Source organism: Coregonus clupeaformis, chromosome 20 (assembly GCF_020615455.1).
Source record: "Coregonus clupeaformis isolate EN_2021a chromosome 20, ASM2061545v1, whole genome shotgun sequence".
Taxonomy (NCBI): Eukaryota; Metazoa; Chordata; class Actinopteri; order Salmoniformes; family Salmonidae; genus Coregonus; species Coregonus clupeaformis.
Genome location: NC_059211.1, coordinates 49,860,767 through 49,924,672, shown reverse-complemented (window position 1 = coordinate 49,924,672; position 63,906 = coordinate 49,860,767). Strand labels below are relative to the sequence as shown.

Here is a 63,906-nt window from a genome sequence, read left to right as displayed (position 1 = left end):
CATACCTAACATTGGGCGGTAATGGGTAAAAAGATAACATTTCTCTGTGATATGGGGCAGACCGTACCTGTATTTGTAAAGATAATGCCCAGAGGAGGAATTGACATTAATGGAGAAAAATTATAGTGCGATCAGCCTCTGGTCATAAAGGTATTGAACAACTGTCTGCACCAGTAACACTGGAAAACATGTAAAGACAGAGTGAAGCTACTCTGCCCGGTACTGATTTCAGTACAATGTCCTGTTAATCTATTGGGAAGAGATGCGATGACGCAGTTAAACATACAGTCAAAAAGTATTTAGTCAGCCACCAATTGTGCAAGTTCTCCCACTTAAAAAGATGAGAGAGGCCTGTAATTTTCATCATAGGTACACGCCAACTATGACAGACAAATTGAGAAAAGAAAATCCAGAAAATCAATTGTAGGATTTTAATGAATTTATTTGCAAATTATGGTGGAAAAATAAGTATTTGGTCACCCACAAACAAGCAAGATTTCTGGCTCTCACGACCTGTAACTTCTTCTTTAAGAGGCTCCTCTGTCCTCCACTCATTACCTGTATTAATCGGCACCTGTTTGAACTGTTATCAGTATAAATACACCTTCCACAACCTCAAACAGTCACACCCAACTACTATGGCAAACCAAAGAGTGTCAAAGGACACCAGAAACAAATTGTAGACCTGCACCAGGCTGGGAAGACTGAATCTGCAATAGGTAAGCAGCTTGGTTTGAAGAAATCAACTGTGGGAGCAATTATTAGGAAATGGAAGACATACAAGACCACTGATAATCTCCTAGATCTGGGGCTCCACGCAGATCTCACCCCATGGGGTCAAAATGATCACTAGAACGGTGAGCAAAAATCCCAGAACCACACAGGGGGACCTAGTGAATGACCTGCAGAGAGCTGGGACCAAAGTAACAAAGCCTACCATCAGTAACACACTACGCCGCCAGGGACTCAAATCCTGCAGTGGCAGACGTGTCCCCCTTGCAGCCAGTACATGTCCAGACCCGTCTGAAGTTTGCTAGAGTGCATTTGGATGATCCAGAAGAGGATTGGGAGAATGTCATATGGTCAGATGAAACCAAAATATAACTTTTGGTAAAAACTCAACTCGTCGTGTTTGGAGGACAAAGAATGCTGAGTTGCATCCAAAGAACACCATACCTACTGTGAAGCATGGGGGTGGAAACATCATGCTTTGGGGCTGTTTTTCTGCAAAGGGACCATGGACGACTGATCCGTAGGTAAAGGAAAGAATGAATGGAGCCATGTATCGTGAGATTTTGAGTGAAAACCTCCTTCCATCAGCAAGGGCATTGAAGATGAAACGTGGCTGGGTCTTTCAGCATGACAATGATCCCAAATCACCGCCGGGGAAACGAAGGAGTGGGCTTCGTAAGAAGCATTTCAAGGTCCTGGAGTGGCCTAGCCAGTCTCCAGATCTCAACCCCATAGAAAATCTTTGGAGGGAGTTGAAAGTCCGTGTTGCCCAGCCGACAGCCCCAAAACATCACTGCTCTAGAGGAGATCTGCATGGAGGAATGGGCCAAAATACCAGCAACAGTGTGTGAAAACCTTGTGAAGACTTACAGAAAACGCTTGACCTGTGTCATTGCAACAAAGGGTATATAACAAAGTATTGAGAAACTTTGTTATTGACCAAATACTTATTTTCCACCATAATTTGCAAATAAATTCATAAAAAATCCTACAATGTGATTTTCTGGAATTTGTTTTCTCATTTTGTCTGTCATAGTTGGCATGTACCTATGATGAAAATTACAGGCCTCTCTCTTCTTTTTAAGTGGGAGAACTTGCACAATTGGTGACTGACTAAATACTTTTTTTCCCCACTGTAGCAGTAAGACCGACAGTGAGGGGAATGAAAGCTTATGTGGTAAGGGATAATATGGTTGTAAGTGGTGAAGGGGAACCATGTTATTGGTATAGCCAGGACCTGTTGAGGGGAGGTAACTCAGACATACCAAAGACCTTAGTAGACTAAAACCCTAGTACCTGACTCACCTAAAATGACCAAGGATGACTTACATTGTACTCTGTGGTATAATACACACTCTGGCCCTAGTAAAGAATATGAGGAAGCTCTGTTTAGAACCACAGAAAGGACAATAGGCTTGAAATGGTTTTATTATGATGACACCCATGCAGCAGCAGAAGTCGAATTGGGGCCACAGAGTCAGCAATTCTATAGAGAGAGATGGAGCCCTCATGTCTCCTTGGCAAAGGAAGCTCAAGAGGAGTGGTTAGATCTGGGGAAATGGGTGACACAGGCAAAGTATGTTAAAGACTGGTAGACTGCTCCTAATGGGGACCAACATAGCCAATCAACCGGCCGATATCGTAGGAAGTTGAATTGGAGAGCAGGTTGCACACCCGCTGTGCACCTAGACATAGGATGTGATAATTGATGACCAGACATTTTCCTCACAGAGGAACAAGAAAGAGACCTTGAGATTGTACCTCTAGAGTTGTGGTCTAAGGGACCAGCCGATGTGGGGTTGGTTAAGGGAGTAACTCCAGTCCAGGTGGTTCCGCGGTCAAACCATAGGCCATACCAAAAACAATATCCAATGAAACCAGAAGCCATTATAGGGATTACTCCCACATTTGACCATTTGCTCAAAGGTGGAGTGATAATCCCGGGGGATGAGGCACCGTGTAACTCACCTGTATTTCCAGTAAAGAAGGCAGCTCCAAGCAATGATTGGCGAATGGTAATGGACCTACAGGGGGTAAATAAGAACATAATTCCAAGAGCACCCTGTGTTCCAGACCCACACACTCTATTGAACCAATTGAAACCAGAACATTCTTACTTTACTGTGATAGACATAGCTAATGCTTTCTTTAGTATACCTGTACATCCTGATAGTCAAGGATGGTTTGGCTTTACCTTCAAAGGTCAGAAATACACGTACTCAAGACTTCCACAAGGTTATTCGGAAAGTCCTACAATTTTTTTCCCAGGCTATCACACGTAACCTGGGAATGTTTGAACCCCAAGAGGGGAGCCAAATGTTGATATACGTCGATGATATACTGGTAGCAAACCCCTCGAAGGAGGGGTGTAAAAAGGATACTCTCCAGTTGTTAACCTTTATGGCAGGACAAGGACACAAGGTCAGTAAAAAGAAACTACAACTCTGGCAGAAAGAGGTAATATATCTAGGTCACACGATAACGCAGGATGGGAGAACCCTAAACTCGTCAAGAAAAACAGCAATATTAGAAGCTCCTAAACCTCTGAATAAGAAACAAATGATGAGCTTTTTGGGAATGATAAATTACTGTCGAGCATGGATTCCCCATTATGCATTACACACTGGAAAATTGAGTGATCCTATCTATGGAAAAGCTATGGCAGCACATGATAAAATTATCTGGAATAATGAGGCTGATTTGCAATTTGAGGAAAATTAAGCAATTATTGACCTCTTCAACGGTGCTGGCGTTTCCTAGATATGACAGACCATTCACTCAAACTGTGGATTGTAGAGAGGGATATATGACATCAGTACTGACACAAAAACATGGGGACAAAAATAAACCGGTAGCATATTTTTCTTCAAGGCAATGCCTGTCTGTTTGCAATCAGTTGTGGCAGCTGCTAATGCAGTGCAGGATTCCGCTTCAATAGTACTATACCATGATCTAACCTTAAAAGTTCCACATGCAGTGTCAATTCTATTATTGGAACACAAGATGGTGTACATGTCACCAGCACGACACCTATCTTGTATGATAATATTGCTGAACATGCCAAATCTAACTATTGAACGATGTACAACGCTGAATCCTGCAACATTAGTTCCAGTTGTGAATGATGGTAGTCCCCATAACTGTATTGAAGAAACTGAAAAAATAGTACTACCCAGGCCTGATTTAACAGACTTAGCTATACCATGTTGTGAAGTAACAATGTTTGTTGATGGATCTTCTAGGAAGAATCCTGATGGCACGAATGCAACTGGTTATGCTGTAGTGACAGAGAACGAGGTTCTAGTTGCTGATCCCTTGCCAAGAAACTACTCTGCCCAACAGGCAGAGATAGTGGCATTAACAAAAGCATGCCAACTGGGTAAAGGGAAGGTTATAACTATCTATACCGACAGTGCATATGCCTTTAATACTGTACATGTCTTTGCTGCCCAGTGGATGAATAGAGGAATGGTTACGACTTCAGGTAAACCAATAACACATGCAGAGTTGATTCTTGACCTCCTAGATGCAGTACTATTACCAAAAAAGCTCACAATATGTAAGTGTGAGGCACATACTAAAGAAAAGGATAGCATTACTTTGGGGAATGCAAAGGCAGATGAGGAAGCTAAGAAGGCTGGGTCAAAACACTTATCTGGTTGCAGTCAGCTGTCAAAAGAGGAAGTATCGATAGACAGAGATCTACTTATAGAGAGCTACAGTAGGGCCCCAATTAAGGAAGTTCACAGATGGGTGAAGCAAGGCGCAGTAAATAAGGAAGGAATATGGGTCAAAGATAGCTTACCAATTCTCCCGAAATCACTGTTTAGATATGCTGCAATATTGACACACGGGCAGAGCCATGTGTCAACCGGAGGGATGGTAGAGCAGATTAGACAACACTTTGTTGCATATGGGATTACAAATTATTTAAAAAACTTTTGTTCAAGATGTGTTATCTGTGCTCAAAGTAATCACCAGGGCAGACAAAGGGCACCTCTGGGTGAGTACCCTCCAGCTAAGTACCCCTTTCAACAATTAGAAATTGACTTTATAGAGCTGACCAGGAGTGAAGGAAAGAAGTGGTGTTTGACTATAATAGACAAATGCACTAAATGGGTAGAAGCTTTCCCTACCTCCTCGGCAGATGCTAAAACAGTAGCAAAAGCAATATGCCAGGATATAATACCAAGGTTCGGCCTTCCAGGAACAATTTTTTCTGATAATGGATCCCATTTTTCTAATCGAGTAATAGATCATATTGGACAGAAGTTACAACTAAACATGAAGAAGCATTGTTCGTATAGCCCGAAATCGGCTGGACTTATTGAACGCACGAATCAGACGATTAAGGCTAGATTACGAAAAACTCACATAAGCACAGGAAGGAATTGGGTACAATGTCTGTCAATCGTACTAATGACTATCCGAATAACGCCAGATAAGAATGGATTGTCCCCCTTTGAGAAAGTGTTTGGAAGATCTTACAGGATGCCACAGTTGGCAGGGACAGAACAGGCAGACATAGAAGTAGAAGACACGTTGGCAGAACACATGAGAAGACTGTTCATTAACCAAACACGTATGTCAAAGATTTTGTGCCCCACAGGAGAACTAAAGGAGAAGGTAACCCACTCCATCCAATCAGGTGACTGGGTGTGGATCCAATCCTTAAAGAAGAAAAACTGGAAGCAGCCCCGTTGGGAAGGTCCATATCAGGTCCTGTTGGTGACGGCCTTCGCTGTAAGAATTGCGGAAAGATCCACCTGGGTGCATGTCACACACCTGTAAAAGGTAAACCCAGCTACACCTGACGAACAAACACAGAGTTAGGAGAAAGAACCGATCACCACTAGGGCTCGGGGGTTGGCTCCTTAACGAAGATTCCCTTACCCTGTCTGATCATCCCTGTGTGAGTTCAATAGAAGGTAAAGCAATGGGTTGGCCTCTGGTGTCTGACATGTTCTCAGGGCGAGGGTGGGGATTCACAGGTCTCCTGACGGTAGGTAGCTGTCTGATTGTGGGGGCCATATTCCTAGCACACTCAAACCCTCCTGATCTGCCAGAAGTAGTAGTTAACCTAACACAAGTTGATAAAATAATACCCGAACACAGTCTACGTAGGCATAGGAGACAGCTTGACGTAGGGAAAGGGGAAGTACTAGTGACTGAAGGAAAGGATATCACCTTCGAGGTCTTTGTGGACCAGTTGGGGAGTTGGGGACTACTTGCTGGTAGTATCGTAAAGGATGGGAGATATATATGTATGTCACCATGTACATCCTGGGACCATGTAGTTGCTCATACCGAGAGGGGGGGATATGTCAATCTCCATACACAGTTTAAGGACAGGTGGAGTATTGTGAAAGTAGGGAATTACCAGAAATGGCAGTGCGACCCATATAAGGGTAGGTACTGTCTGAAAGTCCGAATTACGCTAAAACAGGTAAAGGCTACGGATGAGGGAATGTGGTATATAGGATTTGACCGCAAATGTTGTGAAGACCCATTAGTGGCTTTCTGGGTAGTAATCAACCCAGCAGATGTTACAGACCTGACAAGTGAGATATCCTCTTCAACTGGGGCACCCTATAGAGTAAACCTCTCTGAGGGAGGTAGTGAGACCGGGGCTGTGGTGAAGATAGTGCAAACTATAGACCTGAAGGAAGTAGTACAGGTGGAGACTGGGTATAGGGATCCTAACCTGTGGTTGGAATGGATTCAGTATACGGCAAGAACTCTGTCTAAAGAGGACTGTTATGCCTGTGGGACAGCCAAACCAAGGTTAACAACTACTCCGTTCCCCTTGATGGGCTTTAATTCTCCGTCAGGTTTATCCTGAATGATTAAATTGTTCAAGCCACCTGGGAATGTGGTGAAGGAGTCTTGTAGCAACTTGCACTATCTGTATCCCCCGATAACAAAGTCACCCCGACCTAGGTTACCTCCGTTTGAAGTCTCAGGGGATTCTTATTATTGTTTTTATAGGACAAATAACATAGGGTATAGGGTGGGCCATCTTAGCTCCTGCTCCCACACAGAGAATGTCACCACTAAAGCGACCATGACTAATCTCTCCTCTTTGTTGCAGCCAGAGGATTTTAGGAACCAAAATCAGGCCCATGCTGACATCTGGTGGTTGTGTGGTGATGACAGATTGTGGCCTCACCTACATACGAATTGGACGGGAACCTGTGCGTTAGTTCAACTGGTAATGCCCTTCACTCTCATCAAACAATCAAACGTATCAGAGACTGGTGAGTTGGCACGTAGAAAACGGGACCTCCTCCCGGGATCCTTTGATGAAAGGATATATATTGATGGAATAGGTGTACCTCGAGGGGTTCCAGAAGAATTCAAAGCTAGGAATCAGATCGCAGCTGGTTTTTAATCAAGTCTTTTCTGGTGGTCAACAATTAATAAAAACGTAGATTGGATAAATTATATTTACTATAACCAGCAAAGATTTATAAACCACACTCATGATGCAATAAAGGGATTGGCTGAGCAGACAGCGGCAACTAGCTTAATGGCATGGCAGAATAGAATAGCTTTAGATATGCTTTTGGCTGAGCGGGGCGGAGTTTGTGTTTTGTTTGGATCTATGTGCTGTACTTTCATCCCCAACAATACAGCACCGGACGGGTCCGTGACCAAAGCTCTTCAGGGACTCACCACGCTGGCGAACGAACTGGCCGAGAACTCTGGTATTGATAGCTCCCTAAACGGTTGGTTTGATCAAATGTTTGGTAAATGGAAAACTATTGTTGTAACTATTCTGGGTGCAGCTATAGCGTCTATGGGTATGCTTGTTCTTTGTGGATGTTGTCTTATTCCCTGTGTCCGAGGGTTGGTGAGCAAGGCGTTGGAGGATGCAGTTTCCCAACAGATGGTGAGATACGGCCCAATCCCGGACTCCGACCTAAGGAATTAAGAATATGACCCACCAGGCTTGGTGGAAGATGACGACTATTCAGATAGTTTGAGACTGGACGAAACTTTTCTTAGTTCTAATGTGTGAAGGTTGCAGTGAAAATCTAACGAAGAACTGTGACTGGATGTTTACCTATAACTACAAATCTCTAGTTTAAAAGTTATTGTAATGATTTTTTATGTATTAAAGTCTTGTTTTAAGTATGATGTACTAGTTAACCGATGTTGCAGGATGTGATGAAGCAAATGTTCTTCACTATAGGCTTAGACTGTTGTTTCCAGATAGTGGGTAAACAGGTTAGGTACCATTGCTAAAGAGTAACGTTATGCTTTTAATCATGGGGTAACCCTGATGAACCTGTATTGAATGAGACAATTTTTTATGTTTTTATATGCAAATCAACTTATATGCTTCAATGTGTGTGATTCATTTCTACAACAACATATATTTTGTGAGTATGTGTGTCATATTTAGTCAAAGTGTGGATTGATAGAATAATTATTAATGACTAATTATTACACCCTGAAACTGTGTGAAATGTGTTAGAATGTGCGAGTGTAGGACCAGTAAAGATTATGACATCGAGCTGCTATTTAGCAATGTGAGTAAGAGTTAGACCAGACAACAAAGGACAAGGAGAGCTGTCTACAGACAACTGAGAAACCAAGATAAAGAGGCCTCCCAATTTAGGGAGGAGAGAAACTGTTAGGCTTTTTAAGGAGTATGAAATTGTGATGGCAGAATTCTCAATGAATAAAGATCTCTGACTATGCAGACCGGGACTCTATCCCTTTCTTGATCCTTTTGGGAGACGCACAGAGACACTGAAATAGTTGAGTTCAACCATTGAGATTAAATAATTCACTTAACACTGTTGTAAGTAACAGCAAACTTTCCAGGACATAGACATGTCTTCTATGGGCAGAACGGTTAAAATTAATGTTAATCTAACTGCACTGTCCAATTTACAGTAGCTATTACAGTGAAGAAAAACCATGCTATTGTTTGAGGTGAGTGCACCACAACAAACTTCTCACGGCAACTGGTTTGATACATTCACCTCTGAAGGTAAATAATGTACTTACATTCAGTAATCTTGCTCTGATTTGTCATCCTAAGGGTCCCAGAGATCAAATGTAGCATAGTGTTTTTGATCAAATCAATTTTTATATTAAAATGTAGGAACTGGGTTCTACAGTTTGAACCCCTGCTGTCTCTGACGTTGACCTATTATTACTTACTTTCCGATGACCCACTGACGGGAGAGGTTGTGTTTTCTCTAGCAGGAGGTAAGCTTGGCTTCTTATATGGTGTTGAGTAAAGCTTAAACCATGTATTTAGATTGTAGGTAGGTATTGTAGTTAGGTATTATAGGTAGTTTACTCAGGTAGTTATTGTAGGTAATTATTGTAGGTAAGGACTGTATTCGGCGGACCCCGGCGAAGCACGAGGCTAGCTTACCCACTACTTGGACCAACAAAGCTAGCCAGCTAGCGGGTAGCTACCGGTAACTTTTAGCAACTTTTAGCAACTGTGGTTAGCTGTTTCCAATGTTATTTCAAGCTTAAGAGTGCCTGTAATTGAGCCAGCTAGCTGCCACCTTCAGCTGTTTTTCTAACCTCATTATCATTAACGTTAGGTGGTTGGTAGCTGCTGTACTTAATTTCGGCTACTGATTGCAGTCTGCCAGTTTGGCTTTATACATAGCTTGGGCTTTGAAGAGTAAGGCTTAAACTATGTATTTAGATTGTAGTTAGGTACTATAGGTAGGCATCGTGGGCTGTATATTATTAAGTAGTATAGGTAGGCATCGTGGGCTGTTGTGGATAGCTGTTGTGTAGTTATTGTAGGTTACTTTTGTATTCGGCGGTGCCGGGTGTAGCACGAAGCTAGCTAGCTAACTCACCTCCTGGATTAGCTGGCGAGTTGCTATTAGCAACGGTTGCAACTAAAAACAATATCCTTTTAGCCAGCTACATTCGTTCGCAGTGACGCCGCTTTTTCAAACAAAGTCAACACAGTAGCCATTGCTAGCCAGCCAACACTACCAGCTGGCTGTACTGTGGTAGCTAAATACAATATCTTTGTGCTAGCTACCCAACGTTTAATCATTGCTGCGTTATGAAAGGTAAGCTTGGCTTATATGGTGTTGAGTTAAGCTTAAACCATGTATTTAGATTGTAGGTAGGTATTGTAGTTTGGTATTATAGGTAGCTTACTCAGGTAGTTATTGAAGGTTATTGTAGGTAATTATTGTAGGTAAGGACTGTATTCGGTGGACCCCGCGAAGCACGAGGCTAGCTTACCCACTACTTGGACCAACAAAGCTAGCTAGCTAGCGGGTAGCTACTGGTAACTTTTTTGCAACTGTGGTTAATTGTTTCCAATGTTATTTCATGCTTAAGAGTACCTGTGATTGAGCCAGCTAGCTGCTACCATTCAGCTGTTTTTCTAACCTCATCCGAGGCATTAACGTTAGGTGGTTGGTAGCTGCTGTACTTAATTACAGCTACTGATAACAGTCTGCTGTAGTTTACAACAATTCTAATTTCTAAAGTGGAAGTTGGGAGAGTTTTACTCGGGTGGTTCAGTGAAACAATTATAGTTTCTGAGGTGGAAGTTGGGAGAGTTATATATATTTTTTTTTTTGGTGAGGGAGGCCTGCTCTCTCCTTTCCCTGATGTTTAGTTCATTTCATTCCGATCTCCTCTGCATTATTGTAGCCATCTGCTGCAGCCTGTCAACTATGCCTCTGCCTATCCCTGTTCTCTCCTCTCCGCACAGGCTACACAAACGCCTCACACCGCGTGGCTGCTGCCTCTCTAACCTGGTGGTCCCTGCACGCACCACACACCTGGAGTTCCAGGTCTCAGGCAGCCTCTGGAACTGCCGTTCTGCCGCCAACAAGGCTGACTTCATCCCAGCCTATGCTACCCTCCAGTCCCTCGACTTCCTGGCGCTGACGGAAACATGGATTACCACTGAAAACACTGCTACTCCTACTGCTCTCTCCTCGTCTGACCATGTGTTCTCGCATACCCCGAGAGCATCTGGTCAGAGGGGTGGTGGCACAGGAATCCTCATCTCTCCCAAGTGGTCATTCTCAATTTTTCCCCTAACCCATCTGTCTATCTCCTCATTTGAATTCCACGCTGTCACAGTCACTAGCCCATTTAAGCTTAATATCCTTGTCATCTATCGCCCTCCAGGTTCCCTTGGTGAGTTCATCAATGAGCTTGACGCCTTGATAAGTTCTTTTCCTGAGGATGGCGCACCCTTCACAGTTTTGGGGGATTTCAACCTCCCCACGTCTACATTTGACTCATTTCTCTCTGCCTCCTTCTTTCCACTCCTCTCCTCTTTTGACCTCACCCCTCTCACCACCCCCCACTCACAAGGCAGGCAATACGCTTGACTTCATCTTTACTAGATGTTGCTCTTCTACTAATCTCACTGCAACTCCCCTCCATGTCTCCGACCACTACTTTGTATCCTTTTCTCTCTCGCTCTCCTCCAACACTACTCACTCTGCCCCTACACAGATGGTAACGCGCCACCGCAACCTTCGCTCTCTCTCTCCCACTACTCTCTCCTCTTCCATCCTATCATCTCTTCCCTCTGCTCAATCCTTCTCCCTCCAATCTCCTGATTCTGCCTCCTCAACCCTCCTCTCCTCCCTTTCTGCATCCTTTGACTCCCTGTGTCCCCTATCCTCCCGGCCGGCTCGGTCCTCCCCTCCAGCTCTGTGGCTTGATGACTCATTGCGAGCTCACAGAACAGAGCTCCGGGCAGCTGAGCGGAAATGGAAGAAAACTAAACTCCCTGCCGACCTGGCATCTTTTCACTCCCTCCTCTCTACATTTTCTTCATCTGTTTCTGCTGCTAAGGCCACTTTCTACCACTCTAAATTCCAAGCATCTGCCTCTAACCCTAGGAAGCTCTTTGCCACATTCTCCTCACTGCTGAATCTCTCCCCCCTCCTCCCTCTCTGTGGATGACTTTGTCAACCACTTTGAAAAAGAAGGTTGACGACATCCGATCCTCGTTTGTTAAGTCTAATGACACTGCTGGTCCTGCTCACACTGCCCTACCCTATGCTTTGACTTCTTTCTCCCCTCTCTCTCCAGATAAAATCTTGCGACTAGTGACTGCAGGCCGCCCAACAACCTGCCCGCTTGACCCCATCCCCTCCTCTCTTCTCCAGACCATCTCCGGTGACCTTCTCCCCTACCTCACCTCGCTGATCAACTCATCCTTGACCGCTGGCCATGTCCCTTCCGTCTTCAAGAGAGCGAGAGTTGCACCCCTTCTCAAAAAACCAACACTCGATCCCACTGATGTCAACAACTACAGACCAGTATCCCTTCTTTCTTTTCTTTCCAAAACTATTGAGCGTGCCGTCTTTAGCCAACTCTCTTGCTATCTCTCTCAGAATTACCTTCTTGATCCAAACCAGTCAGGTTTCAGGACTGGTCATTCAACTGAGACTGCTCTTCTCTGTGTCACAGAGGCTCTCCGCACTGCTAAAGCTAACTCTCTCTCCTCTGCTCTTGTCCTTCTAGACCTGTCTGCTGCCTTTGATACAGTGAACCATCAGATCCTCCTCTCCACCCTCTCCGAGCTGGGCATCTCCGGCGCGGCTCACTCCTGGATTGCGTCCTACCTGACCGGTCGCTCCTACCAAGTGGCGTGGCGAGAAGCTGTCTCCGCACCACGTGCTCTCACCACTGGTGTCCCCCAGGGCTCAGTTCTAGGCCCTCTCCTTTTCTCCCTATACACCAAGTCACTTGGCTCTGTCATATCCTCACATGGCCTCTCCTATCATTGCTACGCTGACGATACACAACTAATCTTCTCCTTTCCCCCTTCTGATAACCAGGTGGTGAATCGCATCTCTGCATGTCTGGCCGACATATCAGTATGGATGACGGATCACCACCTCAAGCTGAACCCTGGCAAGACGGAGCTGCTCTTCCTCCCGGGGAAGGACTGCCCGTTCCATGATCTCGCCATCACGGTTGACAACTCCGTTGTGTCCTCCTCCCAGAGTGCGAAGAGCCTTGGCGTGACCCTGGACAACACCCTGTCGTTCTCCGCTAACATCAAGGCGGTGACCCGATCCTGCAGGTTCATGCTCTACAACATTCGGAGAGTACGACCCTGCCTTACACAGGAAGCGGCACAGGTCCTAATCCAGGCACTTGTCATCTCCCGTCTGGATTACTGCAACTCGCTGTTGGCTGGGCTCCCTGCCTGTGCCATTAAACCCCCTACAACTCATCCAGAATGCCGCAGCCCGTCTGGTGTTCAACCTTCCCAAGTTCTCTCACGTCACCCCCCTCCTCCGCACACTCCACTGGCTTCCAGTTGAAGCTCGCATCCGTTACAAGACCATGGTGCTTGCCTATGGAGCAGTGAGGGGAACGGCACCTCCGTACCTTCAGGCTCTGATCAGTCCCTACACCCAGGCGAGGGCATTGCGTTCATCCACCTCTGGCCTGCTGGCTCCCTTCCTCTGCGGAAGCATAGTTCCCGCTCAGCCCAGTCAAAGCTGTTCGCTGCTCTGGCACCCCAATGGTGGAACAAGCTCCCTCACGACGCCAGGACAGCGGAGTCACTCACCACCTTCCGGAGACATTTGAAACCCCACCTCTTTAAGGAACACCTGGGATAGGATAAAGTAATCCTTCTACCCCCCCCAATAAAAAAAATGTATAATTGTAAAGTGGTTATCCCACTGGCTATAGGGTGAATGCACCAATTTGTAGTCGCTCTGGATAAGAGCGTCTGCTAAATGACGTAAATGTGCCCTTGAGCAAGGCACTTAACCCTAATTGCTCCTGTAAGTCGCTCTGGATAAGAGCGTCTGCTAAATGACTAAAATGTAAATGTAAATGTAAATGTCTCTGGCTCCACACCCACCCCGCCCGGCCATCTAGATGTGTGAAAGTTAGTATATAAGCTAATGATCCATCATGTATGACATTCCTGGGAGTGTGTAAACTTACATTTTGTATTACCATATCATTTTTGTATGTTCTCTGTAGTTATGTACTTGAAAATGTATCAATTGACCAATTCGGCACATTTTGGCAGACTTGATACAAAATAGTCTCTGGATAATTCTGAAACTTTGTACACACACTGCTGCCATCTAGTGGCCAAAATCTAAATTGCGCCTAAACTGCAATATTATATTGTGGCCTTTCTTTTGTATTTCAAAGATTATGGAACAAAAACAAAACAAATAAATGCATGTTTTTTTGTTTGTATTATCTTTTACCAGATCTGATGTGTTATATTCTCCTACATTAATTTCACATTTCCACAAACTTCAAAGTGTTTCTTTTCAAATGGTATCAAGAATATGCATATCCTTGCTTCAGGTCCTGAGCTACAGGCAGTTAGATTTGGGTATGTCATTTTAGGCGAAAATTTAAAAAAAGGGTCAGATCCTTAAGAGGTTAAATATTTTGTTAATAAATTAGAACTGTAAAGCATCATGTCAAGAAGTTTGCAAAGTTAATTGAGGTGACTGCCCTTGGGTCACCAAACGTAAGAGTTATATTGGATAGTGATTGAACTGCAACTCAACACGATGAGAGAGGTTCCCATAAACACTGTGGCGAGGTGTTACAAGAGAATTGCTGTAATGGAGAAATAGTTCATGGTCAGACCTGCAGCAAAACAGAACCAAAAAACAACTCCGTAGTTATTTTGAAGGATGGGATTATTTTTAGAATCTCCCACTTTCTTAACATGGGTGATCAGTGTTTGTATACCATAGGAAACTATGGCCATTGCATGGTGCAAAAGTTGTCCAGAGGGTCTCTGATCAGAACTCCACTGACCTACATGTCAACCATCTACTTCCCATCAGGCTTTCACAAAGCCATACACACTAATCAGGTAGTCAGACCATGCATGTATATTCAGTGTCCACAGTCCAGCTCCATTGCATGTAGGTTAATGAAGACATATTACTGTAAGTGAAAGGAATGTGAACCAAATGTGAAGAATGCCACGTTTGTATCATCACAATACAAAGGTTGGTTTGCTTATAGTTTTGTAGACTTTTCATTGGTGCACAGAAATACTATCTACAATAGAAATAAGGAAAGGTGAATACAATGGAGGAAAACAACTGATAATACTGTATAGGCCTCAATCCACACCAAAACGAAGCTGTTCACATTGTTGGAGATTATGACCTAGGAGTAACCCAAAGTTAAGTATAAGTAACTCAACTTATTTCTCTGCAATTCTGCATGTCCACAATATTGTAAAATTTCAAAACAATTAGACAGTCCCCATTGCCTAGATCTTTCCATATACACTGATGGGATAGTTTAGAATGTTGTGCAGAAGTATTTACTGATTGCCGGAAACAGTGAACACAATTGCACACATTTCTCTTCTGATGAAGACAACATGTTAATATTCTGTGAGAAAAACAGTGAATTTTGTATTTACTGATGATATTTGTATTCAATGTTTTGCAAAAGGTGGTCTATGCATATCATGGAGTGGTCCGTCCTCGCACCCAAAGATACAATTTGAACTTTCTACAGAACACAATAAATGAAATGAATCATAAAATTAGCCTCTGTACTTGTTATGATCCAAGTGCTTTGAAATGTTATATATTAACCTTACATGTCTCTCTATGATTTTTATACAACACATGCAACATTTCTGTTTGGCTATAACTTGCCCACCCATATAAGTCAGATATTACCAGAATCCACTATGGATCTTGTATGTGTATTTGATGCCATATTTGATGCCACTTACAAGTTTCAGATAGAACATATAACAATATTGTAATATTCTTATATATCTTTCCATATGGATAAATTAATATTTGGGTATTTCTAAAGATTAATGTGGTTTGATAATTCCCATAAACCCAGGGACAACGAAAGAATCCAGCTAGGGCATAGCCTTCCCTAATTACTCGCTATCTTTTGGCTGGGTCTGAATACCGCTCACTTGTAGGGTCAGCTCGGATGTCACATATAATGTTGGTTTGAATTAGTGTCACTGGCAACCAAAAAGGCTAGTAAAAGTTGGTTTGAACTAGGGCTGCACAATTAATCGAATTCACATCGAAATCGCAACATTGACGTGTGCAATATCGATATTGCTAGAGATCATATCACATACAATATTTTTTGAAACGCGACTCAGCCGCGTGTAACTTCCGTTTTTATAATTTACTCTGTTTGTCGTCTCTCTCCCTCTCTCCTCTTGCGGCTGCCTCCTACACACAAATCCATGCCCCCTGTCACAGTTACTCCTCGCTGTTAGATTCGCTATACTGTTAGGGCAGATGTGTTCAACAGATTGTTCCAAAATCAAAAATGATGTATTTTTTCCACTTTGCTTCTTAATATAAATAATTAGATTTCTATGATTCCAACAGTTCACTCAAATGTTTTAATCTATATCGCAAGTAAAATCGCAATCACAATATTTGGTTTTAAAAAACCTTTTTCTGCTGTGGGACTAGAGCTAAAGGCTGAGTGTGCAGGGAGGAGAGGAAAGAGCCCTGTATGCAGAACCGGACTAGATGGGTACATTTACAACTTTAGAGACCTCATTAAATGTTGAGATCACGTCCCATTGCACGGGGAGAGGTAGTGTTTCAACCCCCCCAATGTCCTAAAGTAACCTTGTGTGGAGTGTGGTTCCATGTGGGCTGGATTTTGTGTGTGATGTCATTTTTCAGATCAGGCCGTTCAACACTGGCCAATCGGTTTAAGGCAGGAGGTTTGTGGGAGGCCGTCATGGGAGTGGAAGAGCAGCAGGAGAGATCAGTTATAGCCCTGAAGAGAAAAATATTGACCTAGAGGAAAGTGGCTGAAGCTCAGCCCACCTCTAGTTGTGACAGCTGTGGAGGTTAACCAGATCAGACAAGAAGTGGAATTAGGGTTTAAGTCTCCATTTCAGTCTAAGACACATGACATTGTCTGGCCTCTATTGTGATCAGGCACATTCTTACTGTCATGATTAGTTCCTCTCAGTGTCCCTGGCATTAAAACAGTTACTGTTCGGCAGTTGTTCTTCATCTACTACAAATTATAACGAATTTAATTCATTGTGCTTTTCAGATCAGTTTGATTTTGTCCCTCTGGGTATATTCTGTGCTTGTGTTGGAACTCTTTTCACCTCTGTAGTGTGCATACCTCAGCGTTCAGGAGCAGACAAAGGCTGGAGTCTGGCTGCATCACAGTGTAGCCGGAGGAGATGCATTTTGCAGCTGTAACCAGTTTGTCATGCAACACACCAGGGCCTACTGAACAACGTCCAAATGTCCATAAAGTAAAATATGTTTATGTTATACTGCTGCATGTAATCTATAAAAAAAAAAAAGAAGAAAGATAAAGATGTTTATTGTCACATACACTGGATAGGTGTTTTACGGGGTCAGCCATAGTAGTACGGCACCCCTGGGTTAAGTGCCTTGTTCAAAGCACATTGACAGATTTTTCACCCTGTCAACTCAGGTATTCGAACCAGCAACCTTTCCTTTACTGGCCCAAGGCTCTAGGCAGGATGGCTTCCCCCAAAAATGTACCAATAAAAAAATACATTTAATAAATGTCCTTAAATTTGAAAGAGGCTGAATGTATCTCACCGGAGAAAGCATCCGATCGAACGAAACAGTATGTGTAGCCCATCTATCTGATGCTGTCTGGTCAAAAAGAGTATGACATTGTTGCCGCCCGTAGCATTGAATGCAAGGGAAGCTAGCAAGCATTTGGCCTCCCTTGATAATTTTTAAAATAAAATAATAGCCAATCAGCATTGAGCTAAACTAAATGAGCTCAGCTGTGAATGGTCCTGGCGCACACAAAAAAGTGTCAAGGGAGGCCAGTTTTGGATTTGGCTTCACACCAATCACATCACATCACATCAGAAGCCAAACGTCATTGACAGAAAAAAACGTGAATTGTTGCATCTTGTTGTGTCGTTGTCCTCCGGTGGCTAGCTAGCTAGCTAAAGTCGTCCCTTTCCTGAATTAGCCATGGATGGAGATAGGGATTTGGACTTGTGGTTTTACCTAATTCTCTGTACTGACCAATGATTATAACGGCGATTCTGATCCAACCATAAATTCATATATTGTGCCCCTGGCCTGAGAGGATGGAAGTTCAACATGTAGCTAGATGTAGTAGGCTAATTTTAACCAACTGGCCTGGCGCATCATTGCCCATGAAAGGAAGTTAGTCTAGCGAGCAAGCATTTTAGCCAGGTAGCCGAGGACAACAAAAACTAAAAGTGTGTACTCTATGACAGTCATAGACCGTTTCGGCAACATGAAAGAGAGGAGGATAGCATTGGAGTTTCTCTACAAGTAGGGTGAGTCAACATGTTTTTTTCTACTTGCACACACACACCAACACACACAGAGAGAGAGAGAAATCAGTACCATAGACAGTCACATCATATTTAGCTTACATTGATTGGACAAAATAGTTTTTGGTATCTTTTAGTTGTCGCTGTATTAGACTAAGCATATGTGATTAGATAATGTTGAAATGTTGAAGTTGAAATGGTGCTGGAATAGTGGAGGCAACACCTGTTTTCTTTGCGACTTGCTCTAACTCCGTGGTTCTAAATCAATAGTTGTTTAGTAGTCGGAAAATGTGGGAAACATTAACTTGCTTGACCATGCTGTAGGTCATGTGACTGTTTGTTACGTGCAATATGTTTTGTGGACTTCACCGGACAGATGTTGCACTCTGGTTTTGTGATGAAACAATGGTGTGGTTGAATTTATTCTGCCACTGTGTCTTCTTATTGTCTCGGCCTTAGGCCTATATATCACGGTGTCAAGGAATATGAACTAACAGGTTATAGAGCCAACAACACAATTATCACATAGGTTCGAATATGGCTTTTTTCCCTGTCTTGGCTTCCCTAGTGATTTTACCCACGCACCGCTACTGCTGCTAAGCTACCTGCCGCCTTATATAGGCACCTGGCTTTGACACTGAATGCGGAGACTGAGAGTGCACCATAGTTCAGTCAAGTCAATGGGTTGCCTTGTTCTGTTTGGGATGGGAATGTCTCTATTGCAGTTTCCCAAACTTAAAACGTTGTCACAATCGTCGAAAGGATTGGACCAATGCGCAGCGTGGAATGCGAACATACTTTATTAAATATTCACCACACGAACAAAACAACAAAACGATACGTGAAGTCCTTGGTAACTGTCAGCTTCCTGCCTCCTGTTTGTCTCCGGGCCTCTAGAGGTCATCTGTGTTCCCCTCTGCCTTAGTTCTTCCTCGTGTGTCCTAATTAGCTTGATCCAGGTCACCTGTGCCTTGTTTCCCCTTGTGTATTTTAGCTGTGTGTTTTCCCCTTGTTTCTCACTTGGTTATTGAGTCCTGGCTATGTGTCTCCTGCTTTGTTCCACCGTGTCTTTCCAAGTAAGGTTTTCTAAGTTATCTTTAGTTTGTTTTTCTCCCCTCGTGGAGTTATTTTGTTTTGCCTCCTGTTTTGTTAACATACCTCTTTCTGAGAAGAACTTTTTGTTGGACTATTTGTGAATGGCGAAGAACCTTTGTTTTTACATTAAATCTACTGGCCTGGAGTATTGCCTTGGGTGTTTCATTTGGGTCCTACTACACCTCCTCTGTGGCTAAGGGGTATTACCCCCAGCTCTCCACATCTGAGACCGGAGTTCTAGCACGGCTTGTGACAGAATAACCAAGTCAATCATGGACCCAGAAACACTCAGTTCCCAGGACCTGTTGGCGGTGATCACTCGACATGAGGCTTCTTTCCAGCGCCATGAAGCCGTTCTCAGCCGACAATAGGAGCTGATGGCTAGACATTCTCAACTCCTGGCCGAAATGATGAGTTCCCTTCACCAGCTCTTTGAACGCCTCCTTGGTCCTCTCCCTTCCCCCAGGTCACCTCCCAGTGACGACAGGCCTTCTCGGTTGGCGGAGCCCCGACTACCACCTCCCAAGCCCTTTTCTGGGGATCCAAGCTCTTGCCAGGGTTTCCTCACCCAATGCTCCCTCACCTTCGAGCTCCAATCCTCAAGTTTTCCCACAGACCGTTCCAAGATTGCCTACATCATTACCCTTCTTTCAGACAAGGCGCTCGCCTGGGCCTCTGCGGTGTGGCAGTCCCAGGAGGCCTGTTGTGATTCCCACGCTGCATTTGTAGAAGAGTTCAAGCGGGTGTTCGATCATCCTGTCAGTGGGCGGGAGGCTTCCAAGCGCCTACTGTCTCTCCGTCAGGGCTCCCGAAGCACGGCAGATTTCGCCATTGATTTTCGGACCATAGCAGCAAGGAGCGGATGGAATGATGAAGCGCTGAGGGTCTGCTTTCAGGGAGGGTTATCTGAGCCCCTTCAAGATGAGTTAGCCACCCGAGAACCAGCTGGAGATCTCGAGTCCCTCATAGCCTTGGCCATCCGCCTGGACAATCGTCTAAGAGAAGCGGAGAACGGCTCGCCGCCAGGTGTCTCAGTCCCAAGTTCCTCGGAGCAGCTCTGTTTCTCCTGTTTGGACTCCGTCATTCAGAGCTTCCCCGGCTCCTGAACTGCTCCAGGATTCCCGGAGAGCATGCAGTTAGGCCGTTCCAGGCTTTCTCCCAATGAAAGGGAACGTCGCATGAGGGAGCGTCGGTGCCTCTACTGCGGGGTTGCCGGCCACTTCCGATCCACTTGCCCCGAGCTTCGGAAACGCCAGTTCCCGCCCAGCTACAGGAGGGCTGTGATGGGGAGAATTAGAGCTCCTCCTACTAACGCTGTCCTGGCTATTCCAGCCACTCTGTCCTGGGAGGGCCACCAGCATCGGGTCCAGGCTATGATCGATTCCGGTGCCGCAGGTGATTTCCTGGATGTAACCTTGGCTAAGGAACTTAAGATCCCCTACCCAACTACTTCCTCATCCCCAGGCAGTTACAGCCTTAGATGGCAGACCTCTGGAACCAGGAAAGGTTACAGAGGCGACTCAGTCCCTGCGACTTACCATCTCTCAACACCAGCAGGAGGAAACCTTCTATCTCATTGACTCTCCCGAGTATCCTATTATCCTGGGTCACCCTTGGCTATGCAGACATAATCCCCAGATCGACTGGCCTACTGGCACCATTCTAAGCTGGGGTCCCACTTGCCAACTCACCTGCATGCTTCAGAGTCCCTCAGCCCCTAGTACCCAGTTTCAAGAGTCTGTTGACGTCTCCCTAGTCCCCAGTGTTTACCATCGGTTCAAGGCTGTGTTCAGCAAGGCCCGGGCTACTTCCTTACCGCCTCATCGCACGTATGACTGTGCCATTGATCTACTCCCTGGGTGCTGCCCTCCTAGAGGTCGGATCTTTCCTTGTCCTCCCCGAGCACGCAGCTATGGACACCTACATTAAGGAGTCCTTGGCAGCCGGCCTCATCCATGCCTCTACTTCCCCGGCTGGGGCGGGCTTCTTTTTTGTTGAAAAGAAGGACGGGGGTCTTAGGCCTTGTATTGATTACCGGGGACTCAACAAGATCACGGTTCGGAATCGATATCCTCTTCCTCTCATGGCCACTGCTTTTGAGCTGCTTCAAGGGCTTCCATTTTTTCTAAACTGGATCTCCGCAATGCTTACCATCTCGTGCGGATCCGGCAAGGTGACGAATGGAAGACGGCGTTCAACACCCCACGGGCACTATGAATATCGGGTGATGCCGTTCGGGCTCACCAATGCCCCGCAGTATTCCAAGCCCTGATTAATGATGTTCTCCGGGATATGCTTAATCTGTTCGTCTTCGTGTACCTGGACGATATCCTCATCTTCTCGAGGTCACTGAAGGAGCATGAGGGCATGTTAGCCGGGTTCTCCAGAGGCTCCTTGACAATCACCTCTATGTTAAACCTGAGAAGTGTGAATTTCATGTTTCTCAGACTCAGTTTCTCGGGTTTATTGTCACTCCCGGGCACCTAGAGATGGATCCCAAGAAGGTCGAAGCGGTCCGCAGCTGGCCCACACCTGCCACGGTCAAGGAGGTTCAACGGTTCATTGGCTTTTCTAACTTCTATCGGAAGTTCATCAAGAATTTCAGCTCAGTGGTAGCCCCCTTGACGACGCTTACCAAGGGAGGAGGGACCAAGGTTCACTGGGGTCCGGAAGCAGCAGGGGCCTTCGAGGATCTCAAGCGCCGCTTCACGTCTGCTCCGATTCTGGTGACTCCTGACCCAGAAAGACCTTTCGTGGTGGAGGTGGACGCCTCAGAGGTGGGGGTGGGAGCCGTCCTGTCACAGAGGGGTGAGGATGGGAGATTACACCCTTGTGCCTTCATGTCTCGCTCGCCTGTCTGAGGCCGAGCGCAACTACCACGTGGGGGATCTAGAGTTGCTTGCAGTAAAACTGGCCTTGGAAGAGTGGCGCCATTGGCTTGAGGGGGCTCAGCACCCGTTCCAGGTTCTCACAGACCACAAGAACCTGGAATATCTCCAACAGGCTAAGCGGATGAACCCTCGGCAAGCACGATGGTCCCTTTTCTTTAATCGATTCCAGTTCCTCCTGTCTTACCGACCTGGCACCAAGAACGTCAAGCCGGATGCCCTGTCTCGAGCCTATTCTCCCGAGGTACAAGAGAAGCCCTTGGCATCGATTATTCCGAGGTCTAGGATCGTCGCACCTCTTCAGTGGGAACTAGAAAGAGGGGTACGAGAAGCCCTTGTCCATGAGCCCGATCCAGGCGGTGGTCCTGCCGGTCGCCTGTACGTTCCTCTCTCTGTTCGGGCCCAGCGTCTTGCAGTGGGGTCATGAGTCGCCCTTGACATGCCATCCAGGCAGTGCTCGCACACTGGAATTCCTCCGACGGCGGTTTTGGTGGCCGTCCATCAAGAAGACGTGCAGGTCTATGTTGAGGCCTGCCCGGTGTGCAACCAGGGAAAGTCGACGCGCCAGCGACCCCAGGGACTGCTCCATCCCTTACCTATTCCTCGAAGGCCATGGTCACACCTTTCTCTGGACTTTGTTACGGGACTTCCTCCATCCCAGGGCAACACCGTCATCCTAGTGATCGTTGACCGGTTCTCTAAGGCTGCCCGGTTTATTCCCCTGCCCAAGCTGCCCTCGGCTAAGGAGACTGCTGAGCTCCTCATGAACCATGTCTTCCGGATATTTGGCATTCCCCTGGACGTGGTCTCTGACCGAGGTCCCCAATTCTCGTCCCGGTTTTGGGGGCCTTCTGCAGGCTTATTGGGGCCACAGCCAGCCTATCGTCAGGGTTCCATCCAGAGTCTAATGGCCAAACGGAACGGATTAATCAGGATCTGGAGACCACCCCTGCGGTGTATGGCGGCCAGTAATCCCACGTCTTGGGCCACCTATATCATTTGGGCTGAATATGCCCACAACACCCTCAGTCTTCAGCCACCGGATTGTCCCCCTTCGAATGCCAGTTCGGTTACAACCCTCCATTATTTCCAGAGGAAGAGGTGCAAGTTGGTGTTCCCTCGGCCCAGCGCTTTGTCCAACGCTGTAGGCGGACCTGGAAGAAGGCCAGGTGTATCCTCCTTCGGACCTCCCAGAGATACCAAAGTCAGGCTAATCGGCACCGCCGGACGGCCCCCTAGTTTCCGAGCTGGTCAGAGAGTTTGGTTGGCCACTAAGAACCTGCCCTCCGGGTCGAATCCAAGAAGCTTTCCCAGAGATACATCGGCCCTTTCCGCATTGCTAGAAAGGTTAACCCTGTTTCGTATCGTTTGGTTCTGCCTCGCTCCCTTAGAGTTAACCCCACTTTCCATGTTTCACTCCTTAAACCTGTCTTGTCTTCTCCTTTTTGCCCCCACGCAGACCCCCGCCACCTCCCAGGATCATTGACGGCCAGCCAGCCTACACAGTCCGCCGGATACTGGACTCCCGGAGGGTCCAGAACTCTCTGCAGTATCTGGTGGACTGGGAGGGCTACGGGCCAGAGGAGCGCTCCTGGGTTCCAGCCAGGGACATCCTGGACCCAGGTTTTATCCGAGATTTTCGCACCCTGGGGCCGGGGTGTTCTGGAAGGAACGTCAGGAGTCGTTCCTAGAGGAGGGGGTCCTGTCAGCTTCCTGCCTCCTGTTTGTCTCCGGGCCTCTAGAGGTCATCTGTGTTCCCCTCTGCCTTAGTTCTTCCTCGTGTGTCCTAATTAGCTTGATCCAGGTCACCTGTGCCTTGTTTCCCCTTGTGTATTTTAGCTGTGTGTTTTCCCCTTGTTTCTCACTTGGTTATTGAGTCCTGGCTATGTGTCTCCTGCTTTGTTCCACCGTGTCTTTCCAAGTAAGGTTTTCTAAGTTATCTTTAGTTTGTTTTTCTCCCTCGTGGAGTTATTTTGTTTTGCCTCCTGTTTTGTTAACATACCTCTTTCTGAGAAGAACTTTTGTTGGACTATTTGTGAATGGCGAAGAACCTTTGTTTTTACATTAAATCTACTGGCCTGGAGTATTGCCTTGGGTGTTTCATTTGGGTCCTACTACACCTCCTCTGTGGCTAAGGGGTATTACCCCCAGCTCTCCACATCTGAGACCGGAGTTCTAGCACGGCTTGTGACAGGTAACAAAACACAAACCATACACGGAACAAGATCCCACAATACACTGTGCCAAACAGGCTGCCTAAGTATGGTTCCCAATCAGAGACAACAATCAACAGCTGATTCACGTTGCCTCTGATTGAGAACCACACCGGCCAACATAGAAAACACATAACTAGAGACTACCATAGAAACACAAAACATAGACACTACACACCCTGGCTCAACATAACAGAGTCCCTAGAGCCAGGGCGTGACAAACGTCCATGTTTGTTCCTTGAACGAGTGTATTTGCAAGTAAAAGGAGGTCGTTGAAAACCCCAGATTATGCAAACCTGCAGGTTTTTACTTCCCTTTATATTACATGAAAAACAGCCAAAGACCATTATTCCTCCTCCACCAAATTTGACAGTTGGCACTATGCATTCGGGCAGGTAGCTTTCTCCTGGCATCTGCCAAACTCAGATTTGTTCGTTGGACTGCCAGATGGTGAAGTGTGATTCATCACTCCATTTAGATTTCAGGTAGAATTTCCATGTAAATGTACAGCATTATACTGGCACTACACTTGCCAGCTTAATACTGTAATTTTGCTTTACAGCAAAGATGCTGTAATATGTTTTACAGTACTATTTTCCTTACTGTAAAGACATATTACAGCATCCTTGCTGTAAATCTACAGGGATGCTGTAATGTTTTACAGTAAGGAAAAGAGTACTGTAAAGCTAAATTACAGTATTAAGCTGGCAACTCTGGGCCAGGATAATGCTGTAAATTTACAGTGAAATTGTACCTGAAATCTAAGCGTAAGAAAAATAATACATTTGTACATAAAATACATTTATTTAAATTGGTAACAACATTAAAAACGAATTAACAACATAATTGACAATATAAGTAACAAGAAGTTAACACATATGTAACCAAATAAGAGAATCATTACAACACTAATGTAAAAACTAGAGAGAGGGAGACTGAGTTAAAATTGGGATTGGGTAAAATCTTCAGATGCAGAGCTCCGAGCTCCAACATGCAGGACTAAGAGAAATAAAACAATGAAAATAGTAATAAGAAAAATAGAAATAGTACTATTTACAATACATAATAACAACTGTAGCAGTGATGAATAAATAAATGTCCATTGGGGTGGACATTGACCATAGGGGGAACAGCAGTCAGACTAAATGACCATTGAGGGGGTGTGGGGACCAAATGAAATAAAACAATACAAATAATAATAAATAAATAAATAATAATATATACATACTGTATGTCCAGGCATGAGCTATCTAGTCACATTCCACAGTGAGACAGACATCATGAATACACCCCAATATGTTGCTTATCTACTCTGTCGGACTGCCCAGCGTCGTCTGGGTTTGGCCGGGGTAGGCTGTCATTGTAAATAAGATTTTGTTCTTAACTGACTTGCCTGGTTAAATAAAGGTTAAATAAAATAAATGCAGGTAGAATGGCTTTTATTTAGTCATGTGTGATACTTGACACCGTTGTTACTGTTGATGTAACGATCCCGGCAGTCTGAGTCGGGTCCTGTCGGTGGACTAGTTTTTTCTGCTCGTGATCTCCAGTTTCCCGAGGGTTCTGGAACGCTCCGGGGAGCTCTCTTGATTTCCGCACCTGCATCCCATCAGCAATCTGCACACCTGGTCCTGATCATCACCCTTCTTAGGCTCTGGCCTAACATCCATTCCCTGCCGGATCGTTAGCCATTAACAGTATGTTTTGTCAGCGTATCAGCCTCTTAGTACTAGCGTTAGTTTTGTTGTTTTGCACCTTGTTGACCTGCCTTGTACTCACCTCAGTTTTTTTCTGTCTACAGTCATTCTCCCGGAACCTTCACCCAACCCCCTGCCGTGCCATCATTTAATCTGCCACTTCACCTCCACCTACTCATCTCCGCCACCCGCTCCGTCTCCTGGATTATTCTGCACCTTTTGAATCTGTAGTAAACACTCACCTTCGTTCAACTCTCCTTGTCCTGGTCTGCTTCTGGGTTCTGTCTTAGGGAACCGTGACAGAACGATCCGGCCATTAATGAACCCAGCGGACCTGGACTCTGTCCGCCATGCCATTACCCATCAGGAGAAGATGTTGGGCCATCATAGCACGGAGCTACAGGAGATCGCGTTGGCAGTTCGGAACCTTTCTACCGGTCTGACGGAGGTCCAGAACCAGCGCGAGTTTCCGGTGGAGGATCCACTGCCGGTTTCACCCATCTCGCCTGCCGCGTCTGGAGCGGTGTCCTTCCGTGAGCCCAAGGTTCCGACGCCGGATAAATATGAGGGGGAGCTGGGAAGATGCCGTTCTTTCCTCATGCAGTGTGGGTTAGTGTTCGATCTACAGCCCTACTCTTATGCCACAGACAAGGCTAGGATAGCCTTTGTGATTGAGTTGCTGCGTGGTCGAGCGCTGAGTGGGCTTCAGCCGTTTGGGAACGACAAGACCCTGCATGGCTTCATACCCGGGGTTCACGGCCGAGATGAGGAAGCTCTTCGACCATTCCGTCCGAGGAGGGGACGCAGCTAGGCGCCTGTTTTCGCTTCACCAAGGAACTCGCAGCGTGGCCGACTTCGTGATCGAGTTCAAGACGTTGGCTGTGGAGAGTGGGTGGAATGAGGAGTCTCTGCAAGCGGCCTTTTACCAGGGTCTGTCGGAGCAGCTCAAGGATGAGTTGATCTCCTATCCGGAGCCTAGTGACCTGGACAGCTTGGTAGCCTTGTCTATCCGGGTGGATAATCGAGTCCGAGAGCGAAGGAGGGAGAAGCAATGGGGTCCGTCCAATCGATCAGCTTCTCAGGTTCCAGTCGGGTCGGGGATTGGACCAGAATACGTCGATCATCGTCCACCACACAGGATTAGTGGAGAGGTCCTGTCTCCCGATTCTGAACCAATGCAAGTAGGGCGGCACGGGTTAACCAAGGAGGAACGCCAACTCAGACGTAGGACTAACTGTTGCCTCTACTGTGGTGGTTCGGGACATTACCTCGCCACCTGTTCCCGGCGGTCGTCAAACTGCGCGGCTCGCTAAAGTTGGGAGGACTTTTAGCGAGCCAGTTTCGACCTCTCAATACCTCTGTCAGACCCCGTTTCCCGGCTACCCCTTGTGAACAGGAATCAGAGCTTAGCGATTAACGCTTTTATCGATTCAGGTGCCGATGGAAGCTTTCTTGATGCCGAGTTGGTGGAACAGCTGGGGCTTTCCAAGGAGCAATTGCCGGAAGCCATTGAAGCGACCACTCTGAACGGCAGTAGTCTGGCACGTATCACGATGAGGACTGAACCGGTTAAGATGCTGTTGTCGGGGAATCATTCGGAGAGGATTTCATTCTTCATTCTGCCGTCTTCCCATGTTCCTCTGGTCCTTGGATACCCCTGGCTGAAGGAACACAATCCCACGTTCGATTGGGTGACGGGCAAGGTAACGAGTTGGAGCCTTGATTGTCATGCTAACTGTCTCAAGACTGCCTGTCCCCATTCGGTTCCCAGTCAGGTGATTGAGGCTAAACCCCCAGATTTGTCCCTGGTTCCCGAGACATATCACGATTTGGGGAAGTGTTCAGTAAGCAGAAGGCTCTGTCACTCCCTCCCCACCGACCATATGATTGTGCCATCAACCTGTTCCCTGGAGCTGTCTACCCCAAGGGAAGGTTATACAGTATCTCCCGCCCTGAACGTGAGGCTTTGGAGACCTACATCAAGGAGTCCCTAGCTGCTGGTCTCGTTCGTCCCTCGTCATCACCCCTGGGGGCAGGATTCTTCTTTGTGGGTAAGAAGGATGGCTCTCTTCGACCGTGTATTGATTATCGGGGGGTTGAATGACATCACGGTCAAGAACAAGTATCCCCTGCCCTTGATGAGTTCTGCCTTCGACTCCCTTACAGGGTGCTACGGTGTTCACCAAGCTAGACCTACGCAATGCGTATCACATGGTCCGGATCAGAGAGGGAGACGAGTGGTTGACGGGTTTCAATACACCGATGGGTCACCGAGTATCAGGTGATGCCGTTTGGACTGACCAATGCTCCAGCGGTATTCCAGAGTATGGTGAACGACGTCCTGAGAGATATGATCGGTCTCTTTGTGTTTGTTTACCTGGATGACATTCTGATCTTCTCGAAGGAACCTTCCGACCACGTCCAGCATGTCCGGCAGGTTCTGCAGCGATTGTTGGAGAATCGCCTGTTCGTGAAGGCCGAGAAGTGCGAGTTTCACGCCCACACGACATCCTTTCTCGGGTACATCATCTCCAGGGGAGAGATTAGGATGGACCAGGAGAAGGTTAGAGCGGTTCTGGAATGGGCCCAGCCCGGTACGAGATTGCAGCTCCAGAGATTTTTGGGGTTTGCGAATTTCTACCGCAGAGTTCATCCGGGATTACAGCCGTGTGGCCGCTCCGTTAACTGCCTTGACTTCAGTATCAGGAGCTTCAAGTGGAATCCGGAGGCGGATCGAAGCGTTTCTGGATTTGAAGAGGCGATTCACCAACGCACCGATTCTCTCTCAACCGGACACGGCCCGTCAGTTCGTCGTTGAAGTGGACGCGTCTGATGTGGGAGTTGGCGCCATCCTGTCGCAGCGATGCTCCACGGACAGTAAACTCCATCCCTGCGCCTACTACTCTCGTCGCCTTTCGCCTGCGGAGAGGAATTACGATGTGGGTAACCGGGAGCTTCTCGCGGTGAAACTTGCCTTGGAGGAGTGGCGCCACTGGTTGGAGGGGGCGGAGCAACCGTTTATTGTCTGGACTGACCACAAGAATCTTGCTTACGTGCAATCGGCTAGACGCCTCAACTCCCGTCAGGCCAGGTGGTCGTTGTTTTTCGGACGATTCAATTTTTTCCCTGACGTTCCGACCTGGATCTAAGAACGGCAAGGCGGACGCCTTGTCTCGGATGTTCTCCAAGACGGAGGAGAGTGGGTCCAAGACCGAGACAATTCTCCCCCGGAACTGCGTCGTGGGAGCTGTTAGGTGGAAGATTGAGGAGGAGGTGATGGCGGCTCTTCGGACGCAGCCCGGTCCCGGTAACGGTCCACCCGGTCGGTTGTTTGTGCCTGAGTCGGTTCGTCCTGCGGTCCTCAAATGGTCCCACGCCAGCAAGATGGCTTGTCACCCTGGCGTGGCTCGGACGATGGCGTTTCTTCGCAGACGCTTTTTGGTGGCCTGCCATGGCCGAGGATACTCGGGGGTTATGTTGCTGCCTGTCCAGTGTGTGCGCAGAATAAGAGTACCAATCGGCCCAGCTCTGGACTACTTCACCCCCTTCCTATTCCCCGGCGACCATGGTCGCATCTAGCCCTGGACTTTGTCACTGGGTTGCCCGCTTCTGAGGGGAACACGGTCGTTCTGACTATCGTGGACAGATTCAGCAAGTTCGCCCACTTTGTGCCAATTGCCAAGCTTCCTCTGCCTCGGAGACGTCCGAGATCCTGGTTAGGGGAGGTTTTCAGGGTCCACGGGTTGCCCAGTGATATCGTTTCCGACCGTGGCCCTCAGTTTACCTCTGCTGTCTGGAAGTCCTTCTGTTTGGCCATTGGAGCTACAGTCAGTCTCACATCTGGTTTTCACCCCCAATCTAATGGTCAGGCGGAGAGAGCCAACCAGAAGATGGAATCCACGCTACGCTGCCTGGCCTCTTCCAACCCCACCTCCTGGGTCTCTCAGTTGCCTTGGGTTGAGTATGCCCACAATACTCTCCCTACATCTGCCACTGGGATGTCTCCCTTCCAGTGCCTGTATGGCTACCAACCTCCCCTTGTTCCCTTCTCAGGAGAAGGAGCTCTCAGTGCCTTCTGTTCAGGCCCATATTCGTGTGCCACCGGACCTGGCATCGGGCCAGAAAGGCACTCCTTAGAGTTTCGGACCGGTATCAGCTCCAGGCGAATCGTCGCCGGATCCCCGCTCCCACCTACACCATCGGAGATAGGGTCTGGTTGGCCACACGGGATCTTCCTTTACGGACTGAGTCTAGGAAGTTGTTACCGAAGTTCATTGGTCCGTTTGTGGTGGAGAAGGTGATCAATCCGGTGGCAGTTCGACTCAAACTCCCGAGGACGCTCAGAGTCCATCCCACCTTTCATGTCTCCTGCCTCAAGCCTGTTTTCCTCAGTCCTCTGTTGCCTCCTCCGCCTCCTCCTCCTCCTCCTCGGATGATCGGAGGTGGTCCTGCCTACACGGTGCGACGCATCATGGATTCCAGACGGCGGGGCCGGGGTTTCCAGTATCTCGTGGACTGGGAGGGGTATGGTCCTGAAGAGAGGAGTTGGATTCCGCGGCGACAGATCCTAGATGCTGACCTCATCCGTGACTTCTACCGCCTCCATCCTGGCGCTCCGGGGAGTCCGCCCGGTGGCGTTCGTCGGAGGGGGGGTACTGTAACGATCCCGGCAGTCTGAGTCGGGTCCTGTCGGTGGACTAGTTTTTTCTGCTCGTGATCTCCAGTTTCCCGAGGGTTCTGGAACGCTCCGGGGAGCTCTCTTGATTTCCGCACCTGCATCCCATCAGCAATCTGCACACCTGGTCCTGATCATCACCCTTCTTAGGCTCTGGCCTAACATCCATTCCCTGCCGGATCGTTAGCCATTAACAGTATGTTTTGTCAGCGTATCAGCCTCTTAGTACTAGCGTTAGTTTTGTTGTTTTGCACCTTGTTGACCTGCCTTGTACTCACCTCAGTTTTTTTCTGTCTACAGTCATTCTCCCGGAACCTTCACCCAACCCCTGCCGTGCCATCATTTAATCTGCCACTTCACCTCCACCTACTCATCTCCGCCACCCGCTCCGTCTCCTGGATTATTCTGCACCTTTTGAATCTGTAATAAACACTCACCTTCGTTCAACTCTCCTTGTCCTGGTCTGCTTCTGGGTTCTGTCTTAGGGAACCGTGACAGTTGAGGTGTGACACGTCATGCGATGCAGGGGGATCTTGCACTGTTGTTTCCATTCGTTGGCCTCCCATTAGCTTGGAACTGTCAAACAAGACAGGGGATCTGCCTGAGCTTGTCCTCTGTGGAATGCTTTGACCAACAAACACATAGGCCTACCCCACTGGGCACAGACCTCAATTCAACATCTATTCCACGTTGGTTCAATTTAATTTCATTGAAATGACATGGAAACAACTGTGATTAAACCAGTGTGTGCCCAGTGGAACATTGATGCAAAGGCCTTCATGCGATGTTGATGCTGTGTTTTGTTTGATTAGATATGATGCACAGTATGAGCTATTCTCTATTATAAACTGGGTGGTTCGAGCCCTGAATGCTGATTGGCTGAAAGCCGTGGTATATCAGACCATATACCATGGTATGACAAAACATTTATTTTTACTGCTCTAATTACATTTTACATTTACATTTACATTTTAGTCATTTAGCAGACGCTCTTATCCAGAGCGACTTACAGGAGCAATTAGGGTTAAGTGCCTTGCTCAAGGGCACATTAACGTCATTTAGCAGACGCTCTTAGCCAGAGCGACTCACAAATTGGTGCGTTCACCCTATAGCCAGTGGGATAACCACTTTACAATTTGGGGGGGGGGGTTAGAAGGATTACTTTATCCTATCCCAGGTGTTCCTTAAAGAGGTGGGGTTTCAAATGTCTCCGGAAGGTGGTGAGTGACTCCGCTGTCCTGGCGTCGTGAGGGAGCTTGTTCCACCATTGGGGTGCCAGAGCAGCGAACAGTTTTGACTGGGCTGAGCGGGAGCTATGCTTCCGCAGAGGAAGGGAGCCAGCAGGCCAGAGGTGGATGAACGCAATGCCCTCGTTTGGGTGTAGGGACTGATCAGAGCCTGAAGGTACAGAGGTGCCGTTCCCCTCACTGCTCCATAGGCAAGCACCATGGTCTTGTAGCGGATGCGAGCTTCAACTGGAAGCCAGTGGAGTGTGCGGAGGAGGGGGTGACGTGAGAGAACTTGGGAAGGTTGAACACCAGACGGGCTGCGGCATTCTGGATGAGTTGTAGGGGTTTAATGGCACAGGCAGGGAGGCCAGCCAACAGCGAGTTGCAGTAGTCCAGACGGGAGATGACAAGTGCCTGGATTAGGACCTGTGCCGCTTCCTGTGTAAGGCAGGGTCGTACTCTCCGAATGTTGTAGAGCATGAACCTGCAGGAGCGGGTCACCGCCTTGATGTTGGCGGAGAACGACAGGGTGTTGTCCAGGGTCACGCCTAGGCTCTTCGCACTCTGGGAGGAGGACACAGCGGAGTTGTCAACCGTGATGGCGAGATCATGGAACGGGCAGTCCTTCCCCGGGAGGAAGAGCAGCTCCGTCTTGCCAGGGTTCAGCTTGAGGTGGTGATCCGTCATCCATACTGATATGTCTGCCAGACATGCAGAGATGCGATTCGCCACCTGGTTATCAGAAGGGGGAAAGGAGAAGATTAGTTGTGTATCGTCAGCGTAGCAATGATAGGAAAGGCCATGTGAGGATATGACAGAGCCAAGTGACTTGGTGTATAGGGAGAAAAGGAGAGGGCCTAGAACTGAGCCCTGGGGGACACCAGTGGTGAGAGCACGTGGTGCGGAGACAGCTTCTCGCCACGCCACTTGGTAGGAGCGACCGGTCAGGTAGGACGCAATCCAGGAGTGAGCCGCGCCGGAGATGCCCAGCTCGGAGAGGGTGGAGAGGAGGATCTGATGGTTCACAGTATCAAAGGCAGCAGACAGGTCTAGAAGGACAAGAGCAGAGGAGAGAGAGTTAGCTTTAGCAGTGCGGAGAGTCTCCGTGACACAGAGAAGAGCAGTCTCAGTTGAATGACCAGTCCTGAAACCTGATTGGTTTGGATCAAGAAGGTCATTCTGAGAGAGATAGCAAGAGAGTTGGCTAAAGACGGCACGCTCAATAGTTTTGGAAAGAAAAGAAAGAAGGGATACTGGTCTGTAGTTGTTGACATCAGTGGGGTCGAGTGTTGGTTTTTTGAGAAGGGGAGCAACTCTCGCTCTCTTGAAGACGGAAGGGACATGGCCAGCGGTCAAGGATGAGTTGATCAGCGAGGTGAGGTAGGGGGAGAAGGTCACCGGAGATGGTCTGGAGAAGGGAGGAGGGGATGGGGTCAAGCGGGCAGGTTGTTGGGCGGCCTGCAGTCACAAGTCGCAGGATTTTATCTGGAGAGAGAGGGGAGAAAGAAGTCAAAGCATAGGGTAGGGCAGTGTGAGCAGGACCAGCAGTGTCATTAGACTTAACAAACGAGGATCGGATGTCGTCAACCTTCTTTTCAAAGTGGTTGACGAAGTCATCCACAGAGAGAGAGGAGGGGGGGGATTCAGGAGGGAGGAAAATGTGGCAAAGAGCTTCCTAGGGTTAGAGGCAGATGCTTGGAATTTAGAGTGGTAGAAGGTGGCCTTAGCAGCAGAAACAGATGAAGAAAATGTAGAGAGGAGGGAGTGAAAAGATGCCAGGTCGGCAGGGAGTTTAGTTTTCTTCCATTTCCGCTCCGCTGCCCGGAGCTCTGTTCTGTGAGCTCGCAATGAGTCATCAAGCCACGGAGCTGGAGGGGAGGACCGAGCCGGCCGGGAGGATAGGGGACACAGAGAGTCAAAGGATGCAGAAAGGGAGGAGAGGAGGGTTGAGGAGGCAGAATCAGGAGATTGGAGGGAGAAGGATTGAGCAGAGGGAAGAGATGATAGGATGGAAGAGGAGAGAGTAGTGGGAGAGAGAGAGCGAAGGTTGCGGCGGCGCATTACCATCTGTGTAGGGGGCAGAGTGAGTAGTGTGGGAGGAGAGCGAGAGAGAAAAGGAAACAAAGTAGTGGTCGGAGACATGGAGGGAGTTGCAGTGAGATTAGTAGAGGAGCAGCATCTAGTGAAGATGAGGTCAAGCGTATTGCCTGCCTTGTGAGTAGGGGGGACGGTGAGAGGGTGAGGTCAAAAGAGGAGAGGAGTGGAAAGAAGGAAGCAGAGAGAAATGAGTCAAATGTGGACATAGGGAGGTTGAAATCCCCCAAAACTGTGAGGGGTGAGCCATCCTCAGGGAAGGAACTTATCAAGGCGTCAAGCTCATTGATGAACTCTCCAAGGGAACCTGGAGGGCGATAGATGACAAGGATATTAAGCTTAAATGGGCTAGTGACTGTGACAGCATGGAATTCAAATGAGGAGATAGACAGATGGGTTAGGGGAAAAATTGAGAATGTCCACTTGGGAGAGATGAGGATTCCTGTACCACCACCCCTCTGACCAGATGCTCGTTACGTTGGTAACCAGTTTATAATAGCAATAAGGCACCTCAGGGGTTTGTGATATATGGCCAATATACCACAGCTAAGGGCTGTGTCCTAGCACTCCACGTTGCGTCGTGCTTAAGAACAGCCATTAGCCGTGGTATATTGGCCATATACCACAACCTCTGGCCTTACTGCTTAATTGAAGCTTTGTGTGGGTGTTATGTGGGCAATGTGTGTAAGCCCTTGACCATCTGTTTGTCATGGTCTTTGATAAAGGAGAAAACAATGCAGCAGGATAACAATGGTGACGGCATGTCACTTTTATCTGCTGTCTATAATAGAACGAGGGAAATGACTGATATAATCTAAATCAATCTCAGTGGGAACGTTGTAATGGACAAGAAACAAAAAGTCCTCATTTTCATGATGCCAGCCTCTACACATTATAGACCTCAGTTCAGTGTAGGTAATTTATCTATAGACATTGTTTGTTTTCCCCACTGTATCTAGCCACTGTATCTATTTTCCTATGTCATCTTCCCTAGGAGCTCTGAATGGTATTAGCCCATTCGAAGGCTTATCTTCTGATTGCGAGGCATTACACAGGAGACACCAGCTCGCCAAACGAGAGACACAGCCTCAGGACCAGACACTACAGCTGGACCCCAGAGCTTTTCACAGGTACAAGCTCAAGTCCAGGAGATGCTGTTTCAATGCCTTTCTAATGAAGTATATCATTGTCAACGGTTGTTTCCACCTTTGTGCTTTGTGTCTTACAATTGTTCACTTTAGGACCTTCCGCTTGCGTCTGAGGCGAGACACGATGGGATTCACGGAGCCTTTTAAAGTCTTCTCTGAAAACAGATCCAGTACAGCGGACCTCTTCCATCTATATTCTGAAGAACTTGAAGGTATGACACTTCAAGGATTCGTGACGTCATAATCCAACATACTGCCTCCCCTCAAAAATACAATCTGCCTGCCTGTCTATCTATCTCTCCCCTCCATCTCTCTCTAACTCCCACCTGTCTGTCACTTACCAGATGAGAGGTGTTCCTCCTGCCACAGCACTGTCATCCAGGGCCAGTTTGAGGGTTCCGTCCTCACAACCAGTGGGACGTATCAGGTAGAGGCCATCCACAGATACACCAGCCAGCCCTCACAACACCACTCCATCATCTACCATGAGGACGACATGGATAAGAGGATTGTTGAACATCTAATGAGTGTTCTTCTTAAATGTATATCAATGGTTATATTGCTTCCCCAAAATGATATGGTCTATTACTGTCACGCCCTGGCTCTGGGGACTCTCGTATGTTGAGCCAGGGTGTTTATTTTGTTTAGGTTCTAGTCGTTGTCTATCTATGTTGGCCTGAGTGACTCCCAATCAGAGGCAACGAGTGTCTGCTGGTTGTCTCTGATTGGGAGCCATATTTAACTGTCTGTCTTTCACTTTGTGTTTGTGGTTTCTTGTTTGTGTTGTACCATAGACGTCACGTTTTTCGTTTGTTGTTTTGATCGTGTGATCATTAAATAAATATAATATGTTCACCTTCAACGCTGCGCATTGGTCCTCCTCATTAGACGATGGTGACAGAAGAAACCACCAAAACTGGACCAAGCAGCGTGTCCAGGAGCCATCGCCTGGGGAATCGCTTACAGATCTCCATGGCAACCTCGACTGGGTCCAGCCTTGTAAAGAGCAGAGTGGATGGACTTGGGAACAGTGGAGGAAGAGTTTCGACTGGGTCAAGCCTAATGAAGAGCAGAATGGCTGGAATTGGGGGCAGAGGAGCGAGAGTTGGGCGAGAACGATGGAGGCCTGGCCCACGGGGAGGAGAGACCCCCAGAAATTTTTTAGGGGGGGGCTCACGACGTCGGGGCAGCAGGAGGCCGCGATAGAGCGGTCCAGCGGGTTGGCAGAGGAGGCCGCCAGGTTACGGGAGTCACTGGTCACCAGGGGGAAGGAGGTTGTAGAGGCACGGCGAGAGGTACTGGCGTGTGTTGCCAGTCCGGTCCGGCCTGTTCCTGATCCCCACGTAGGGCCAGTGGTGTGTGTTCCCAGTCCGGCCTGTTCCTGCCACTCCCACCAAGTCAGTGGTGCGTTCCGTCAGCCCGGCGCGGCCCGTTCCTGCTCCCCGCACCAAGTCAGTGGTGCGCGTCGTCAGCCCGGTCCGGCCCATTCCTGCTCCCCGCACCAAGTCAGTGGTGCGCCCGTCAGCCCGGTCCGGCCCATTCCTGCTCCCCGCACCAAGTCAGGGGTGCGCTTCGTCAGCCCGGTCCGGCCCATTCCTGCTTCCCGCACCAAGTCAGGGGTGCGCTTCGTCAGCCCGGTCCGGCCCATTCCTGCTCCCCGCACCAAGGCAGTGGTGCGCCCGTCAGCCCGGCTCGGCCCGTTCCTGCTCCCCGCACCAAGTCAGTGGTGTGCTTCGTCAGCCCAGTCCGGCCTGTCCCTGCTCCACGCACCAAGCCTACGGTGTGCGTCGTCAGCCTGGTAAGGCCCGTTCCTCCTCCACGCACCAAGCCAGGGGTGCGCGTCGTCAGTCCAGCACAACCCGTACCTGGGTCATGTCCGGGCCGGATCCGCCGCCGAGGCGGAGTGCCCACCCGGTCCCTCCCCCTGTTGTGGTTGGTTGGGCGCGGTCGGAGTCCGCGCCTTTGGGGGGGGGTACTGTCACGCCCTGGCTCTGGGGACTCTCGTATGTTGAGCCAGGGTGTTTATTTTGTTTAGGTTCTAGTCGTTGTCTATCTATGTTGGCCTGAGTGACTCCCAATCAGAGGCAACAAGTGTCTGCTGGTTGTCTCTGATTGGGAGCCATATTTAACTGTCTGTCTTTCACTTTGTGTTTGTGGTTTCTTGTTCGTGTTGGTTTGTGTTGTACCATAGACGTCACGTTTTTCGTTTGTTGTTTTGATCGTGTGATCATTAAATAAATATAATATGTTCACCTTCAACGCTGCGCATTGGTCCTCCTCATTAGACGATGGTGACAATTACAAACGATTCTCAAAATATATCTGCCATTGTGTCACATGGGTATGTATCCACCCTTCCTCATTTTTGGAATGAGGAAATTAATATAAACCTATAAAAAGACCATGACCTCATCTACCAAGGGTCAGGCTGACATATTTTATGACATCATGGTCAGATGAAATGGACTAACGCTCAATGCAATGCCCTGATGCCTCCTTACCACACCAGACCAGAGCAGAGCAGATCATGGCATTGGCCAGCAGAGAGGATCCTGCACCAGGGCCAGACTAATGGCTGGCAATTGTTTCCTATCTCTTCTTTCATCCTAACCCAGTTTTAAACCAGCAGGCTGTGGGCCGAAGTTACGGTGGGTCACTGATCCAGTCATGCCCTGTGCTTTTCAGAGCAGAAAGGAGGTAACGGGTTAACAGAGTCCTCTTATGGAGCTCTGGGGGGTGGGAGGAGGTGGAGACTCACTCAGAACTCCAGCCAAAGAAAATAAAAACCTGAGATGATGTGAGGGAGGAGGAGTGTCAGGTGACCTTCCTCCCAAGGCTGGGAACCCTTGGAGCTGGGTAGGCCTCTGAGAGGGCCTGACTAGAGAGGTTTGGCCAGGTGGCACTCATTGGAAAGAGCCGTCATCCTATTTAACGTACGTCTGTGTGTGTGTGTGTGTGTCAGTGTAAGATGAATTCCAGGAAAGAGGTTAGCTCCCTGGAACCATATTACGCACACAAAGCCAAAACCGACTGCTTGTACTGGAGCTTTCTCAAGCTTTTTGTTGGATAAGGATTAAGGTCTCCTGGTCCCCAGACGTGGTACGGACCAGGTTTGTTTGTAAATAGGCCTTTAGGCACAGCACTCCAGACAGACCGACTGCATGCTTAACGTCTTACTAACGTTACTTTTATCAACAGACTGTCTGACTAGTGTCGTATAGATTTACACCATGAAGGTCAAGCTCATAACACCGTGGAATAAGTTTTACCACACATGGGGTCATAAAGCATTGAGATTATCTCCAATGACTTGGATAAGAGTAGTCTTTTGAAGTGTGTGTGTGTGTGTGTGTGTGTGTGTGTGTGTGTGTGTGTGTGTGTGTGTGTGTGTGTGTGTGTGTGTGTGTGTGTGTGCATGGAGGAGAAGAGAGATGGGGGCAGGCTAGTACTGACAGGTCCCCATGCTGTGTAGAGTCCTGGCAGACAACCCAAAGTTAAACAATACCAGAGAGAGGAGTGTCCGACTGTGTCTGTGTGTGAGCGCTCTGTGGTAACCCCTGGTCACGTGACCTCTCTTTTGAAGTCACACCACCATGGTGTGAGAGAGGGATAACTATCGAGCATTTCTCATGCTCGCTGGGGCTCTGTCATTCAGCCTGCTAGCTCTCCTTCCGCTCTGGGTGTCATTAGTTAAGAGGCTCACTCATGAAAACATACTTAGACATCCCGCCCACAACCTTCAGATTGACAATGTCTCTAGTTCTGCTTGTAAGTGAAAAACAAAATAAAAACAACAGTGAAGAATATGTATTCCAGATGTGTGAAATAATTTTTGCTTTAAGATCTATTCAAAAGATCCTCACACAGTGCTTTCACACATCGTTCACATTGTAGTCCCGTGTAGCTCAGTTGGTAGAGCATGGTGCTTGCACCGCCAGGGTTGTGGGTTCGATTCCGAAGGGGGACTAGTATTAAAAAATAAGTATGAAAAATGTATGCACTCACTACTGTAAGTCGCTCTGCTAAATGGCTAAAAAATAAATATGTGTTGTAAAGGGACAGCTGTTGAATTACATCCAGCCTCAAAGACTGATTTCAGTCCCTTCATGGAGGATTTCGCAGAAAGAATCTGTGTTGGGAAATAGTCCCTGTGACCATGCTTGCAACACCCACACAGGGTCTTCGCCTGGGTTGATGACATGATTTGTAGCCCACCATGGATGACATCTCAGGGGGGCTACTTTTAGCAAATTACTCCGTTACAGTGACAGAACTTGTCAATTAGCACATTCAGGGGATGTGGCCATGTTCTCCTATAGGATTTAACTTTAACTCAAAAAATATATCTGGTGACTGGGGGTTCTGATCTAATCTGTGGCTGAGTATGGCACAGTGTCTCAGTGCACGTTTTATGGAATACACTTTTAGCCCTGAATTGGTTTAATCTTCAGGTAAACCAAACAGGAAATCCACCTATGCTTTTCAAACGTGCACGTTACACATGAAAAGTGTAATAGACTGTTTAAACTATGTATGGGATATTTAAATTAACTAGACTGCAGTGAGACAGATCAAGTTTAGTTATTTAAGTTGGCGAAGAACTATGCCTTTTTTTAAGAGTTTGGCTGCACGGTCCAGGAATTTCTAGAGCGTTTGCTTACTTTTGTCTCCCCATGCACGCATAGTTGAGAGAGAGCACAACTCTCCAGCTCTGAGGCTCAAGAAGCACATGGCAGACATCTGGAAATAATTCTGTCAATGGGTCAACGCCCGGCATTTAACCCCCTCCCCCTCTCCCCGGTCCAACATCCCCACCAATGCCATCTATAGACCCAATAACACATTGTCTCTCTGAGTGTTTGATGGAGCCCAGGCGGCAGCATGACAGCAGTGTTTTCTCAGTCCTCCACGGTTCAACCATCAAGTCTTCCTCTGTCAGCCCTTCAATCTGGGTTCACCAATTAGTAACATGGCAGAATTATTCCAGTAAGTCACATGTGAAAGTGATTATTGTTATGTCATACAGATGTAGAATCTTAATTTGAGCCAGTTTGCAGCAACAGGAAATGTGAATTATTATGTGGATTATAATTCATGTACATTATTTTGTAGGGGCTGATACATTTTTTGTTACGGCAAATCAAGTCTGAAATTTTAAAGTGGAAATTAAAAACTTTAGAAGACTTTTAAAACCTTGAAAAAAAAATTCTCAGCAACAAAAGACTGATCAAATTAAGATCCTACATCTGTATGACATTATTGTATAATATTGAAGCTAATGACAATTATGCATTGATTTAATTGGAACAGTCACATCTCTCAAGTTAAAGCGTGTTCTGTTCTCTCTGATGGGTTTGAGTGAGTAGGCTCAGAGAGATCATGGGGTCTGCTATTGAATAATCCCCAGATCTTCTGGTTTGGCTGGGGGGATATACTGAGACTTATAGTTGAAGTTATAGAGCATGCATTGTTATACCAATAGTAAGCTATGAAAATGAGTTCACTGCAGTTCTTTTCTGTAAAAGACCCACACGGTCTGATATTAGGCCATGATGGTCTGCACTGCCATTGAAGAATACCTTGTTGATAAGGTCAAGGAATAGCAATAATTTGGGGGGGGGGAATATCCAACAACATCTCTGCAATGTTTTTGGTGTCTGGTGTGTGGATGCAAAGGCCTGTGAGAAGCTATATTTCACTGTGTGCCACAGTGGAGCCTATTTTGTGTAAATATTGTAGGGAGATAGCTTCACTTAAATATTTGCTAATTGGAACCGATGTCTATATGCCTTTGGTTAGTACATATTGCTGGAAAAGCAATGTTTCTCTTTGATTTTGTGTGTTTTGTTTAGGATGTCATCCTCAGTTCCCCAAGCTGAAGTATATATCATATGATATTATCAGTTTTCAAAGTTTTCCTTATGAATAATCACTCATTAGACAGTCATTATTATGCATGCGGTCCCATCCTTGAACCGAATTACCTTAAAATCCATTGCAAAATCAAGTTCCCTGCCAATGCATCATACGGGTAACTGCCAAAATAATGTAATACAAAGGATATTGAAAGCAAGTGCTTCCACACAGGTGTGGTTCCTGAGTTAACCCCCTAGAGTCGATTAACGCACAGGTGCGTCAATCTAAGTAACATAATAAAAGAATCCCCATCAAAATCAGTCAGTTTAAGCTAGAGATTGGAGGCGTCTCAAAACACTGCATCCGCCTATGTCGGATTTCCACATCTGCCGTGAAAGGTGGCAGAGCTAGAGCGATGTTTGTCAGACAATGAGACATCCTGAAAATCGGTCTTCTCATGAAAACGTCTGTAGCGTCCGAACCGTTTGACCTACAAATTATTATGACCCATCAATGGAAAGATGAGTCTCACGAAAAAGGGGAGACTCTCATGAACACGATGGTGGGCTCCATTTTGCTCTACGACCCCAATAAGTGTCACGGGAATCGTCTGAAGGTAACCGGTACCGGTTTAAAAGAATTAATGGAAGTATGAAGGTATCGAATCGCATCTCTGCATGTCTGGCAGACATATCAGTATGGATGACGGATCACCACCTCAAGCTGAACCCTGGCAAGACGGAGCTGCTCTTCCTCCCGGGGAAGGACTGCCCGTTCCATGATCTCGCCATCACGGTTGACAACTCCGTTGTGTCCTCCTCCCAGAGTGCGAAGAGCCTTGGCATGACCCTGGACAACACCCTGTCGTTCTCCGCTAACATCAAGGCGGTGACCCGATCCTGCAGGTTCATGCTCTACAACATTCGGAGAGTACGACCCTGCCTTACACAGGAAGCGGCACAGGTCCTAATCCAGGCACTTGTCATCTCCCGTCTGGATTACTGCAACTCGCTGTTGGCTGGGCTCCCTGCCTGTGCCATTAAACCCCTACAACTCATCCAGAATGCCGCAGCCCGTCTGGTGTTCAACCTTCCCAAGTTCTCTCACGTCACCCCCCTCCTCCGCACACTCCACTGGCTTCCAGTTGAAGCTCGCATCCGTTACAAGACCATGGTGCTTGCCTATGGAGCAGTGAGGGGAACGGCACCTCCGTACCTTCAGGCTCTGATCAGTCCCTACACCCAAACGAGGGCATTGCGTTCATCCACCTCTGGCCTGCTGGCTCCCCTTCCTCTGCGGAAGCATAGTTCCCGCTCAGCCCAGTCAAAACTGTTCGCTGCTCTGGCACCCCAATGGTGGAACAAGCTCCCTCACGACGCCAGGACAGCGGAGTCACTCACCACCTTCCGGAGACATTTGAAACCCCACCTCTTTAAGGAATACCTGGGATAGGATAAAGTAATTTAATAAATAAAAAAAATAAAAAAAATAAAAGTAATTTTTTTTTGGGGTAAAGTAGTTATCCCACTGGCTATAAGGTGAATGCACCAATTTGTAAGTCGCTCTGGATAAGAGCGTCTGCTAAATGACGTAAATGTAAATGTAAATGTAAATGTAGTTTTGTGCCTCACCAAAAAAGAGGTTCAATACTGTATGTGTACAAAAAACAAAACATATTTCCTGAGCTTTCTTATATTTCCTAGATCTCCAATCAAAAGTTAGAATCGGCTTCCTATTTCGCAACAAAGCCTCCTTCACTCATGCTGCCAAACATGCCCTCGTAAAACAGTAATTTACAAAATAGCCTCCAACACTCTACTCAGCAAATTGGATGTAGTCTATCACAGTGCCATCCGTTTTGTCACCAAAGCCCCATATACAACCCACCATTGTGACCTGTATGCTCTTGTTGGCTGGCCCTCACTACATATTCGTCGCCAAACCCACTGGCTCCAGGTCATCTATAAATCACTGCTAGGCAAATCCCCGTCTTATCTTAGCTCACTGGTCACCATAGCAACACCCACCCGTAGTCTGCGCTCCAGCAGGTATATCTCACTGGTCATCCCCAAAGCCAACACCTCCCTTGGCCGCCATTCCTTCCAGTTCTCTGCTGCCAATGACTGGAACGAACTGCAAAAATCTCTGAAGCTGGAGACTCTTATCTTCCTCACTAACTTTAAGCATCAGTTGTCAGAGCACCTTACCGATCACTGCACATGTACACAGCCATTCTGAAATTAGCCCACCCAACTACCTCATCCCCATATTGTTATTTATTTTGCTAATTTGCACCCCAGTATCTCTATTTGCACATCATCTTTTGCACATCTATCATTCCAGTGTTAATACGAAATTGTAACTATTTTGCACTATGGCCTATTTATTGCCTTACCTCCATAACTTACTACATTCGCACACACTGTATATACATTTTCTGTATTTTTGACTTTATGTTTTGTTTACCCCATATGTAACTCTGTGTTGTTGTTTTTATCGCACTGCTTTGCTTTATCTTGGCCAGGTCGCAGTCGTAAATGAGAACTTGTTCTCAACTGGCTTACCTGGTTAAATAAAGGTTAAATTAAAAAAAAGATGATTTATTTTTTGACTGCCTTTTTTGCCATTAATGAAGGTGTTATTCAATGCGTTTCTCTAGGCTATTGTAGGCCAAATTCAATATTTTATCAAATAATGTATATATATATATTTGTTTAATACCTAAAGGGGTCCTAAAATTCTAAATCAAATAGCTAAATGATCCACAGTATGACCATCTTAAAACAATTCCATATGTCAGCTTACAAGAAGGGTGTCACATCCCTCCAATAGAGTTCCAGACACTTGTAGAATCTATGCCAAGGTGCATTGAAGCTGTTCTGGCTCGTGGTGGCCCAACAACCTATTAAGACAGTATGTTGATGTTTCCTTTATTTTGGCAGTCACCTGTATGCACCAATTTATGGAAACAGAATGTCTCCCTTGACAGCATGGCTACTCAATTATTTTAAAAAGTTCTGAGTGTTCATGGTACCTGAGTTCTAATTCAAATTCAGACTTATTATTGCGGTTCAGGGAAACCACACAAGAACAACCACAAAGGCTACACAGTCAGTTTATGGTGATTGGATAAATACATGTTTTCTACTCTGAGATAGGCCTACAACTACAACTTAAATATTTAGCATTATTTTATGCACTGGCAAGTTATAGAATGGTATAAGAGTTACACAAAACAAAAAAGTTGAGTTGGTTGTGTTGTAGAGTGTTGAACAGTATATCCTATGTAAAATACTGTGAGCAAAATAAAACAGAAACTTACTTATCAATTAGGTGGTATGTATCTTTTGGGACTTCAAGCAATTAAAGTGGCCTATGCACCTTTGTAGTTAATAATAGTAAGTAATAGCCTCATGAGACATATAGTAGATTACAGATCTCTGTATACAACCTGGGGATTTTCCACATCATCCAGTCTGTTGTACACGTGAAGTTATCAGGAAACACAAACAGTGAGTCAGTAACCTTCTTCGCCATGGCCCATATTTCAGCAATCCATCCTCCATTAACCTAGACTAGTGGGTGTGACGGTCATCAGTGTGTTGATTTTAAACAACGCCATATTAGGGCCAATACTGGTGGATTATCAACAATCATGTGACCACCTCCTACGCTCAAATGGAGGAGTAGAACATACAGTGCCTTGCAAAAGTATTCATCCCCATTGGCATTTTTCCTATTTTGTTGCAGTACAACCTGTAATTTAAATGGATTTTTATTTGGATGTCATGTAATGGACATACACAAAATAGTCCAAATTTGTGAAGTGAAATGAAAAAAATAACTTATACGATATATACAAAATAAATAACGGAAAAGTGGTGTGTGCATATGTATTCATCCCCTTTGCTATGAAGCCCTTAAATAAGATCTGGTGCAACCAATTACCTTCAGAAGTCACATAATTAGTTAAATAAAGTCCACTTGTGTGCAATCTAAGTGTCACATGATCTGTCACATGATCTCAGTATATATACACCTGTTCTGAAAGGCCCCAGAGTCTGCAACACCACTAAGCAAGGGGCACCACCAAGAAAGCGGCACCATGAAGACCAAGGAGCTCTCCAAACAGGTCAGGGACAAAGTTGTGGAGAAGTACAGATCAGGGTTGGGTTATAAAAAAATCTCAGAAACTTTGAACATCCCACGGAGCACCATGAAATCCATTATTAAAAATTGAAAGAACATGGCACCACAACAAACCTGCCAAGAGAGGGCTGCCCACCAAAACTCACGGACCAGGCAAGGAGGCAACAAAGAGACCAAAGATAACCCTAAAGAAGCTGCAAAGCTCCACAGTGGAGATTGGAGTATCTGTCCATAGGACCACTTTAAGCCGTACACTCCACAGAGCTGGGCTTTACGGAAGAGTGGCCAGAAAAAAGCCATTGCTTAAAGAAATAAATAAGCAAACACGTTTGGTGTTCGCCAAAAGCCATGTGGGAGACTCCCCAAACAGGTACTCTGGTCAGATGAGACTAAAATTGAGCTTTTTGGCCATCAAGGAAAACGCTACGTCTGGCGCAAACCCAACACCTCTCATCACCCAGAGAACACCATCCCCACAGTGAAGCATGGGGTGGCAGCATTATGCTGTGGGGATGTTTTTCATCGGCAGGGACTGGGAAACTGGTCAGAATTAAAGGAATTATGGATGGCGCTAAATACAGGGAAATTCTTGAGGGAAACCTGTTTCAGTCTTCCAGAGATTTGAGACTGGGACGGAGGTTCACCTTCCAGCAGGACAATGACCCTAAGCATACTGCTAAAGCAACACTCTAAGTGGTTTAAGGGGGAAACATTTAAATGTCTTGGAATGGCCTAGTCAAAGCCCAGACCTCAATCCAATTGAGAATCTGTGGTATGACTTAAAGATTACTGTACACCAGCGGAACCCATCCAACTTGAAGGAGCTGGAGCAGTTTTTCCATGAAGAATGGGCAAAAATCCCAGTGGCTAGATGTGCCAAGCTTATAGAGACATACCCCAAAAGACTTGCAGCTGTAATTGTTAGTTATGCACGCTCAAGTTTTCTGTTTTTTTGTCTTATTTCCTGTATGTTTCACAAGAAAAAATATTTTGCATCTTCAAAGTGGTAGGCATGTTGTGTAAATCAAATGATACAATCCCCCCCAAAATCCATTTTAATTCCAGGTTGTAAGGCAACAAAGAGGAAAAATGCCAAGGGGGGTGAATACTTTCGCAAGCCACTGTAGTACAAGGCCCCTTACCTTTGGCCTACTGCAATGACTGTTTGAGATGAATTCAGATTGCTGCATTTGTTGGAAAGAGTCTTTGCTTTTTTACGGGAAAACATCAGTATACACTTGTGATAAATACTATGAATTGAGTCACTAGGGTTGGTTTGTGTTAAAAATAAACATTTAAAAGTATATGCAATTGAGAAAGTCAATGTTTTTGTGTTTCTATTTATATATTTGTATATATAAATATATGTGTACACAAACACACACACACACATGCACAGTGTTTGGTATCAGTATTGGCACCAGTATGCCGTAGTGTTTGACAGAACTCATGATAAAATGGCAGTTAAGATAAAAGATAAGAGAAAAGAGTGCCCACATAGTATTGATTTGCTTGTTTTTCCTCTGTAGATGATCTGCAGATACAGTAGCTATTGCAGGTCTTATTATGTTTAGCGATATAAGCTACCCTGTAAATTGATTCAATAAACAGCAGGTATGGCTTTGCGTGCCAGCTCCATGTATTTCCTTAATCTATTGTAGGCAGGCCATTGTCTCTAAAGGCGCCAGGCTAGTTGGGTTATGGTCTCTATATCTTGATCAACAATGGGTACAGGGAGATATGAACATGTACAGAACATCATGTAAAGTTATTTATTTATAGCCACATGCTTGGAAACATACATAATTTCCTTTATTTTGACATTAGCTATAAAATGGATTGAGCAGATGTTGTTCCATGAAGAACTTTCCATCCTGCCGACCCCGTTCTCCCCCCTCAGACACGTTCCCACAGGTGACTGGCCCTGAGGTCACTCTCTGTCTATGTGGCCTTGCTAGCGGCAGATGTAGTACCTTTTTGTTTTTACCAGACAATGTGATTTTAACCACAAACCTTAGCTTTACCCAACAGGGTAATAACCACACATTTGTGGTGGTGTGAGAATGCACAAGGCCGTAAAACTAAATAGCTTGTTCTTGCTGAAAGGTTATGACTGGAAGTTCCAGTGTACAGGTCAAAGAGAATATCGGACAATTCTAAATCCTGCTGCCTGCTCTTTCCTGCCGACCACTTCTACTACAGGAAGTTCAAGAGCGTTGAAGCTGTTGTGGCTCAGGTGATTGGTCTAAAGAAATGTGAACCCAAAAATACCAAATAGGTGGTCTGTATGGATGCCTTTAAAACATATATTTTTTTAGGATTATCCATCTCTATGTAAGGGGGTTTCTTGTGCCTGTCCTTTCAGCCCAATGGTCAAATGCTACTTTCCAAAGTTTGTACCCCAATTAATGTCCATTTATGGAATGGAGAGAGAATTTATCTCATTTTTGGACTGATAAGCAACCTCTGCCCATTCCGTGCGCCATTTGTGAGTTGCTTCAATGGGAAGGGTCGGGGCCCGGGGAGTCTGCCAAATCTGACTTGTTCTACAGTGGGGGAAAAAAGTATTTAGTCAGCCACCAATTGTGCAAGTTCTCCCGCTTAAAAAGATGAGAGAGGCCTGTAATTTTCATCATAGGTACACGTCAACTATGACAGACAAATTGAGGAAAAAAAATCCAGAAAATCACATTGTAGGATTTTTTAATGAATTTATTTGCAAATTATGGTGGAAAATAAGTATTTGGTCACCTACAAACAAGCAAGATTTCTGGCTCGCACAGACCTGTAACTTCTTCTTTAAGAGGCTCCTCTGTCCTCCACTCGTTACCTGTATTAATGGCACCTGTTTGAACTTGTTATCAGTATAAAAGACACCTGTCCACAACCTCAAACAGTCACACTCCAAACTCCACTATGGCCAAGACCAAAGAGCTGTCAAAGGACACCAGAAACAAAATTGTAGACCTGCACCAGGCTGGGAAGACTGAATCTGCAATAGGTAAGCAGCTTGGTTTGAAGAAATCAACTGTGGGAGGAAATGGAAGACATACAAGACCACTGATAATCTCCCTCGATCTGGGGCTCCACGCAAGACTCACCCTGTGGGGTCAAAATGATCACAAGAACGGTGAGTAAAAATCCCAGAACCACACGGGGGGACCTAGTGAATGACCTGCAGAGAGCTGGGACCAAAGTAACAAAGCCTACCATCAGTAACACACTACGCCGCCAGGGACTCAAATCCTGCAGTGCCAGACGTGTCCCCCTGCTTAAGCCAGTACATGTCCAGGCCCGTCTGAAGTTTGCTAGAGTGTATTTGGATGATCCAGAAGAGGATTGGGAGAATGTCATATGGTCAGATGAAACCAAAATAGAACTTTTTGGTAAAAACTCAACTTGTCGTGTTTGGAGGACAAAGAATGCTGAGTTGCATCCAAAGAACACCATACCTACTGTGAAGCATGGGGGTGGAAACATCATGCTTTGGGGCTGTTTTTCTGCAACGGGACCAGGACGACTGATCCGTGTAAAGGAAAGAATGAATGGGGCCATGTATCGTGAGATTTTGAGTGAAAACCTCCTTCCATCAGCAAGGGCATTGAAGATGAAACGTGGCTGGGTCTTTCAGCATGACAATGATCCCAAACACACCGCCCGGGCAACGAAGGAGTGGCTTCGTAAGAAGCATTTCAAGGTCCTGGAGTGGCCTAGCCAGTCTCCAGATCTCAACCCCATAGAAAATCTTTGGAGGGAGTTGAAAGTCCATGTTGCCCAGCGACAGCCCCAAAACATCACTGCTATAGAGGAGATCTGCATGGAGGAATGGGCCAAAATACCAGCAACAGTGTGTGAAAACCTTGTGAAGACTTACAGAAAACGTTTGACCTGTGTCATTGCCAACAAAGGGTATATAACAAAGTATTGAGAAACTTTTGTTATTGACCAAATACTTATTTTCCACCATAATTTGCAAATAAATTCATTAAAAATCCTACAATGTGATTTTCTGGATTTTTTTTCTCATTTTGTCTGTCATAGTTGACGTGTACCTATGATGAAAATTACAGGCCTCTCTCATCTTTTTAAGTGGGAGAATTTGCATAATTGGTGGCTGACTAAATACTTTTTTTCCCCACTGTATGTTTCATGAAGCAGAGAACATGCAGTACATTTGAAACCCTAGCATGCTAGATGCCATCATTATGTAGTATTAGTATGCCATAGATAAAGCATCAGGATTTCCCTGTCTCTCAGTAAGCCCATCCGTTCTATTTACCAGCTTTGTTCTCAGAAGTTGTGTCCAGAACTGGAGGTACTTCTCGATATCGGATACATCTGGACAAAAGCTCACTGACTTGTTTTGGGTCATTTGCATTTGGGTTAACCATTGTTGTCTATCGATATCGGAACTCCTTTTCGGGAATGGTAGGTTTGTTTCATAATTTGATGAGAACTTTTGATAACTTTAGAGCTTTTGTATCTGAACTGTCTGTCAAACAAGTTATTTAATACAGAAGGCTATTATTCTTTTAAAAGCTTTGCTACATAAACCCGACATCAAAGCAATCCTAATAGTGTTTGATGTTATTCAGGATTAGTTAGATTAAATAAAAGATAAATGTCAACAGTTCAATGCTGCTATTCAGTCAGATGACTGGATAAATGCTGCTATTCAGTCAGATTATTAAGGAGACATGTTGGAATTTCATTTTGGTATGTTCAGTATGAGTTAATTCATTCGCTTTTGATGTTGAACTTTCAGGCCTGTTTGCATTACGCATGGGTGTTAAAGACACCCCACCTTCTCTGTGCCAACTGGCAAGCCCTCTCCTCTCCTGACTACACAGCTACTGTGGCACCACACTGGCAGGGATTAGGAGAGAGCTTCAGGGCACATGGTGCCATAGGTGTCAAGGCAGTGTGTCAGGCATAAGCGCTAGCTACCCCACAAGTTAACCCAATGCTAAGGGGATATCAACACAGGTTCAAGTGCAATTTGGCTGCCTTCCCCTCCACAGGGCCTGTATGTGCCAGCTACACCCATCAGTATGTAGTAACACCACTGCCTTGCCCATCACTATTAATATGGCTGCTGGGGCTGCCAAGATGGCTGCAGCCAAATCCTTGTTCCAGGATAGATTCCCCTGGGTGTTGGTGTGACTTTGAGCCGCCATGCCCATGACACAGGCCCAGTCCCTGCAGCCCCAGAGACCTGTAGTGAACTCTGGCATAACTGGCGGACTGACTGGGTCAAAGGCTCACCACCCTGCCCACCGACCAGCCTGCCTGTCCACCCGCCGCCTGCCTGACTGGCTGGGATGCTGTGCAATAAATGTCCCTATGGCAGTGATTTAAGTGTCTGTGTGGAAAATGTCCCATAATGGAACAATGGTAAACAGTGGGTCAGAATGTACTGTATGATGGTCTGGATTAGAGGTTGTCACACATTGACCCGGGAGTCTGGTGACATAACTTCATCTTAAAAAAGAAAAGGAAAAGCATCACACTCTAAGTGCTCTGATGCAATCATTTATTTCCACCGTTTCGACAGCCAAGCTGTCTTCATCGGGGTATACTGACAAACACTGCAGGTCACCAGTTTATATAACGTTTCAGAGGACACACGCAGGTGTTGGTAATTATGACCTGCTGTGGCATGATTTCATTGGTCGATTTACAAATATCAATAGTACATATAAAAAAGCATGAATGAATAACATACGATCATAGATACAATTAGACTACATCATATAGGCCTACAAACACAATATTATTTACAACAGATAGCAAAAACACAATAATCACAGGAATGGCTTCAGCTCAAACTCTACGTTGAGAGTGAAGGGAGCCAGGGTCTTTCAATTAAAGATTCAGGCAGCCTCTCGTTTTAACAAAGAATTATCAAGGTCACCCCCTCTCCTAGGGAGGGTGGCGTGTTCGATGCCAATATAGTGAAGGGACGCAATAGGGTGGTTAGCTTCCAAAAAGTGGGCAGCAACTGCGTACATCAAGTGTTTGCGCCTAATGGTGCTACAGTGCTCAGAGATTCTTACATTTAGTTTAAGCTTCGTTTTGCCCACATAATTTTTACCACACAGACAAGTTATTAGATAAATAACTGCCTTAATGGAGCACTTGATAACACCTTTCATTGGGATCTGTTTCCCTGTTTGGGGGTGTTTGAAGGATCGACATTTGTAAGTGCCATTGCATTGAGCGCAGCCATTACACTTGCAGTATCTATACGGTAGTGGCGCAAGGAGGCGTTGTGGGGGGTGTATTTTGTTGTGTTAAATAAGAGTTTACCAATTGACAGAGGTGTGGACTCGAGTCATGTGACTTGGACTCGAGTCAGACTCGAGTCATGAATTTGATGACTTCAGACTCGACTCGACAAAATGTACAAAGACTTGCAACTCGACTTGGACTTTAACATCAATGACTCGTGACTTGACTTGGACTTGCGCCTTATGACTCGAGAAGACTTGCTACGAGGACTTGTAATGACTTGCAAAGGCTTGCTAAGAGGACTTGAAATGACTCGAAACTAAAATGTAGGACTTTGGACTCGACTTGAGACTTGATGGCTTTGACTTTTGACTCGACTTGGGACTTGCCTCATCTTTGACTCGACTTGACTCGGGACTCGAGGGCAAAGACTTGAGACTTACTTGTGACTTGCATAACAATGACTTTGTCCCACCTCTGCCAATTGATCTCTGAGATTTCTGTCCCGCAAGAATAGGACCAAGGGAGGGTCCGAAAACACATTAACGATACTGTCATCTGATCTTAGAATGTGTCAATGTTTGTGGAGGATTCCCTTAATTTGTTCAGAGCATTTTGAATAGCGCATAGTGAGAACTCAATTATTATTATTTTTGTCTCGATTTTGTTGAGTGTTGATCTTTCCATTTTTGTACCCCCTTTCATTGAATTTTCTTTGCATCTCAGCCATGTTTCTGTCGAAGTTTGATTGTTTTTTGCAAATTCTTTTGATTTGACAGAATCGGCTGTCGGGCAAACAATTTTTCAAGGGAAGTGGGTGACATCTATCAGCCTTCAACAAACTGTTACGATCAATGGGTTTCTTGTAAAGATCTGTGTATAGAACATTATCCACACAAATAATCAATTTATAAATTGATAAGAGCTATTGATAAGAGATAGGTAAATGAGTAATCTGTTTGGAGAAGGGGATTGTAAATACACATAGCAATTGTTTTAGATTATTTTTTCCTGATGATCCCTGGAGACTAATATGAAACCAGCCATATGGAAGCAAACTGAAAACGATATCAACATGAAATGTACTGCGGCCCCTTTTCCACTGTGAAATAGGATATAAATAGCTGTTCCTTTATTCAGAATTTAAATTGTGTGCCCTCATAATTTGCTTGGATAAAATTAGGAGACCAAAGCTATAGGCTTCTGTAGGGCTGAACCTGCCGAGTTGTTGTATGCGCTTTAAAATGTAATTTAAGAACGGGAAGCATAGAAATGGCACAGATAGAACAGATTTACCGCTTCTTAGACTTGCTTTTAATGAGAATGACAGATCTATAACACACATTTCTATGTGAATTTGGTCGGGATCTGAACACGTTCTCTCAGTGTATTCTATTGAGTCTGTCGACAAAATTCTAATTAAAGGGGCACCTTACTTAAAATGATGGCTTAAGATAAATGTACTGTTGGCCAGCAAGTGGGAAGGTTTTCAGCAGTTGAATGAAATGTATTCAGAGCCTGCAAGGTAGCCACACCTGCAGAGCGCGTTATGTGACTGAATAAGGTACAGTGAGGGAAAAAAGTATTTGATCCCCTGCAATTTTGTACGTTTGCCCACTGACAAAGACATGATCAGTCTATAATTTTAATGGTAGGTTTATTTGAACAGTGAGAGACAGAATAACAAAAAAAAAATCCAGAAAAAAACGCATGTCAAAAATGTTATAAATTGATTTGCATTTTAATGAGGGAAATAAGTATTTGACCCCTCTGCAAAACATGATTTAGTACTTGGTGGCAAAACCCTTGTTGGCAATCACAGAGGTCAGACGTTTCTTGTAGTTGGCCACCAGGTTGGCGCACATCACAGGAGGGATTTTGTCCAACTCCTCTTTGCAGATCTTCTCCAAGTCATTAAGGTTTTGAGCCTGACGTTTGGCAACTCTAACCTTCAGCTCCCTCCACAGATTTTCTATGGGATTAAGGTCTGGAGACTGGCTAGGCCACTCCAAGACCTTAATGTGCTTCTTCTTGAGCCACTCCTTTGTTGCCTTGGCCGTGTGTTTTGGGTCATTGTCATGCTGGAATACCCATCCACGACCCATTTTCAATGCCCTGGCTGAGGGAAGGAGGTTCTCACCCAAGATTTGACGGTACATGGCCCCGTCCATCGTCCCTTTGATGCGGTGAAGTTGTTCTGTCCCCTTAGCAGAAAAACACCCCCAAAGCATAATGTTTCCACCTCCATGTTTGACGGTGGGGATGGTGTTCTTGGGGTCATAGGCAGCATTCCTCCTCCTCCAAACACGGCGAGTTGAGTTGATGCCAAAGAGCTCGATTTTGGTCTCATCTGACCACAACACTTTCACCCAGTTCTCCTCTGAATCATTCAGATGTTCATTGGCAAACTTCAGACGGCCCTGTATATGTGCTTTCTTTCTTTTGTGTTTCTTCCATTTGCGAATAATCGCACCAACTGTTGTCACCTTCTCACCAAGCTGCTTGGCGATGGTCTTGTAGCCCATTCCAGCCTTGTGTAGGTCGACAATCTTGTCCCTGACATCCTTGGAGAGCTCTTTGGTCTTGGCCATGGTTGAGAGTTTTTTAATCTGATTGATTGATTGCTTCTGTGGATAGGTGTCTTTTATACAGGTAACAAACTGAGATTAGGAGCACTCCCTTTAAGAGTGTGCTCCTAATCTCAGCTCGTTACCTGTATAAAAGACACCTGGGAGCCAGAAATCTTTCTGATTGAGAGGGGGTCAAATACTTATTTCCCTCATTAAAATGCAAATCAATTTATAACATTTTTGACATGCGTTTTTCTGGGTTTTGTTGTTGTTATTCTGTCTCTCACTGTTCAAATAAACCTACCATTAAAATGATAGACTGATCATTTCTTTGTCAGTGTGCAAACATACAAAATCAGCAGGGGATCAAATACTTTTTTCCCTCACTGTAAGTCTGAATACCAAATACTGAGAAGTGCGTAGGAAAGGTGTGCGTAGGAAAGGCATAAACTCCTAAATCAGGATCGGGCCCTCAGTGAATACAGTGGCTTAAAAAGCTTTGTGGAGGAGATTATGAATTGTATTAATGCCATATCCACTGTACAGTAGTTTTCTCCTTTCCTCCGCTTCTAACCGCATGTGCTGCCATAGAAATATAATTAATAGAACAGGCATTCCCATTCAAGTCAATGATGGCATAATGGGTGGACTGGCGGCCATTGCGACTGTATTCATAGGAGCGAAGCAAGAAGTAAAAGCAGGAAGTAAAAGCAGGAAGTGTACCCATCAATAAGTGCTGTGATTTGTTGATTTAATTCAACTGGCATTACAAAAAATACATTCCATTGCATGATCCACGTCAGTTAACATCATTTGAAAGAACATTCTACATTACCATGAAAATGATTGCATCACTCTACCAGGCCGCAATTGTGAGTGTACCCATGAGTTTACCAGTCAAATTGCCAGAGTTAGAGGTTCCAAACCCATTCTATTAATTGTTTTCTACAACACCTTGCTTGTTTCAACAAGGGGCAACAAAGATTAATCACGTTGTTGAGTCCATGTTATCGCAGAAACGGACTCAACAGCATGAATGCCCGGCAGTCCTGTCTTCAGTCAGCTGTTCGTTATCAAAATAGTTATGTCTTCATCCATAACCGTCGGTTATATGGTAATTGTGCCAGCCCTAACTGTAGTGAGTCTCCTCAAGCAGAGAAGTATAGAATCACCTCTTTAGAGAAGCAGTGCACATACTGTACACGGTGAGCGTATTTTGTTGTTGAATATTCTCCCCCTTTTGCCTCTGTGTCCTCCTCCCGTAGGTTGCCTCCTACGAGAGAGTGGTGAATGATATTTATGACAAGGCCGACTTTGACGGACTCAAGCTAATCAACTTCAAAGTGAAATACCTTTGTGTAAGAACTCCTAGACTCACAATGGCTGCAACGTTTCGTGTTTCAGGGCTTATCCAATTTAGATGTGCTTATACTACAGTATGATAACCCCTAGCTTCAACTTGATGTGCAATTCACAAACTAGTTATGTTTTCCCTTTCTTTCTCTCTTCCTTAAACTCAAAGGCACCTTTATGACAGATTTTAGGAAGAGCTATTATAGAAATAATGCAGTGTTCTCAGGTGGTGCCGATGTGTCTCCCATAGGTCATGAGGGAAGAGGACAAGACCAACCCTCTGCATCGGACCTTCATCGGCCCAGAGAAGCTGCTCAGTCTGTTCTCTGAGAGAAACTGGGAAAACTACTGTCTGCCCTACCTGCTGACCAACAGGGACTACAGTGGAGTCCTGGGGCTGGCCTGGGAGGGCAAGACAGACACACACCGACACACACGACCACCTTGTCATCAATGGCCTGTAATACTAACCTGCACTATACTGCATTTGCACTATGTACACTTCTGCACAACACTGTAGATGCACTGTACATATTCACCACGGCAGCATCCCTGCATCTGCTTAGATATATTCCCTCTGTAAATTGTATATTCCCACTGTAATCAGCCTATACTCCAGAGTGTTATGTTTGATGTTTACTGTTCCGATATTGCTATATTCTGTATGACGTCTGTGTGGACTTGTCTGTATTCTGTTTGTATATTGTCTATTGCTGGCAGCAACCTTCTCACTGAGGCTAATTCCAGGTATGTGTAAATGTACTTTGCAAATAAAGGTGATTCTGATTCTGACACAAGCACTCTTGTTATGGGACGTGATCTAACAGAATCCCCTCAGCAGTCACAACATGGACATAAAATATCAATAACATGCATGTCAATCTCTCCTGGCTCAAAGTAGAGGAGAGATTGACTGCATCACTGCTTTTCTTTGTGAGAGGTATTGACGTGCTGAATGCACCAAAGTGTCTGTTCAAACAACACACAGCTCAGACACCCATACATACCCCACAAGACATGCCACCAGGGGTCTCTTTACAGTCCCCAAGTCCAGAACAGTATCTGGGAAACACGCAGTACTATATAGAGCAATGACTACATGGAACTCTCTTCCACATCAAGTAACTCAAGCAAGCAGTAAAATCAGATTAAAAAACCCCCAGATAAAACAAAACGGCACAACGCGGACTGTGAAGAGACACACAAACACACACACGCGTACGCACACACACTCTACACACACACACATTGTACTGTTGTGGTATTGTGAATTGTATATTGTAAATGTGTAATAAGAGAGTAATAATGTAATAATGACTTGTATGATGTATTATGTTATTTCGGATGTAGGCTGTTATTGTGTTTTGTTTTAATGTAATTGTTTTAACCCTGCTTGTAACCCATGAAGAGTAGCTGCTGTAATGGGGATCCTAATAAATAAAATAAAAATACTAAATCAAAGTTGCATGTCCAATGTATTTGCTACAAGCCAAATTCACATCTGAACTTGTCCACATATGATATGCATCTTATTTTACCTAACTCGACCTGTTTGAATACCACAGGTTTTGTGGGTAAAGCGTTTTACGGAAACTGATCATCTTTGCAAAACACCTCAGGAATGTCATCAATAAAACACACAGTGCTGCCATTCTATGGACAATGTGGCGTTTCTTAATGTCACCGCGGTTTCACAGGCCGGTGACAAAGCCTTCTCTGTTTTATTATTGTTGTTTTGGAGGAAGCCGGACATGTTCCCACAGTGGGTGGAGCACCTTTTCCATCACATTGTCAGCTAGGCCGCCTTTTGATTGGCTAATCGGAGGGGTGTGAGAGAGAGACTTTCATGGTCACGTGACCAGAATGCTTTGAACCCTGGCCCCAGCTACCCCCCTCCCCCACCCCCAGACGCCTTAACCTCACTGAACACAGGGTGACCGCATTCCACAGCCCCTGCAGAGGCATAGTTTGGTTACCATGGTGAGGTCTCACATGAGGAGCACACTCACACATGCAAACATGCACACTCACACACAGTCTCGATGACATTGCTGTGACTTTGAATGGCTTGGACCACTGACATGTGACAACCCAAAGAATTACCACAATGTGAGATCTCGAGAATGTTTGACCTGAGTCTAGATACAAGGCCTAAATCCACAGTACCGCCATCAGCCAAATCTTCTTTCTTTATTGGTCAAGGTTGAGAGATTGGGTAACATGAACTATATGCCATGGTGCTATAAACCCAGAGACATTGGTGTCGCTGGTGCCACTGGTGTCTCTGGTGCCACTGGTGTACCTGGTGCCACTTCCCAGCCCCACACCACCAAAATTAATTTTCCTTTTGACAAGCTGATTGCAAAGGTATGGGTGTTAACAATATGGGAGGTTGTTTAAATGACTCCATAAAGCACTGTGGTAGCATAATGGTTAACTACCTTTTTATGTTTTACTGAACAACAGGGTTAGGGTCAATTCTATTCAGTTCAGTCAATTCAGGAAGTAAATTGAAATTCCAATTGAAGAATTGAAAGAACGTCATTGAATTTGAATGCTATTTTTCAATTCATGAATGGAAATTTCAATACATCTTAAGTTGAATAAAATTAATAGAATCCAGCCTTTACAAAAAGGGTAGGCAATGGCCTTTACATAAAAATACTTTTGATAATCAGGCATACAGTTTAGGAAGGGAATTTATTTGGAGTGAGGGCACTATGAGCAAATCAAAACACACAAGACTTACCCCCACCCACACACAGACAGACAGAAACACAGACACACACACACATAAACACTGCCCCAGTTGTTCCTCTGTTGGCAATGAACTCAGTGGAAGGGTGTCCATAGTGATGAGGAGCAACAGCTTATTCCATTGGAGCTGCATCAAAAATGTTTGGCACACAGAGCCTCGCAGAGCTAAAACAGCATTGTCTGAGCTCAGTGGAAAACTAGCCTGATGTACGGTGCCTTTGGAAAGTATTCAGACCCTTTGACTTTTTCCACATTTTGTTACGTTACACCCTTATTCTAAAATGGATTAAAAATATATATATCCTCAGCAATCTACACACAATACCCCATAAATAAAAGCAAAAACATGTTTTTTGAAATGTTTGCAAATGTATTAAAAATAAAAAACAGAAATAACTTATTTCCGTAAGCATTCAACCCTTTGCTATGAGACTCGAAATTGAGCTTAGGTGCATCCTGTTTCCATTGATCATCCTTGAGATGTTTCTACAACTTGATTGGAGTCCACCTGTGGTAAATTCAATTGATTGGACATGATTTGGAAAGGCACACACCTATCTATATAAGGTCCCACAGTTGACAGTGCATGTCAGAGCAAAAACCATGCCATGAGGTCGAAGGAATTGTCCGTAGAGCTCCGAGACAGGATTGTGTCAAGGCACAGATCTGGGGAAGGGTACCAAAACCTTTCTGCAGCATTGATGGTCCCCAAGAACACAGTGGCCTCCATCATTCTTAAATGGAAGAAGTTTGGAACCACTAAGACACTTCCTAGAGCTGGCCGCCCGGCCAAACTGAGCAGTCTGGGGAGAAGGGCCTTGGTCAGGGAGGTGACCAAGAACCCGATGGTCACTCTGACAGAGCTCTACAGTTCCTCTGTGGAGATGGGAGAACCTTCCAGAAGGACAACCATCTCTGCAGCACTCCACCAATCAGGCCTTTATGGTAGAGTGGCCAGATGGAAGCCACTCCTCAGTAAAAGGCACATGACAGCCCGCTTGGAGTTTGCCAAAAAGGCACCTAAAGACTCTCAGACCATGAGACACAAGATTCTCTGGTCTAATGAAACCAAGATTGAACTCTTTGGCCTGAATGCCAAGCATCACGTCTGTAGGAAACCTGGCACCATCCCTACGGTGAAGCATGGTGGTGGCAGCATCATGCTGTGGGGATGTTTTTCAGCGGCAGGGACTGGGAGACTAGTCAGGATCGAGGCAAAGATTAATGGAGCAAAGTACAGAGAGATCCTTGATGAAAACCTGCTCCAGAGCGCTCAGGACCTCAGACTGGGCGAAGGTTCACCTTCCAACAGGACAACGACCCTAAGCACACAGCCAAGACAATGCAGGAGTGGCTTTGGGACAAGTCTCTGAATGTCCTTGAGTGGCCCAGCCAGAGCCCGGCCTTGAACCTGATCCAACATCTCTGGAGAGACCTAAAAATAGTTGTGCCGCAACGCTCCCCATACAACCTGACAGAGCTTGAAAGGATATGCAGAGAAGAATGGGAGAAACTCCCCAAATACAGGTGTGCCAAGCTTGTAGCGTCATACCCAAGAAGACTTGATGCTGTAATCGCTGCCAAAGGTGCTTCAACAAAGTACTGATTAAAGGGTCTGAACACTTATGTTAATGTAATATTTCAATGTATTTTTTTTATAAATTAACAAAAAATTCTAAAAAACTGTTTTTGCTTTGTCATTATGGGGTATTGTGTGTAGATTGACGAGGGAAAAAACAATTAAATCAATTTCAGAATAAGGCTGTAATGTAACAAAATGTGGAAAAAGTCAAGGGGTCTAAGTACACGGCACTGTACATTAGAAAGCATACAGTGGCTTGCGAAAATATTCACCCACCTTGGCATTTTTCCTATTTTGTTGCCTTTTGGGGGGTTTGTATCATTTGATTTACACAACATGCCTACCACTTTGAAGATGCAAAATATTTTTTGGGTGTGAAACAAACAAGAAATAAGTAAAAAAAACAGAGCCACCTTTTGCAGCAATTACAGCTGCAAGTCTCTTGGGGTATGTCTCTATAAGCTTGGCACATCTAGCCACTGGGATCTTTGCCCATTCTTCAAGGCAAAACTGCTCCAGCTCCATCAAGTTGGATGGGTTCCACTGGTGTACAGTAATCTTTAAGTCATACCACAGATTCTCATTTGGATTGAGGTCTGGGCTTTGACTAGGCCATTCCAATACATTTAAATGTTTCCCCTTAAACCACTCAAGTGTTGCTTTAGCAGTATTCTTAGGGTCATTGTTCTGCTAGAAGGTGAACCTCTGTCCCAGTCTCAAATCTCTGGAAGACTGAAACAGGTTTCCCTCAAGAATTTCCCTGTATTTAGCGCCATCCAACATTCCTTCAATTCTGAGCAATTTCCCAGTCCCTGACGATGAAAAATATTCCTACAGCATGATGCTGCCACCACCATGTTTCACTGTGGGAATGGTGTTCTTGGGGTGATGAGAGGTGTTGGGTTTGCGCCAGACATAGCGTTTTCCTTGATGACCAAAAAGCTCAATTTTAGTCTCATCTGACCAGAGTACCTTCTTCCATATGTTTGGGGAGTCTCCCACTTGGCTTCTTTAAGAAATGGCTTTTTCTGGCCACTCTTCCATAAAGCCCAGCTCTGTGGAGTGTATGGCTTAAAGTGGTCCTATGGACAGATACTCCAATCTCCGCTGTGGAGCTTTTCAGCTCCTTCAGGGTTATCTTTGGTGTCTTTGTTGCCTCTCTGATCAATGCCCAACTTGCCAGGTCCGTGAGTTTTGGTGGGCGGCCCTCTCTTGGCAGGTTTGTTGTGGTGCCATATTCTTTCCATTTTTAATAATGGATTTAATGGTGCTCCGTGGGATGTTCAAAGTTTCCGATATTTTTTTATAACCCAACCCTGATCTGTACTTCTCCACAACTTTGTCCCTGACCTGTTTGGAGAGCTCCTTGGTCTTCATGGTGCCGCTTGCTTGGTGGTGCCCCTTGCTTAGTGGTGTTGCAGACTCTGGGGCCTTTCAGAACAGGTGTATATATACTGAGATCATGTGACAGATCATGTGACACTTAGATTGCACACAGGTGGACTTTATTTAACTACTTATGTGACTTCTGAAGGTAATTGGTTGCACCAGATCTTATTTAGGGGCTTCATAGCAAAGGGGGTGAATACAGATGCACGCACCACTTTTCCGTTATTTATTTTTTAGAATTTTTTGAAAATATATTTTTATCTTTTCACTTCATCAATTTGGACTATTTTGTGTATGTCCATTACATGAAATCCAAATAAAAATCAATTTAAATTACAGGTTGTAATGCAACAAAATAGGAAAAACGCCAAGGGGGATGAATACTTTTGCAAGGTACTGTAGCTCCAGCTTGGACCAGACTGAAACCAAACACACATCACTGTACTCACACGGTACAGTGGCACCTCTCGACAACCTACACTTTTGCTGCTTAATGTGAAGTGGATAAATGATGTGAAGGTGTTGTTGTTTTAACCGTGCAGTCTAAAGTAGCACACGGTCCATTTCCACTTAATTTCCACCCATCTGTTTCCCGGGCGTCCTCATTCAAATGAGAGCCTCACTTGAGTCAGGTCCTCCTTCTACTATTGTTTGTTTGTTTGTCCAAGACCATGAGAGAGAGTGTGTGTGTATGTGTGTGTCTGTCTGTGAGAGAGAAAGAGAGAGAGAAAGAAAGAAAGAAAGAAAGAAAGAAAGAAAGAAAGAAAGAAAGAAAGAAAGAAAGAAAGAAAGAAAGAAAGAAAGAAAGAAAGAAAGAGAGTAACTGCAGTGTTAGTGTGTGGGGGCTATGTGTTTGTGGTGAGTTTAGAAGACTAATAATAGGAGGCATTCATCAGGGCTCTTTATAAGGCAGAGAGGAGGAGGGGGACATAACATAAACAGAGCTGATTGCAGTTGGCCAAACCACAACCTAAGATCACAACACTGGTGCCAAAGCCATGCTCTTTCTAGGAAACTCAGCCCTCTAAATAGCCCCTTTGGGTCAATTCAGGGAGTCAGTGGGGATGCGTATGGCATTCTTGATTAGCCTGGAGATGTCTGTGTTGGCATGCAGCCTGGCGTGTGTTGTGAATTCCCCAAGCGAAGCATGCCTGGGTTGGCTATGCGTACTCAAGCAGTGACTCGTTTTGATGGTGATTCTTAATTGCCTTTTTGATCAGCCTCAAAGGCATGGCAATCTCTAGGACTTCTAATCCAGTCCTGTGATGCTGAATCCCATTGGGATGAACACTTTTGGATTAATGTACAGTAAAAACAGCCTCATCCACAAAGCAGCATGGATTAGATGCTCAAATTAGAGGTTGCCCTAACCCACAGATCTAGGATCAGATTATCATATCTCCAATATTAACCTCACATAGCCTTGATTAAATAATACCTGACTCTATATATCATCAATTAGGGGCAACTCCTCCCTACTTTGGGTTGGGCAGGCAGGGGAAAGAGGGCTGCCTTGTTTTGCAGCTCAACCTTTACTGTCCTCCAGTGCAGTGGTGGAAAAAGTACCAAATTGTCATACTTGAGTAAAAGTAAAATTTGAGTAAAAGTAAAGATACCTTAATAGAATATGACTCAAGTAAACGTGAAAGTCACCCAGTAAAATACTACTTGAGTAAAAGTAAAAAAGTATTTGGTTTTAAATATACTGTACTTAAATATCAAAAGTAAATGTAATTGTGTAACAGAGGGGTTATATAAAATACATAGGTAGCACTTGCATGTGCTTGACAGGCCCTGATACCCAAAACATACACATAAGGCATGGGACTGATATACCGGAAAGGGGACAGACTGTATATGTGTGTGAGGGGAGTTTCCTTGTTCTTCTTTATTATTAGCTAAATCTATACAGTAATCAAATGAGACATTGTCCTTCATTGTTGTTGTTGTTGGTTTTGATGTTGTTGATGACTATAGTGGTTATGCAGTGGTAGCGGGAGGTTTAATGCTAGTAGTGGTTATATTTCCTGGGAAACAACATAATACGTGCTGTCCTCACTATTTGCTTGTATAAAGTGCAAATATTGTTTGTCTGAGACAGGTAGAAAAGGCTAAACGCCACACCGACATGCCCTGAATTCCAAACAGTATTCCTAGATGTGGTAAAGAGATCAATCGCACTCGACCAAAACAATGGAAATGTAATAGCAACGCCACTCACGCATGCCCCCGTGGGAGAAAGATTCAGAATCTGGTTCTGACTAGAGGGAGTACAGCTATGACCGGAATTGACTTTTTCGTAGCAGGTAAGGAGAATTTACGCAGCAGTTAAGGATAACTAACGTTGCAGGTTAGGAGACTTAGGTTAAGGGTAGGAAAAGGGTTAGGGTTAGCTAAAATTATCTCCTAAACTGCTATGAAAAAAGTCACTTCCGGTCGTAGCTGTACTCCCTCTAGTCACAACCTCAGAATCTCTTCATTCCCCCCCATAAAAATGTGCCCACATTTAGGCTGTTGTTTGTATGTGTATTGCACACTATGTTGGGGTACAAATCAGAGTATAATGCTTTTATGGATGTCAACTCCAATACATGTTCATGTCATCGTCCCCAATCAACTGCATTACACTTAAAAAACGGCTAGCTATGCTACCAGCTTATACGAATGGGAGTTAGCATTTAGCAGACATTCTTTCTAACCCCAAAAATGACTATTTCTAAATATTATGCAGCAAAAACAGCCAAATGTATCCAAATCGGATTTTAGTAACCACATTGTGGGCCTGTTTGAACACAAAAATCATGACGGATTTGACAAATATATCCACTTTGTAAGATCAGATTGTTTTGAAAGTGCGCCAATGACTGGGTCCTTGTTCTTTCCCCCAACGGTCTGCGTTCCATTGATCTCTTTACCGCATGTATCTGATCAATAAGTGTCTGTCAGTGCCCC

At 45.6% G+C, this 63,906-nt stretch overlaps 1 protein-coding gene and 1 long non-coding RNA gene across 4 annotated transcripts; both read left to right on the top strand.

Annotated features, from left to right (window-relative positions):
- The first annotated feature begins 17,992 nt into the window (after positions 1-17,992).
- On the top strand, positions 17,993-35,712 carry LOC121532732 (disintegrin and metalloproteinase domain-containing protein 10-like). Of its 3 annotated transcripts, none has more exons than XR_005994376.1 (4): positions 17,993-18,031; positions 34,914-35,049; positions 35,161-35,279; positions 35,412-35,712. XR_005994376.1 is itself a non-coding variant. In XM_041838522.1 (3 exons), the coding sequence occupies exons 1-3, from the start codon at positions 34,898-34,900 to the stop codon at positions 35,690-35,692; spliced, it is 552 nt and encodes a 183-aa protein (XP_041694456.1). In that variant the 5' UTR covers positions 34,555-34,897; the 3' UTR covers positions 35,693-35,712. The 3 variants fall into 3 exon arrangements, 1 of the variants encoding a protein (XP_041694456.1); XR_005994375.1 differs by lacking the exon at positions 17,993-18,031 and adding an exon at positions 34,555-34,830; XM_041838522.1 differs by lacking the exon at positions 17,993-18,031 and having other exon boundaries at positions 34,555-35,049.
- A 4,212-nt stretch (positions 35,713-39,924) lies between these two features.
- On the top strand, positions 39,925-56,647 carry LOC121533605. Its single transcript, XR_005994479.2, has 3 exons — positions 39,925-40,053; positions 55,139-55,231; positions 55,477-56,647. It is a non-coding gene; the product is annotated as an uncharacterized LOC121533605 (long non-coding RNA).
- Positions 56,648-63,906: the final 7,259 nt, after the last annotated feature.

Bases quoted from the DNA above. Each gene is read 5' to 3' on its own strand.
- LOC121532732 (XM_041838522.1), top strand. From the start codon at position 34,898: ATGTCATCTTCCCTAGGAGCTCTGAATGGTATTAGCCCATTCGAAGGC. The intron at 35,050-35,160 runs GTACAAGCTCAA...TGTTCACTTTAG, and splicing joins GACCCCAGAGCTTTTCACAG to GACCTTCCGCTTGCGTCTGA. The intron at 35,280-35,411 runs GTATGACACTTC...GTCACTTACCAG, and splicing joins ATATTCTGAAGAACTTGAAG to ATGAGAGGTGTTCCTCCTGC.